The 72,089-nt window shown below is 41.0% G+C and overlaps 2 protein-coding genes across 2 annotated transcripts; both read right to left on the reverse strand.

Moving 5' to 3' along the window:
• LOC109241427 (RNA-directed DNA polymerase homolog) lies at window positions 9,234-9,653 on the reverse strand (the record flags this gene model as incomplete). Its single annotated transcript, XM_019408170.1, has 1 exon — window positions 9,234-9,653. A coding segment is annotated over exon 1 (420 nt), but the record flags the coding sequence as incomplete, so codon positions are not given.
• On the reverse strand, window positions 19,509-22,860 carry LOC109228997 (DNA ligase 1-like). Its single transcript, XM_019394292.1, has 2 exons — window positions 22,480-22,860; window positions 19,509-21,236 (listed from the first exon to the last, which is right to left on the reverse strand). Exon 2 carries the CDS (start codon window positions 21,185-21,187, stop codon window positions 19,673-19,675), a length of 1,515 nt encoding a protein of 504 aa, XP_019249837.1. The 5' UTR covers window positions 21,188-21,236; window positions 22,480-22,860; the 3' UTR covers window positions 19,509-19,672.

Consider the following 72,089-nt stretch of genomic DNA (forward strand, 5'->3'; position numbering starts at 1 on the left):
AAATAAGAGGAGATCAACTGGCAGTGAGGGAAATGAACGTAGTGTCAATTTCCAACATTAAAGGGAAGGAACCCAGCAAGTAGTAATTACAGGAACCGACGCCTGCTCTCAATTCAAGTGAAGATGATAAAAGTGAGGAGTTGTCGGAATCCCACCAGGTACCGAGATACTTTCAGGTGCCGGAAAAGACAGACGCAACCAAGTCCACTGTAGAAGAACTCAAACAAGTGGCCTTGTTTGAGGAATTCCTGGAGAGAAACTTCCACTTGGGAACATGTCCCGAACTCAGGTTAGGATTTATTATTTTCCTTACAGCTAACATTGATTGTTTTTCATGGTCGCACTCGGATATGACGGGTATCCTGCTAGAGGTGTCGTGTATAAGCTAAGCCTGGACCCAAACGTCCCTCCGATGAGGCAAAAGAAGCGGCCAATAGTCGAGGTCAAAAATTTGTTAAATGATCGAAGGATTGCGTGACACGTGGAACCAGAGACAGGCGAAAGATGAATCGAGTAAGAACCAAGATCGAAGACAACAGTTGCAGCTGACATCGGATAAGTCCTGAAGGGAGCGTAACTGACGTGAGCGGGTCGAATCTTTGTTACCAGATGGCATTTAATGAAGAATATTCCCTAATATTAAATAGGCAGCCGTTGCAGAGAATTATGGCATTCATGGCATGTTGTTACATGTTCATCAATGGCCCCCATTTATTTTAAGGGCTTGATCCTAGGATCTTGTTTTCTCGATATAAATATAAATAGTGGCTTCAACAACCATTGTAGGACACAAAATCTCTAGCAAAATTATACTACATTCTATTCTCAAGCAAAATAACACAACTTTACTTTCTGTTATATATTGCTCTTATTTCTATCCTCGCAAGCATCGCTCCCGGAGCCAGGCCCGCCATTCCCTTTGATTTTAACGCTAAGTCTTATTTTTAATCTAAATTATCATTTTGGATCAAATCTGTTCGCTTTTCTATAAACCACGTAACAAATTCAACCGTACCATTTTACGGGTAAACAATCTACCAATTATTTTTAAAGAAATTATTGGTGAATTGCTTGAACACCAAAAGTTATGTAATTATTCCTTCAGGCTTTGGTGACTAGAGCGTGAGACTTTTACCCTTAACAAAAACTTTGAGCTCTTTAATTATCATGAATTATAGGAGAGATAAGACTGTTATCTAGAAAATAACAATGATTGTCGGCCATGATAAGAGCAAACCTGTTGTTGTATGTGAAAGAAAGAAAAGTGATAGGCACAAGAGTTCATCTTTGAATTCTTTTCTTATGACGTAAGTGCTTACGTCGCATGTTGAAATCTTTTCTTATGACGTAAGTGCTTATGTTGGCAGGGCATTCAAATGCCTATAAAAGGGGTCTGCATTTTCATTTGCAAATCATCCCTCAACTTCTCCTTTCTCTTCAATTAATAAAGAGCTATTCTTTGTGTGACTGTGGAGTAGGTAAAAATTGCCGAACCACGTAAATCTTATCTTGTCTTGTCTAGTGCAATTTATTGTTTTCTCTTTTAAATATTTTTCCCTTCTATTAGCCTGACACGCTTTCCAACAACTGGTATCAGGGCATAGACGGTGTAATTCTGGTAGAAAAGCACGGTATTGGTGCATGTACTATTCACAAGAATAGTTTGACATTATTGATTATCATTACTAACACTATTCATTAATATTGATAGTACTATTGCCCAATAGTGATTGTTTTCTACCTTATACAGTTGGATATTTTTTCTTACATGGAATAGTATTCGTCGTTACTATTCACAAGCACTATTCACATAAAAAAATTGTGAAAAATGGCATCGGAAGAAGGGAAGGTTAAGATTGACAAGTTCAATGGCAAAGATTTTGAATTCTGGAAAATGCAAATAGAGGATTATTTGTACCAGAAAAAATTACGCTTACCTCCGACTGAGGTAAAACTAGAGAATGTGGCCAAAGCGGATTGGGATCTATTAGATCGCCAGCTCTTGGTGTTATTAGTTTGATGCTAACACGAAATGTGGCGTTTAACATCATTAATGAGAAGACCACTACAGGCCTGATGAAGGCATTATCAAATATGTACGAGAAGTCATCTTCTTCAAATAAAGTCTATTTGATGCGTCGATTGTTCAACTTAAAGATGACAGAAGGTGGATCTATCACGGAACATATCAATGAGTTTAATATAATATTAAATCAGTTGAGTTTTGTTAATATAACATTTGATGACGAAGTCAGGGCATTGATTCTACTATCATCTCTACCGGAGAGTTGGTCTGCAATGGTAACTGCAGTTAGTGGTTCATTGGGAAGTACCAAACTCAAATTGAATGATATTAGAGACTTGGTTCTAAGAGAAGATATTTGCCGGAGAATCAAGTGACTCCCCAGGATCTGCTTTTTATACCGAAAACAGGGGGAGAAGCAACCAAAGAGGACAAAGTCATGGTCGTGGCAAATCAAAGTCAAGGTGAAGAGAGCAAGCTAAAAATCACAAGGACATTACTTGTAGGAATTGCGATAAAAAAGGTCACTACAGTAGTTAATGTAGAGAACCAAAGAAGAAGAAGGAAGAAAATTCAACAAATGTAATCGCTGAACAAGTCAGTGATGCACTAATTTGTCGTGCAGACAGTCCACTCGAATCTTAGATTCTGGACTCAGGTGCATCCTTTCACTTTACATCATGCAAAAATTATTGCATAATTATATTGCTGGAAAATTCGGAAAAGTTTATCTTGCAGATGGTGAACCTCTGGACATTTTCGGGAAAGGTAAAGTTCATATAAAGACTTCACAAGGCACGCTATGGAAATTGCAAAAATGTGCGACATCTTCCTGGCCTAAAAAAAAACTGATATCTATGCGTTAGATTGATAGTGAAGGATATACAACAAAATTTGGTAACGGATCGTGGAAGATAACCAAAGGAAATTTGGTTGTGGCACGAGGCTTCAAGAAGGGAACACTGTATGCAACTACAATATAGAGAGATACTATAGCAACAGTTGATCATGGTCATGATAAAACATTGTGGTACCGGAGGCTCGGGCATATGAGTAAGAAGGTAATGAAGTTGTTGGCATCCAAAGAAAAGTTGTCAAACCTAAAACATGTTGAATTAGGTTTGTGTGAAGATTGCATTTACGGGAAACAAAATAGAGTTAGTTTCTCAAAGGCGGGAAGGACGCCAAAGAAAGAGAAGCTAGAATTAGTGCATATAGATGTGTGGGGACCAGCTCTTGTAACTTCTCTGGGAGACTCACGCTATTATGTCACCTTCATTGATGATTCCACAAGAAAGGTATGGGTTTATTTTCTGAAAAATAAATCTGATGTTGTTACCTTTAAAAGATGGAAAGCTGAAGTTGAAAATCAAACAAGTCTAAAGTTAAAATGTCTGAAGTCTGACAATGGAGGAGAGTATGATAGTCAATAGTTTAAAGCATTCTGCTCTGAGAATGGGAACAGCATGATCAACACACTTCCTGGAACACCGGAACAAAGTGGTGTTGCTGAGAGGATGAATAGAACCCTAAATGAACGACCCAAAAGTATGAGAATACATTCTGGATTGCCGAAGTATTTTTGGATCGAGGCTGTTAACACAACAGCTTACATCATAATTGGGGACCCTCTGTACCGCTGAATTTTGAAATTCCTAAGGAGGTATGGACAGGAAAGGAGGTAAATCTCCCACATCTGAAATTTTTTGGTCGTGCTGCTTATGTGCATGTAACTCTAATGATAGAGATAAGCTTGATCCTACAGCCAATATATGTTTCTTTATTGGCTATGGTGATGATAATTTGGTTATCGACTTTGGGATGATCAGAATAGAAAGATCCTAAGACACATGAATGTCACATTTAACGAAAATGTGATGTACAAGGACAAGCTTGAAGTAGAACCAACCAGCGTCAGCAAACAGACATCTGAAACAGTTGAGTTGGAAGAAATCTCAGAAAATGAAGTGGCTAGAGGGATTACAACTGATTCTGAAATTGAAGATGAAAAACCAGAAGCCGAATCTGGATCAGAACCAGAACCAGAACCAGATATAGAATCAAATGCAAAACCAAATCTGGAGTCAGGACTTGAATCAAATTCGGGATCAATTACTCTTGAACCTACATTAAGGAGATCTAAAAGAGTCACGAATGCTCCAGATAGGTGTCACGACCCGGATTTCCCACCATCGGGAGTCGTGATGGTGCCTATTGTCGGAGCTAAGCAAACCAAGCATTTAAAACATTTTTCTGATAACATCTCAACGGTATAAATAAGACGAGTCATTTAAATAAAAGTGGAAGTCTTAAAAAAAACAAAGATAACTGAAAACCAAATGCGGAAGTTTAAATACAACTCTACCCAGATCCGGTGTCACTAACTCACGAACTACTAAAGAGTGCTAAAAACATGTCCGAATAGAAGTACATCAATGTTTGTCTCGGTACAAGGAAAACAAACTAATAACATAGAAGGGACTCCGGCCCGCGGACGTCAGCTAGGCTACCTCGAAAGTCCCTGGACTGAAGTCAGCTCCCGATCAAATCCTACTGCTGAGGCCCAAAAGCTACTCCTGGATCTGTGCAAAAAGATGCACAGAGTGTAGCATCAGCACAACCGACCCCATGTGCTGGTAAGTGCCTGGCCTAACCCCGGGGAAGTAGTGACGAGGCTAGACAGGACCTACCGAAAACAACCTGTGCAGATATATATGTATATACAAGTGCAACGAAATAACAGCAGAAAAATACCAATTAAGGCGGGGAGGGGACATGCTTAGGGGAAATACAGATGAGAACAACTTATCAGAAGTAAACACGAAACTACATCAGATCTCATAACCTATATAAGTGGTCGGCGTGCCACACGATCCCATTTCATAATATATAAGTAGGTGGTCGGCGTGCCACACGATCCCATTTCATAATATATAAGTGGTCGGCGTGCCACACGATCCCATTTCATAATATATAAGTGGTCGGCGTGCCACACGATCCCATTTCATAATATATAAGTGGTCGGCGTGCCACACGATCCCATTTCATAATATATAAGTGGTTTCCCGGCAAGGGAGAATACGACTAAGCAGTTAAATCCCGGCAAGGGAGCGACAACAATAACTTACACGTCCCGGCAAGGGAATAATCACATCTCTTTCTTTTACGTTCATTTCTTACTTTTTAATCAGGTCGAAAATCGAGCCAATGCTCCAAAGAGTATACACATCATATTTCCTTCTCATTCTCTTCATATCATGTAGAAACCATCAATTAACAAGGAAGAGTCACTACTGAATCCCGACTACGTACAATTAAAGACCCACGATCATGCTAGACACCGGTGTATAGATACTCATCACCATGCCTATACACCGTACTCAACATTTAGCAATTAGCAAATAATACTCTAATCCTATTCCCTCGAGCCAAAGTTAGATCAAACACTTACCTCAAATGCTCCAAACTCAACTCAAGCCTCTAGTATAGCTTTACCCTTCGAATTCACCACCAAACCGCTCGAATCTAGTCACGAATTACTTGAATGTATCAACAAATGCTAATTGAATAAATTTGAATGCATGAAAAGTGAATTTCCCAAAGTATTACTCAAAATTTCCCAAAATGCCCCCGGGCCCACGTGGTCAAAACCCAAGATTCGAACCAAAACCCGATTACCCATTCCCCCATGAACTCAAATATGTAAGTTATTTTTGGAATCGGACCTCGAATTGAGGTCCAAAACCCCCAATTTTAGAAAACCTAGGTTCTACCCTAAATTCTCAATTTCCCCATTAAAATCTTTGTTTTGAAGTTTGAAATTATGTTTAAAGATGTTAAGGAGTAAAGAAAATGAGTTAGAAATCACTCACCAATCGTTTTGGAGAAGAAGAATCGTTTGGAAAATCGCCTCTTGTGTTTTGGGTTTTGAAAAAGTGAAAAATGACTGAAAATCCCGACCTTATATACCCCTCTAAAAGGCTCAGCGCGGACCGCGGCCGCGCTGAGAAGCTGGTAATCTACCCTCTCTGAACCCACACAGCGCGGACCGCATTGTTTTGGTACGTGGCCGCGCTGGTTGACTTGAACCACTGGCCCTCTGAACCTAGCCACGCGGACCGAGCAAGAACGCACCGCGGCCGCGCGGCTTCCAGCGCGGACCGCGCGGAATCGACCGCGGGCGTGCTGGGGGCCTGCAACTCCCTGAACCTGCAACCATTGATATTTCTAAGTCTAAGACCTCCCGGGGCCTACTCAAAACTCACCCGAGCCCTCGGGGCTCCAAACTGAACATACACATGACTCCAAAAACACCCTACGGACTCGTCTGTGCGATCAAATCGCCAAGACAACATCATTAACATCAAATTAGGCCTCAAGACCCATGATTTCCTTCCAAATTTTCATAAAACATCAAGTTTAGAGCTTTAAGTTCAAAACACGTCAAACGACGTCCAAATTCAACCAAACTTTACAGCAATTGCTTAAACCATATACGAGACTCGTACCGGGCGTCGGAACCAAAATACGAGCCCGATACCACAGTCTTTTAATCAGTTTTCATCTCCAATTTCCTTAATAATTTCAGAAAAACAATTTCACAGAAAAGTTCATTTCTCGGGCTCTAGACCTCGGAATTCGACTCCGGGCATATGCCCGAGTCCCATATTTTTCTACGGACCCTCCGGGACCGTCAAATCACGGGTCCGGGTCCGTTTGCCCAAAACGTTGACTGAAGTCAAACTTAATCAATTTAAATAACAAGATTTAACAATTTTTCTCACAAATTTCATATTTAAACTTTCCGGCTACGCGCCCAGATTGCGCACACAACTCGAGGCAACCCCAAATGAGGTTTCTAGGGCCTCAGAAGTACAGAGGGAGTAGGAATATAGGTGATGACCCCTTTGGGTCGTCATATTCTCCACCTCTAAAACAACCGTTCGTCCTCGAACGGACAAAAGAAAGGAGTACCTGAGTCGGGGAAAAGATGGGGATAACGGCTCCGCATATCAGACTCGGACTCCCAGGTCGATGCCTCAGGAGGCTGACCTCTCCACTGAACACGAACAGAAGGAAAACTCTTAGATCTCAACTGACGAACCTGCCGGTCCAGAGTAGCTACCGGCTCCTCCTCATAGGATAAGTCCTTGTCCAACTGGACAGTACTGAAATCTAACACGTGGGTAGGATCGTCGTGATACCTCCGAAGCATAGATACATGGAAAACTGGATGCACGGCTGATAAGCTGCGCGACAACGCAAGTCTATAAGCCACCTCTCCCACTCGATCAAGAATCTCAAACGGCCCAATGTACCTAGGGCTAAGCTTGCCCTTCTTCCCAAATCTCATCACGCCCTTCATAGGCGACACTCGGAGCAAGACCCGCTCACCAACCATGAAAGCCACATCCCAAACCTTACGATCCGCATAACTCTTTTGCTGCGACTGAGCCGAACGAAGCCTGTCCTGAATGATCCTGACCTTATCCAAGGCCTCCTGAACTAGATCGGTACCCAATAACCGAGCCTCTCCCGGCTCAAACCATCCCATTGGCGATCGACATCGCCTACCATACAATGCCTCATATGGAGCCATCTGGATGCTAGACTGGTAGCTGTTGTTGTAGGCGAACTCTGCTAAAGGCAAAAACTGGTCCCATGAGCCTCCAAAATCAATGACACAGGCTCGGAGCATATCCTCCAAAATCTGAATAGTCCGCTCGGACTGACCGTCCGTCTGAGGATGAAACGCTGTGCTCAACTCAACCCGTGTGCCCAACGCTCGCTGAACTGCACCCCAGAATCGCGAGGTAAACTGCGTACCCCGATCCGAAATGATAGATACCGGCACACCATGAAGGCGAACAATCTCTCTGGTGTAGATCTCAGCTAACCTCTCGGATGAATAGGTGGCTGCCACAGGAATGAAATGCGCTGACTTGGTCAGCCTATCAACAATAACCCATATCGAGTCGAACTTCTTCCGAGTCAACGGAAGTCCAGTAACGAAATCCATGGTAATCCTCTCCCACTTCCACTCGGGAAGCTCAATCCTCTGAAACGAACCACTAGGCCTCCGATGCTCATACTTAACCTGCTGACAGTTCAAACGTCGAGCCACATATGCAACAATATCTTTCTTCATCCTACGCCACCAATAATGCTGTCGCAAGTCCTGATACATCTTCGCGGCGCCCGGGTGAATAGAATACCGAGAACTATGGGCCTCCGCTAAGATCAACTCTCGAATCCCAACGACATTGGGCACACAAACTCGCCCCTGCAATCTCAAAACACCATCATCATCTAAGGTCACCTTCGTGGCACCTCCACGCTGCACCGTGTCTCTCAGGACACACAAATGGGGATCATCAAACTGCCGATCACGGATACGCTCCAATAATGAAGAACGAGCGACCGTGCAAGCTAACACTCTGCTAGGCTCAGAAATGTCCAACCTTACAAACCGATTGGCCAAGGCCTGAATATCCAAAGCAAGCGGCCTCTGGCTGGCCGGAATATAAGCAAGACTACCCATGCTGGCGGACTTCCTACTCAATGCATCGGCCAACACATTGGCTCTCCCCGGGTGATACAAAATAGTAACATCATAATCCTTCAATAGCTCCAACCACCTCCTCTGCCTCAAGTTCAACTCCTTCTGCTTGAACAAGTACTGCAGACTCTTGTGATCAGTGTACACCTCACACGTCACACCATATAGGTAATGCCTCCAAATCTTCAAAGCATGAACGATGGCTGCCAACTCTAGATCATGAACCGGATAATTATTCTCGTGGATCTTTAACTGGCTCGAAGCATAGGCTATGACTCTGCCATCCTGCATCAATACTGCACCAAGCCCAATACGGGAAGCATCACAATAGACTGTATAAGGCCCTGAACCTGTGGGCAAAACCAATACCAGTGCCGTAGTCAGAGCTGCCTTGAGCTTCTGAAAGCTCGCCTCACACTCATTTGACCATCTGCACTGGGTACCCTTCTGGGTCAATCTGGTCATCGGGGCTACAATAGATGAAAACCTCTCCACGAAGCGACGATAGTAGCCTGCTAACCCCAAGAAACTCCGAATCTCTATAGCTGATGCTGGTCGAGGCTAGTTCTTGACTGCCTCTATCTTCTTCGGGTCCACCTGAATACCCTCTGTTGATACAACGTGACCCAGAAATGCAACCGAACGCAACCAGAACTCACACTTGGAGAACTTGGCATATAACTGACTATCCCTCAGAGTCTGAAGAACCACTCTGAGGTGCCGCTCGTGCTCCTCCTTGCTGCGGGAGTACACCAAAATATCATCAATAAAGACTATCACGAACAAGTCCAAATATGGCCTGAACACTCGGTTCATCAACTCCATGAATGCTGCTGGGGCATTGGTCAACCCAAACGACATGACCAGGAACTCATAATGCCCGTACCGAGTGCGGAATGCTATCTTAGGGACATCGGATGCCCTAATCCTCAACTGATGGTAGCCAGATCTCAAGTCTATCTTTGAAAATACCCTTGCACCCTGAAGCTGGTCGAACAAATCGTCAATCCTCGGTAGTGGATACTTGTTCTTTATCATCACTTTGTTCAATTTCCGGTAATCAACGCACATCCTCATCGAACCATCCTTTTTCTTCACAAATAACACCGGCGCACCCCAAGGCGAAACGCTGGGTCTGACGAAACCCTTCCCAAGCAAATCCTACAACTGATCCTTTAACTCTTTCAACTCCGGCGGGACCATGCGATACGGCGGGATAGAAATGGGCTGCATTCCCGGAGCCAGATGAATACAAAAATCAATATCCCGGTCGGGCGGCATACCCGGCAGGTCTGAAGGGAAAACCTCGGGGAACTCCCGAACAATAGGAATAGAATCAATAGAAGGGATCTCTGCGCTGGAATCGCGAACATACGCCAGATAAGCTAAACACCCCTTCTCGACCATGCGTCGAGCCTTCACATATGAAATGACTCTGCGGGTGGTATGCCCTGGGGTCCCTTTCCACTCCAAACGCGGCAAATCTGGCAAAGCCAAGGTCACGGTCTTGGCGTGACAATCCAAGATGGCATGATACGGGGACAACCAATCCATCCCTAATATGACGTCAAATTCCACCATGTCTAAGAGCATTAAATCAACACGGGTCTCAAGACCCTCAAACACTACCACACAGGAACGATGAACTCGGTCGACCACAATAGAATCACCCACCGGTGTAGATACATAAACAGGAATACTCAAGGCATCACTAGGCATAACTAAGTACGGTGCAAAATAGGATGACACATATGAATACGTAGACCTAGGGTCAAATAGCACTGAAGCATCCCTATCACAGACCAGAATAGTACCTGTAATGACTGCATCTGAAGACTCAGCCTCTGGCCTGGATGGAAGAGCATAACACCGGGGCCGGGCCCCACCTCCCTGAACCATATCTCTGGGACGATCGGCTGCTGGCTGGCCTCTACCTATGGCGGTCCGAGCTCTACCTCTATGGTCCCTACCTCCACCTCTATGGCCTATACGCCCACCTCTAGCTGGCTGGGCGGCCTGTGGATCACCTGATGCCTGAATCATAGGACGAGGACCCTGCTGCTGAGAGCTGTCAGAAGCTCGAGGGCAATACCTGGCAATATGACTCGTGTCTCCACACGTGTAACAAGCCCTCGGCTGCTGAGAATAACGGAGTGGTGGTGCGCTGATGGGTGCTGATGGCGAACTGAAAAGCTGTTGATCAGAAAATTGCGGCTAAGAGCCACGACCACCTGAAGTACCATGTGAGACCTGAAGGGCTGACTGAAAAGGCCTCGGAGGATGGCCTCTACCATAAGAATCCCCACCTCCAGACGAGGTACCACTGAATCTACCTGCATGGCGGGGCCTCTTATCTGACCCATGACCACCTCCCCGTGCAAGAGCCATCTCAACTCTACGGGCCGCATTGGCCGCCTCCTGAAAAGAAATCTCACTCCCGACTCCCATAGCCATCTGGAGACGGATCGGCTAGATCAACCCATCAATAAACCTCCGCACCCTCTCTCTCTCGATGGGGAGTATAACAATAGCATGGCGTGCTAGATCGATGAACCGAGTCTCATACTGAGTGACTGTCATAGAGCCCTGCTGGAGGCGCTCGAACTGCCTGCGAAGAGCCTCTCGCTGAGTAACTGGGAGAAACTTCTCCAAAACCAACTCTGCAAACTGGTCCCAAGTCAAAGATGGCGACCCTGCTGGTCTGGATAAACAATAGTCCCTCCACCAAGTCCTGGCGAATCCTGCTAGCCGAAAGGTGGCGAAGTCGACCCCATTGGTCTCCACAATACCCATAGTCCGAAGAACCTCATGGCAGCTATATAAGAAATCCTGGGGGTCCTCTGAAGAAGCACCACTGAATGTGGTGGTGAAGAGCTTGGAGAACCTATCAAGCCTCCACAAAGCATCTGAGGACATAGCCGCTCCATCGCCGGTCTGAGTCACAATACCAGGCTGAACTGCCACAGTTGGCTGAGCCACTGGAACCTGAGCCTGGGTAGCTACCTGCTCCGGAGTACGTGTAGCAGGAGTCTGAACCCCTCCTCCAGCCTGAGAAGTGGCTGGTGCTACTGGAAGCAGACCCGCTCTAGCGACGCTCTCCACAAAGCCTACCAATCTGACCAGAGCGTCCTGAAGAACTGGGGTGGCTATGAACCCCTCTGGGACCTGAGCTGGGCCCACCGAAGCTGCTGGGGCTGGAACCTCCTCATCATAATCAACATGAGGCTCCACCTCTGGGACTGCTACTCAGGGCTGAGCTCTGCCCCGGCCTCGGCCTCTGGCATGGCCTCGGCCTCGCCCTCTGCCCCTCGTAAGAGCTGCTGCAGGGGGCTCGGGCTGCTGCGCGGTAGAAGAAGAAGCACGTGTTCTCGCCATCTGCGAAAGAACAAAGTAGAACGACAATCAGTATTTGAGAAACAGAATTGCACGACAAGAAAGAACAAAAGTGAAATTTTTCCTAACTCCGTAGCCTCTGGAATAAATACAGACGTCTCCGTACCAATCCCTCAGACTCTACTAAGTTTGTCCGTGAGTAGTGAGACCTATGTAACCTAGAGCTCTGATACCAACTTGTCACGACCCGGATTTCCCACCATCGGGAGTCGTGATGGCGCCTACTGTCGGAGCTAGGCAAACCAAGCATTTAAAACTTTTTTCTAATAACATCTCAACGATATAAATAAGACGAGTCATTTAATAAAAGCGGAAGTCTTAAAAAAACATAGATAACTGAAAACCAAATGCAGAAGTTTAAATACAACTCTACCCAGATCCGGTGTCACTAACTCACAAACTACTAAAGAGTGCTAAAAACATGTCCGAATAGAAGTACATCAATGTTTGTCTCGGTACAAGGAAAACAAACTAATAACATAGAAGGGACTCCGGCTCGCGGACGTCAGCTAGGCTACCTCGAAAGTCCCTGGACTGAATTCAACTCCCGATCAAATCCTACTGCTGAGGCCCAAAAGCTGCTCCTGGATCTGTGCAAAAAGATGCACAGAGTGTAGCATCAGCACAACCGACCCCATGTGCTGGTAAATGCCTGGCCTAACCCCGGCGAAGTAGTGACGAGGCTAGACAGGACCTACCAAAAATAACCTGTGCAGATATATATGTATATACAAGTGCAACGAAATAACAGCAGAAAAATACCAATTAAGGTGGGGAGGGGACATGCTTAGGGGAAATACAGATGAAAACAACTTATCAGAAGTCAACACGAAACTACATCAGATCTCATAATCTATATAAGTGGTCAGCGTGCCACACGATCCCATTTCATAATATATAAGTAGGTGGTCGGCGTGCCACACGATCCCATTTCAGCAAATATAAGTGGTCAGCGTGCCACATGACCCCATTTCATAATATATAAGTGGTCGGCGTACCACACGATCCCATTTCATAATATATAAGTGGTCGGCGTGCCACACGATCCCATTTCATAATATATATAAGTGGTTTCCCGGCAAGGGAGAATACGACTAAGAAGTTAAATCCCGGCAAGGGAGCGACAACAATAACTTACACGTCCCGGCAAGGGAATAATCACATCTCTTTCTTTTACGTTCATTTCTTACTTTTTAATTAGGTCGAAAATCGAGCCAAGGCTCCAAAGAGTTTACACATCATATTTCCTTCTCATTCTCTTCATATCATGTAGAAACCATCAATTAACAAGGAAGAGTCACTACAGAATCCTGACTAAGCACAAATAGAGACCCACGGTCATGCTAGACACCGGTGTATAGATACTCGTCACCATGCCTATACACCGTACTCAACATTTAGCAATTAGAAAATAATACTCTAATCCTATTCCCTCAAGCCAAAGTTAGATCAAACACTTACCTCAAATGCTCCAAACTCAACTCAAGCCTCTAGTATAGCTTTACCCTTCGAATTCACCACCAAACCGCTCGAATCTAGTCACGAGTTACTTGAATGTATCAACAAATACTAATCGAATAAATTTGAATGCATGAAAAGTGAATTTCCCAAAGTTTTACTCAAAATTTCCCAAAACGCCCCCGGGCCCATGTGGTCAAAACCCGAGGTTCGAACAAAAACCCGATTACCCATTCCCCCATGAACTCAAATATGTAAGTTATTTTGGAATCGGGCCTCGAATTGAGGTCCAAAACCCCCAATTTTGGAAAACCTAGGTTCTAACCTAAATTCCCAATTTCCCCATTAAAATCTTTGTTTTGAAGTTTGAAATTATGTTTAAAGATGTTAAGGAGTAAAGAAAATGAGTTAGAAATCACTCACCAATCGTTTTAGAGAAGAAGAATCGTTTGGAAAATCGCCTCTTGTGTTTTGGGTTTTAAAAAAGTGAAAAATAACTGAAAATCCCGACCTTATATACCCCTCTGAAAGGCTCAGCGCGGACCGCGCAAAAGTGCACTGCAGCCGCGCTGAGAATCTAGTAATCTACCCTCTCTGAACCCACACAGCGCGGACCGCATTGTTTTGGTACGTGGCCGCGCTGGTTGACTTGAACCACTGGCCCTCTGAACCTAGCCACGCGGACCGCGCAAGAATGCACCGCGGCCGCGCGGAATTGACCGCGGGCGCGCTGGGGGCCTGCAACTCCCTGAACCTGCAACCATTGATATTTCTAAGTCTAAGACCTCCCGGGGCCTACTCAAAACTCACCCGAGCCCTTGGGGCTCCAAACCGAACATACACATGACTCCAAAAACACCCTACGGACTCGTCCGTGCGATCAAATCGCCAAAACAACATCATTAACATCAAATTAGGCCTCAAGACCCATGATTTCCTTCCAAATTTTCATAAAACATCAAGTTTAGAGCTTTAAGTTCAAAACACGTCAAACGACGTCCAAATTCACCCAAACTTTACAGCAATTGCTTAAACCATATATGAGACTCGTACCGGGCGTCGGAACCAAAATACGAGCCCGATACCACAGTCTTTTAATCAGTTTTCATCTCCAATTTCCTTAATTATTTCTGAAAAAACAATTTCACAGAAAAGTTCATTTCTCGGGCTCTAGACCTCGGAATTCGACTCCGGGCATATGCCCGAGTCCCATATTTTTCTACGGACCCTCCGGGACCGTCAAATCGCGGGTCCGGGTCCGTTTTCCCAAAACGTTGACCGAAGTTAAACTTAATCAATATAAATAACAAGATTTAACAATTTTTCTCACAAATTTCATATTTGAACTTTTCGGCTACGCGCCCGGACTGCGCACACAACTCGAGGCAACCCCAAATGAGGTTTCCAGGGCCTCAGAAGTATAGAGGGAGTAGGAATACAGGTGATGACCCCTTTGGGTCGTCACAATAAGTTAACTCTCTCTCTTCGCTATTTACTTCTGATTGATGCTAGAGAACCAGAGCATTTTGTTGAAGCAATGCAGGTGATAGACTCTGATAAGTAGAATTTACCCATGAATGAAGAGATGAATTATCTTCAAAAGAATAAACACATGGATACTTACAGAGTTACCGAAAGTAAAGAAGACATTGCAGAACAAGTGGGGGAACAGAGTCAAGGAAGAGCATAATGGTAAGAAGAGATACGAAGCACGATTAGCAGTAAAAGACTTTCAACAGAAGGAAGGAATTGACTACACCAAGATCTTCTCTCCTGTAGCCAAATTAACTACTATCATGTTGGTGCTAAGTATCGTAGCCATAGAAAATTTGCATTTGGAGCAGCTAGATGTTAAAACTGCTTTCTTGCATGGTGACCTTGAAGAAGACATTTACATGAAGCAACCGGCAGGTTTTCAAGTTTCTGGTAAAGAAAACCTTGTGTGTAAGTTGAGTAAGAGTTTGTATGGTTTGAAACAAGCTCCCCGACAATGGTACAAGAAATTTGATGGATTCATGCATAACAATGGTTTCACACAATGTGAGATGGACCATTGTTGTTATATCAAAAATCTTGATGAACCCTATATCATTTTACTGTTGTACGTTGATGATATGCTAATTGCAGGATCTAGCATAAATGAGATCAACATGGTTAAGCAACAACCGGAGGAGGAGTTTGAAATAAAAGACTTAGGACCAGCTAAGCAAATGCTTGGGATGAGGATTAGCATAAACAGGTCCGAAGGAACCTTAAAATTGCCTCAAGAAAAGTACATACAGAAAGTACTAAGTAGGTTCAGTCTTCATTATGAAAAAGCCAGAAGCACTCCACTCGGAAGCCATCTTAATATGTCGAAGAAATAATCACCTAAGACAGATGAAGAAAGGAAGTACATGTCCAAAGTTTCATATGATTGTTTGCACTAGACCTGACATAGCCTATGCAGTTGGAGTTTTCAGTAGATACATATCAGATCCAGGAAAGAAGCATTGGGAAGGTGTAAAATGAATATTGCGATATCTCAAGGCACCTCAGGTATGACACTTTGTTTTAAAAAGAACAATATTATCTTACAAGGTTTTGCTGATGCAAATTTAGGCGGCGATCTAGATAGTCGAAAAAGCACCATAGGCTTCGTGTTCACCTTGGGTGGTACTGTTGTTATCTGGATTTCCAGACTTCAGAAAAGTGTTGCTCCATGTACCACTGAAGCAGAGCACATGGCAATCTCAGAAGCTGGAAAAGAGATGATTCGACTCAAGAATTTTCTTAAAGAGCTAGGTAAAGAGCAGGACAATTGTGAGCTTTTTAGCGATAGCCAGAGCGCAATTCATCTTGCCAAGAATCCAGTATTTCATGCAAGATCAAAGCACATCCAATTGAGGTATCATCATATCCGAGAGTTGATAAGGTGAAGGAACTCTTTCCCTGCAGAAGATACGAGGATCAAAGAACCCGTCAAACATGTTGACCAAAGTTGTCGGTGTTGACAAACTAAGGCTGTGCACTGCCTCAGTTAGCCTTCAAGACTAATAGCGTGAAGGCGCCACTAGAAAATAGTAAATATTTTTTTAATTTCTTTCTTGATGTAACATAGGTTGGAGGAGGAGATTGATAGGAGCAAACCTGTTTTTGTATGTGAAAGAAAGAAAAGTCAAAGATAGAAGAAAAAAAAAGGCAGAAGAATTCATCTTTGAATTCTTTTCTTATGACATAAGCGCTTATGTCTGCAGGTTGAATTCTTTTCTTGTGACTCTAGTGCTTACGTCGGCAGGGCATTCAAATGCCTATAAAAGGGGTCTGCATTTTCATTTGCAGATCATCCCGCAACTTCTTCTTTCTCTTCAATTAATAAAGAGCTATTCTTTGTGTGGCCGTGGAATAGGAAAAGTTGCCGAACCACGAAATCTTGTCTTCTGCAATTTATTGCTTTTCTCTTTTAAATATTTTTTCCCTTCTATTAGCCTGACACGCTTCCCAACAAGCCATAATCACGAGCAAATACTAAATGGACAGTAAAAGATGCATAATTTAATATTCCATCCATTTTGATTGAGATGACACATTTCGCTTATCGAGAGTCAAAGTACAAAAAATTAACATATAAAATATATGTTGTTATCATATTGACATGAGAAATTTATAACCTATAGTACTTTTCGTGTAGTTTTTGTGTATCCAATTTTTAATATTAAAATACTAAGTTGAACTAATTTAATTTAGCTTCAAAGTTTAGTCAAATTAACTCTCGATAAACGAAATGTGTCATCTAAATTGAAACAGATGGAGCAATTAATAATATAGGTATGTAGCTAGACCTTAAAGTACATTAAAGATTACAGTGTTAGGTAAAGAGGAAATAGATGGACGCAGATTCGACCTAAGTCATTGATATGAGGTTTTTTTTTTTAAACCAACTGCACATTTTATTCATCTTCAAAAAGGATTACATTTGGGCTGAGGGATTTGAAATTAGGAAAATTACCAGCTATGTCCATTTATAGGTAGCTCATTACAAAAATTGGCCAATTGATAAAATATTACTAATATTAGCCAAATTAGCCAATTAGCTATTTGTAGCAAAAAATATCAAATTTTTACTTTGTTTTGAGTGGGTGTTATTAGAATAGATTAGGCACAACTTAAGGAGCTTGAATCTCAGTTTTGGGATGATTTGGTGAAGTTTTGAGGTGGTTTGAATTGAAAATCGAAGTAAAAGCTGAACATGAAAAAAAAAATATGTGTATCACACTGTGTATCATTTGTGTATCACATATGTACCATTTTTGTATCAATTGTGTATCACATGTATATCCATGTATACCTGTGTGTGAGATACATGCGTGATACATGTGTCGCAGAAGACTTTTTTGAACTCGATTTAATTATGAATTTTGATACAAGAACCACTCCAAATCACCTCCAATCTTTCTCAAATTTTGTATATTGACTTATCTATATATTTTCAATGGTTTTCAACTATACCCATTAAAAAAGTTCCTTTTTTGTTTAGATTTTTGGAATATTTGTATAGATTTTTGTATTTCATCACCTTATTTGCTACCCCGTCCATGAAATTTCTTTTCCGTCTTGTATCTAATGTTGCTAATCACACTTAAAAATATGGAAGGTGATTTTTGCATGTGATTCTTTGAGAGAAAGAACCCTATTATTTGGTTTTTCAACTTTTGTTGGCTAGTTTTGGTAAGTCTATGACTAATGACTAGAGGTTGGTAAGTTGAGATTTATTTGGGACATTTGTGTAAGTTTCCCTTGAAATTACCCAACAACATTCCTATTCTACACTGATAAAGCAAAACTATCTTTATTACACTTGAGATGAAGTACATGCATTTGGTGAGTGGATGCTAGACCAATGAACCATGTAAAGGCGAGGTATCCAGCCTGTACAAAAAGACCATCCAAAAAATTCTAATTCTACAAATGTACATAGACATGCTCAAGGTGGTTGGAAGGATTATATTGGACTTGTTCTGTTAAATATGCGAAAAGCAGGAAAGTTCCACCTATCCATATTCATTAGGCGTTTGACTTGAGGTAGAAGTTCAGTAAAATTATGATATAATTGAGATTATGTGGAAGCATGACTTAGGGAATCTAATTGTTTGCTGACTTAATTTGTCTCTCTGAACATGAATTGCTATCAAGCTTCAATATGCTCATCTAGTAACCTTATTTTCTTGTTAGGATGTTCCCCATCTCGGAAATACTTAGAAGCACACACATTCGCACACACTGACCATACCCATGAATTACCATCGTGGCAAACATACGTACACTTTTCACCGCCTATATATATATTTAGGAGGAAAGAAATTTTTTTTTTACAATGCAGCCACTGCATTACATAAGCTTAGGCTTTGAGGTTTAAATTCTTGGGAAGTGCTGTTCAAAGTCATCAAATATCGACCATTACTCTTGCACCGAACATAGGTAAAAAGTAGAGGCCGGAACCAAAATATTGGCAATGAACCATAATATCGTGTAAAACAAAAGAACTAAACTACCTATAACACATGCAACTAATGCGCTCTATTGACCGAAAATTGACAATGCAACTTAACGGCCGTGAAGCGAGGAATAGGAGATGCTTTGAAGGAATCAGATCTTCAGTGTATCAGCTGAAATATACTTTTTGTATAGTATTTATATTGTTGGTCTTAAATTGACACTGTAGATGTTGTAAATCAGATGTTAGACTTCATTAGCTCCCTGCATAGCCAGATAGGGATGCTTTTACCCAGCTGTAAATAACTTCTGTTAGCCAGCACTCATTTGGTGCTGTCCAGTAGTCAAAATTAAATTACCTTACTTCTCCTGATTGGCCCAGCAATTTCTTTTACTCCCTTACTTCAAGGAACCTTACAAAATAGATTCTTCTTTGCAGTTTAACAACAAACTCACATGACCTTATTTCATTATTAAAGATTTACGCTTAATTGCTAGATGTATTAGTACTTTAGTTTGCTCACATTGTATATGTTGTAGGCATTGGCTGTTCTAACAATTAGAGACTATATTGACCAAACCAGAGTAGAAGAAGGCTGAGTATAGAACTTCAAGAAAGCTAAACAACATGTAGAAATATATAACACTAAGTAAGAAATAGATAACACTTGATCTAACGATAAATGAAAAACCATACCTCTACATCACAGACACAAAAGATTCATATATCATAGACATAGTATGAGAATGTATATTGTAACTCACTGTTAAACCACTGCTGCTTCTTGGGCCTTCTCTGCATCCTTGGGGCTTTCAGCAACAACTAGCTCTTTAGCATCTGCTTCTTTTATCATTTTCAGGATGTCTGCCTTTTCCTGTTGAAGTGCTTCAATTTTTCCATTGATCTTCTCCAACTTCGTTTTTAACTTGTTCAGATCTTTGCTTTTATATATATCCTCAGTTTTCCTTTTCTTCTCACTTTTATCCTTTTTCTTGTCGCTCTCTTTCTCATCTTTACCTTCCTTTCCTTTCTGCTTTTGTTGGCTTTCATGTTCTGCTTCCGTATCTGACATTTTATTTCCTCCGCCTATTTTTATCTCCCTAGTAGTGACTTCAGTTTCATGTCCCTTTTCATCAACCTTATCCTTGTCCTCCTTGCATTTCTTTTCCTTATCTTTCTTAGTTTCTTTCTCTTTTCTTCCATGCGCTTCATCATCTGCCTCTAACTCCTCTCTGTTCTTGGTTTTGTTTCCTTTCTCCTTCTCTTCCTTGTGTTTCTTCTCTTTATGCTTCTTTTTCTCTTTACCGCCGTCCTTCTCTTCCTCCATTTCCTCCTTCAACTCCACGTCACTCTTGTCTTTCTTTTCTTTATCTTTGTCCTTCTTTTCCTTGTTGTGTTTCTTCTCTTTATCCTTCTTCCTCCCTGTTTCTTCCAAAGACTCCTCTTTGCTTTTTTCTTTCTTTTCTTCATCTTTGTCCTCCTTTTTTCCCTTCTTAGCTTTCTTCTCATCGTCCTTCTTGTCGTTCTTATCATCCTTCTCTTCCTCACCTTCTACCTCCAGCTTCTGTTTGCTCCTGTCTTTCTTTTCTTGATCTTTATCCTTGCCCTTGTTCTTTTCCTTCTTGTGTTTCTTATCTTTATCCTCATCCCCCTTCTCATCAACCTTTTCTTTCGACTCCTTTTTTTTATTGTCTTTCTTTTCTTTATCTATGTCCTTCTTTTTTTCCTTCATGTGTTTCTTCTCTTTCTCATCATCCTTCTTTTCCTCTAACTCCTCTTTGCTCTTGTCTTCCTTTCCTTTGCTTTCTTTATCTTTATCCTTCTTCTTTTCCTTTTTTGGTTTCTTCTCTTCATCCTGGTTCCTCTCTTTCTCGGCATCTTTCTCCTCCTTTTGTTTCTCCAACTCATTCTTGAACTTATCTTTCTTCTCTTTATCCTTTTTCTCTTTCTTTTCCTTGTGTTTCTTCTCTTCCTCTACATCTTGTGAGTCATCTTCTTTCTCTTCCCCTTTTTCATCTTCGTGTTTTTCCTTCGACTCGCTCTTGGTCAACTTGTCTTTATCTTTCTTTTCTTGCATGTCCTTGTGTTTCTTCTCTTTATCCTTGTCCATCTTCTGCTTTGGTTTTTCTTTCTCAACTGATTTGGTCTTCAAATCGAGTTCCACCTCAGTTTTCTCTTTTACTTCATCAGACTTCTTTATCTTCTTTTCGACTTTGAGATGAATTTCTTCCTTTTCCATCTTTCCTTCTTCCCTGGAAACACCAGCATTTTTGTCTTCCATCTCCAAAATTGTCCTCCGCGTCAATAAGCCTTTAATGTCTCTAAGTTATCTGACAAGAACAAATTGGATAAATGATAAGGTTCGAATTCTGATGGGCAAATAAAAGCATTAGGTAGAAAGCAAAAGTAGAATCACAGAAAAAGATAAAAAAATATTCAGGACAACAATGTTTTTATAGATTGGTTCTGACAAATCCGATCCAGTTGATAGCAGATTGAACTCAATAAGCCACTCTACTTGTTCTTAAAGCATTTCAATCGTTGACGTAAATTCTGTCAGAATTAACTGCATTTTAAACCATAAAACAAAGCCAAATACACAGGAATCCTTCAGCTGCAACTTGATGATGCTGGGGAAAAAGAAAGAAGCCGTAGTGGAACCACCCAGCAATATATTCAATACCTAGCAGCCTCCGAAGTATCATCAAATGAACCAATCCCATGCCACAATACATACCTTCGGCTTCTAACTAATTGGTGTGCCCATAAACCACAATGACCAGTAAACATAGTTTTATGTAAAGAAACCGTTACCTACATAGAAATGATTTTTGCCTATTCCCCCTCATAGATGCAGCACTCAAAAGAATTTAGATAACATCATAGGTCGTAGAATATGTCAGGAACCTCTTCCAAACCTAACAGTGTTTATAAACAATGGTAGTAAGACATGAAATTTACCTATACTCAAATCCTAATCCATCAACTAAACCATTGACATGAATTCCCCATACTGTAATACACATTCTCCACATTGAAATTTGAAGGACTGATCAGTTTTTAACAGGTCAATACAGAAGACGTCCCAATATGCAATGATAAAAAAAAGTACACACGACATAGGAGGTAATAAAATACTTCAGAGATACTCAGTCCTACTAAAAGAGATTATAGATACTAAGTATACATTCCCCTAAGCTCCAACAGAAAGTTTTTTCAATTGGAAAAAGAAACATCTTGTTTGATCACTTTTCTAACAGATCAATATACAAGATGTACTCTAATTCGGGTAGCAGGATGGCTAATATCACACTTGGAGCTTAATTTTCTCTTTATCATATGATTGAGTGTTTGGTACACCAAAAGGTGGAAACCTTTTCCCTCTTGATTCACAAAAAGTTGCGTGGAGGTTCTCTTCCCTGGGAGGGGGATGTTTTTGGTCATCCCACTACGGTATAAATTTCAAATTGGCATCCAAAAAATATTCAAAAGTAGATTAGAAATTCATACAAAAATCTTGCACTAGATCACCATTATAATCTTATTCAAAATGGATTAAACTTTAAGACTTACCCTTTTCACTAAGAAGCAGAAGAACTCCAAGAAAGTCAGAAAAAAGTTTGTTCTTTGGTGCTACTTTTATAGATGGTAGAGAAGTAAAAGGAGAGAGAATGGGATTAGATGTAACGCGTTTGATACGAGTCTATGGTCTTAAATGGCAGCAAATGTAAGATTGGTTCGATTCTTCCTTTATGTCCAGTGTAACTTAGCTTCTTGGTTAAGGAAACAACTGGAGAAACTTCACAGGAATAGAGATCGGGAGAAGCTGCGTGTAACTAACTGGTCGTGTTTCTGAGGTAGGAGTCAATACGTGGGACTTCTAAGTTGATCTTGAACTTCACACGATAGCATTATTTTTATCGTTTCCTTGAGAAATAGGAAAAGAAAAAGAAAGGAACAGTTGCAAAGCTTTTTTCTTTGGATTGTTTTTCCTTTAATGCAGAGGAAAATATGGTTCAATCTCTAAAGGGAAAAGGGTCTAATATATGCTTCTATTTTGGCATATTATATAAATTTACCCTTGGTTATACCGTTGGGATATATCTAGCCTTATTAATAGCCAAATATTTTAAAAATACTCTCTACCTAATAGAATCTCACCAAATTAAAAAATACGTTTTTTTTTTAAAACCCATTAATAACCCATTAAAGTCTTTTTATTTACTGTGTTCTTCTACACATATTAGTCATCTCCTTCGTAGTCACTTGTTGAACTCAAGAAGTGAAAGACATAAAAATACTGACAACCATATATTCATTTATATATTGAGTCCCAATTCTTTTAATATCCTTATCGTATGTTTATTATATTCTACCTTTTCCAATTTCTTTTTTTTTTAGTCTAGCTTCTCTCTTTATTTTTTTCCACCATGTCAAACTTTACCGAATATTTATTAGGATTTTCTTTCCACCATGACTTGAATGTTTATAACATCTTATTAGGTTAATAGTTTTGAAGTCTTAAGGCAGCTACAAAAGTATTTTTTCCTCCAATAGTGAGCCTTTATTGATGAGTATTCACGCACCATGATTTTCTTATTCTGCTTCAAGCATTTGGGTAACAAGTAATCATCACCAAAGTACGCCTTAGAACCAAAGTTAGATTCTAAGCTATGGGATGGGATACTCAGAATTTTTAGTAACAAGTGAACTTATAATAAACAAAAATTAGAAAATAATTAGAAGAGATTCAATTTAGTATCAAGCTACAGCCTAAAGAATCATGAAGAATGAAAGAAAGTACACCAACAAGTTGGAAAGCAAATCAACAACCTAAGTACACTGACTTCATGTATTAACTAAATACATGTATTATTAAAATATATATCAGTTGTTACCAACATTCAAACCAACTGTCAAGTGTGAATTATATTAGACAAAGGGATGCCATATTATAACCACACACGCAAAAAAAACGAAAGTGATAACATGATATCCTAATGCCACCATGAACAACTAATAACCAAAAAAATATGTTCTTATGAATTCCACCATCATTCACGGTCTCTCTCTAAATAAATAAAATGTGTTATGACGTCTCAAAACTTTAGGTTACGCATTTTTAATGATGGGCTTAACCTGTTATGGATTAATGAATTTTTTTTAAAATAATTATTTTATTAATCTGCTAGCTTTCCGTTGGGTGGAGAGTATTTTTAAAAAGTTTGGCTAACGGTAAAGATAAATATGGACCAATAGTATAACGGAGGATAGATGTGAATAATATATTAAAGTAAAGGGTTATATTTGGCCCTTTTTCCATCTCTAAATAAGAGATTTCCGAAGACAAGTAACGTAGAAGTTATATTATATCTATCGTTGTTCAGTGATTAATAATTTAAGTATTATTATTATTATCATCATTGTATTAATACTAGTAAATATAATCGCACTTTGCGTGATTGTAAAAGAATTATTTAGTAAATGAATTCAATACATGAGAAAGAAAACAATCGTAACAACATATATTTGAATTAATCCATAAACTAATTCATCCATTTAGTAGGGGTTAATTCAACATTTGGGTTATTAAGAAATATTCAAAAAGAGCATTATAAAAGGGACTTACGAAGTTAACTTAATTTAGAGTATAAATATTCATTTTCTCAAGCTTTTATCAACAATAACATATTTATGTGGTCCTACAAGTGATCTGATTGCGTAGGATGTATGCAAATTTTATCTGTATCTTGTGTAAGGTAGGGAGCCAAAATAATACTATGACGACTCGATAGGTCGTTTTGAGTATTAGTCATTATTTTTTTGTTTCGAGACCTCTCATAGCTTCCATAGATGTTATATAACTTGTGCACGTAGTCCGTGTTATTTTTCGGAAAGTTTTTACGTAAAATTTTTAAAAACTATAATTTTTGGTTCTAAAAACAACTTGAGTTGACCATGGTCAATATTCTTGGTAAAAGTCTCGGGTCGGTGTTTTGACAATTTCGGTTGGTTATTATAATGTTTTTGGACTTGTACACATATTTGGTTGGCGTCTAGGGTGAACCGCGCGAGTTTCGGTGCATTTTGTGAGAAATTGTGAAAAATGAGTTTTCAAGTTGAAATCTTGAGTTTTGATGATCGATTCTTGTTATTTGATATTATTTTCATGATTTGAGATAGAGAACAATTTTATATGATATTATTACACTTGTGTTCATGTTGGATTTGGAGCCCGAGGGGCTCGGGTGAGTTTCAGATAGGTATCAGATCATTTTGAACTTGTAGCACTGTTGTTTCTGGTGTCTTGTGCTTCGCGATCGCGAAGCTTCTCTCACGATCTCGAAGGGGAAACTTGGGCTGGGGGAAGGTTTCTCTTCGTGAACGCTAAGAAAATGGGGGGGGGGGGGGGGGGGTCTTCGCTTCGCGAACGCGACAAGCATCTCGTGAACACGTGGTTTTGGGGTGACTGGGGGAAGACAGGTGGTTTCTCTTCGCGGACCAGGGTTCGCGAACGCGATGGAAATCTGAGGATTTAGCCTTCGCGAACGCGATGGCCTTTTGGCCAGTGCTCTTCGCCAACGCGTCAGGTGCTTCGCGAACGCGAAGAATACCTCGCGCGCAGCTACTTAAAATCTGAAAGTCAGGATTCTTTTGCAAAACTCCATTTTTTAAAGTTAAAACTCGGTCTAGAGGCGATTTTGAAGAGATTTTCTTCCCCACTTCATTGGTTGGTGATTTTTAACTAGTTTTGATTTATTTTCATAATCACTCATTGATTTTAACCTTTAACATATGAATTTTCATGGTAGAAATTAGGGATTTTGGGTAGAAATTAGGAATTTTGTGAAATTTGGATTTAGACCTCATATTGAGGTCAGATTTTGAAACAAATCACATAACCAGGCTCGGGGGTGAATGGATAATCGGGTTTTGATCCGAATCTCGGGTTTAGACCAAGCGGGCACGTGATTGACTTTTGTTGGTTTTTTTCCAATTTTTTGATTAATGATCAAATATTTTTCAATCCTGAGTAGTTTCTAAAGATTATTTTGAATTATTTGGACTATATTCGGCTAGATTTGATTGGTTTAGAGACTAATTCTAATGAAAAATCCGTGGTTGAGCATTGATTGGTTGTGGAAAGAAGTAAGTATTGTGGTTAACCTTGACTTGAGGGAATTAAGACTTGATTGGACTATTTTCTGTTTGATTTATGTATGGCGACAACGTATATATAAGGTAACGAGTGTATATGCATAATTACGGGAGGTATTTATTTTTTGTTTTTAATTAATTCATGCCTTCATTTAGTCTATGTAATTAATTTTTAAATGCTTTAATTGTTAATTGTAGTTACTTGTTAAATTCATACCTTATCCATCACATGCCTTAATTGCTAATTGCTTCCATGTATTCGTGTCTTGATTTATTAATTATCATTACTTGCTATTTGACCTTGTGTGCTATTAGATTACTATTTTTATCCGCTTTATGACTTTAGTTATGTAATTCTCTTATTGCTTTTCATCTGGATTGCGTCGTAATTGATTGTATATGTTTATTTATATTATTATCATGTGGGATCGAATTGTGCGCCGCAATAATTATTGGTATTATTATGTGGGATCGAGTTGCGCGTTGCAACAAATGTTGTATATTTATATTTTGGATTGGGTTGTGCGCTGCAACGGAGAAAAATATGCTATTTATATATTTGTGGATCGGGTTGTATGTCGCAACAGAGAAGACATTATTTATTGGTATATTTGTGAATCGGGTTGTGTGCCACAATAGAGAAGACGTAATTTAACTATTTTGAGCTATTATTTTCCGTATCCGTGTTGTAATGTGGAGGTTGAGCTTTGATGTTATTCTGGAGCCTTCTGTTATGTAGTTTTTTTCCACCTTCCACGGTATATTTGTTTTCTCTCAGTTGTTGTTATTTCAGTATATTCGTACAGGTTTATACTGAGTGCCTTGTTATAGCCTCGTCACTACCTCATCGAGGATAGGCTCGGTACTTACAGAGTACATGGGGTCGGTTGTACTCATGCTACACTTTTGTACTTCTTGTGTAGATTTTGTTATTGATCCTAGCGGCAGTTAGAGGAGGCTTGCTCGGATTAGCTGATCACGAAGACTTGAGGTATAGCTGCATGGTGTCCGCAGCCCTGAAGTACCCTCCCTTTTCCAGCTCTACTGTTTATTTTTATTTCAAACAGTTATACTTTCATTCAGACTTTGATTGTAGCACTGTTAGAATGCTCATGTACTTGTGACACCAGATCCCGGGTTTGATTAGTCAGCGTTTGAAGTTATTATATCTGCTTTTAAAACTCTACAATTTTATTCTTATCAAAATTTCTTTTAAAATTATTATTTGTATACTAATATTGGCTTGCCTAGCAAGTGGACATTAGGCGCCATCACGGCCCCGAGGTTGGGATTCCGGGTTGTGACAAGTTGGTATCAAAGCGCTAGGTTGTCTAGGTCTCACGAGTCATGAGCAAGCTTAGTAGAGTCTGGAGGATCTGTGCAGAGAAGTTTGTACTTTTCTTCTAGAGGCTATAGGGCTTTTTGAAAATCTCACTTCTTTCTTTCTCTATGGTGCGACTTTATTCTATCACTGAAGTTTGAGCATTCTATCCTTATTCTCTTGCAGATGGCAATAACACGCACAACATCCACAGCCGAGCAGGAGTGGAAGCTCTAGGTTGCAGCCACTACCAGGGATAGGGGCCGGGGCCGAGGTCCAGCTAGAGGTACAGGCAGGGGCGGAGCTCAACCTAGAGCCCGTACAGCTGCACCTATTGCAGAGCCTCAGATTGAGCAGGAGGAGGAGATCCCTGCTCCAACAATGCAGTTGGACCATCTCAGGTCCAGGAGGGGTTCATAGCTACTCCCGTACTTCAGGACGCTCTAGTGCATTTCCTATAGTACCGGTCGTCTCTCAGGTTGGGGAAGAGCCTTGACTTCTGATACCCACACTCCCGAGCAGATGGATCCCATATATCAAACTTTGGCGGTCCCAGCAATTGGAGTAGTTTAGCCTTTCATTGCTACACCAATCGTCTCTCAGGCTGGGGAAAGAGCCTAGACTCCTGCTACCCACACTTCGGAGCAGATGGCTCCCATATATCAGACTGGCGTCCCCAATATCTGGAGTAGTTCATCCTTTCATTCCTACTCAGCCCATAGAGAGGACCATGATGTCTTCTGAGGGGTTGCAGAGATTGTACAAGTTCACAAAGTTATTTCCTATTCGCTTTGGTGGCACACCTTCTTAGGACCCACAGTATTTCATTGACAGTTGCCACGAGGTGTTGCACAACATGGGTATAGTGGAGTCCAATAGAGTGGACTTTGCGATATTCCATATGCACGGCTCTATAAAAAGGTGGTGGCAGGACTATGATCGAGCCAGACCAGCAGGATCTCCCCCACTCACTTAGAATTAGTTTTCACAGCTATTCTTTAAGAAGTTCATTTCTTTTACTCTAAGAGAGGAGTACCACCGACAGTTTGAGCGCCTCCGGTAGGGTAGAATGCCTTTTACTCAGTACGAGACCCGATTCGTAGATTTATCTCGCCATTCAATTGTCTTGCCCCCTACTGAGTGGGAGAGGCTAAGGAGATTCATTGATGCCCTTACTTTTGGTATCAGGCTACAAATGGCCATGGAGAACGGGATGATATTTCATTCTAGGGGGTGGTAGAGATTACTAGATTGATCGAGATGATTCGTGATCAGGATAGGGAGGCGGTATCCGATAAGGGGCATCGTCATGTCGGTGGTTTCAGTAGTGCCTCTTCTGGAGGCAGGGGTTCATTTAGTAGAGGCCACCCTCACAGGTTGATTCAATCAGCACTCCAGTCATCCCATGGTGCTTCAGGTAGTCGTGGTTCTTATAGGCCTTGTCCTGAGCAGCTAGCCTATACTGCACCTTCAGCTTCTATCAATGCACCACCGATTAAGAGCCGTATAGTGGTTATCTGGGCCGTTGGGGTCAATCCCAGATTTAGCAGCTGCAACAGCCAAGACAGTGCTTTGAGTGTGGAGGTAGGGGTCATATCAGGAGGTACTATCCCAGATTTTAGAGTAGTGTGCCTCAGTAGGGTTATCGTGCCATGGTTCCAGCACTGGTTGCTCCACCACCCGCTTAGCCAACTAGAGGCGGGGTCAGGCAGCTAGAGGTGGTGGTCAGGCCGTTAGAGGTGGAGGCCAGCCAGTTAGAGGCCGTCCGAGAGGTGGATGTTAGAGTGGTACGGCTCAGCCTCATTTTTATGAATTCCCAGCCAGACTTGAGGCAGATTCATCTGATGCGGTCATCACAAGTATTATTGCGGTTTTCCATAGAGAAACCTCAGTTTTATTTGTTCCGGGCTCTACTTATTCGTACTTGTCATCCTATTTTGCTTCATATCTGGTTATGCCTCATGATTCTTTGAATGCTCCTGTTTATGTCTCCACGCCTGTGGGAGATGCTATTATGGTAGATCGTATTTCTCGCTCGTGTGTGTCACGACCCGGATTTCCCACCCTCGGGAGTCGTGATGGCGCCTACTGATGGGAGCTAGGCAAGCCAAATTTAATTATTTGTCCATTAATAATCTAGTCCATTCTAACAATTTACGATAATAATACAAAAGCAGCGAAATTCAATAATAAGCGGAAGTCTTATCATTTTATAAAAACTGAATAGAAATACGGACAGTTCAACAAAATCCTCTACCCAAGACTGGTGTCACTGTACTCACGAACTGCTAAGGATACTACATACAACGTCTGAAAGAGAACATAAGCTGTTTGTCTCGAATAGAATGAGATAACAGATAAAAATAAAGAATAGAGGAGACGCCGGGCCTGCGGACGCCATGCAAGGCTACCTCGGGTCTCACTGAAATGAAGCCTGCTCCCACACTACTGATGCTGCCGCTCGAAACCTAGATCTGTGAAAAATAGCACAGAGTGTAGTATCAACATAACCGACCCCATGTGCTGGTAAGTGTCTAGCCTAACCCCGGCGAAGTAGTGACGAGGCTAGACTGGACTACCACATAAACCTGTGCAAATATATATATATATATATACAGCGGAATCGAAATACAAGACAAGTGAAACAATATGGGAGGGGAAGCATGCTGTGGGGAGATAAGAGTTTCAAGTATAAATTGAATAATACAAAGGAAAGGCACAACACATACAACAATAAGGAACGGAGATCAACAAGTGCACGACATCATCCTTCGTGCTTTTACTCTCATCCTCACCAAGCAATAATATAAACAAACGTGCACGGCATCACCCTTCGTGCTTTTACTCTCATTCCTCACATATAATCAATAGAATCGGCACGGAATGGCACATCGTGCGGCACAGCATCACCCTTCGTGCTTTACTCTCTTGTCCTCACAATAAGCAAATAATGCACGGCATCACCCTTCGTGCTTTACACTCTTTCCTCACAAGAAACGAACAATGCACGGCATAACCCTTCGTGCTTTAACACTCTTCCTCACCCAATCAACAATCACAAACAAGGGCAAGGGAATAATAAAACAAGAATGGAAGTCCCGGCAAGGGTACACAAACAAACAAATAAAAACCCGGCAAGGGTACAACATCAATAACCAACAACGTCCCGGCAAGGGAATAAATCATTAACTCTTCTCTTTCTTTCACTTTTATCTCAAAGTTCACATTATCACTTGAGCAATGCTCCAAGGAGTTACTTATCTCATATACCTTCACAATTTGTATTTCAACCCGAGCCAATGCTCCACGAAGTTCAAACATCACAATCTCTTTACAACATATAGAAGTCATCATTTAAGCATGGAAGGCATAACAACAACCAAACTTCTCGCAAAATAAGGACTCACGGTCATGCTAGACACCAATGTATAGATACTCGTCACCATGCCTATACATCGTACTCGACAATTAGCAAGTTACAAATAAGACTCAACTCCTATTCCCTCAAGCTAGGGTTAAACCAAACACTTACCTCGATGCCTTGAACTCAACTCAAGCCTCAACTATGGCTTTACCCCGTGATTCCACCTCCAATCCGCTCGAATCTAGTCACAAATTACTTAATTGCTTTAATAAACATTAAATGAATCAATTTGAATGCATAAAAATGAATTTCCCAAAGTTTTTCCCAAAAATTCCAAAATCGCCTCCGGGCCCACGTGGTCAAAACCCGAGGTTCGAACCAAAACCCGGTTACCCATTCCCCCACGAACTCAAATATGTAATTTGTTTTGAAATCGGACCTCGAATTGAGGTCCAAATCCCCAATTTTTGAAAAACCTAGGTTCTACCCAAAACCCTCAATTTCACCCATGAAAATCTTTGATTTTAAGGAGAAAACATGTTAAATGATGTTAATGAATGAAAGAACTGAGTAAAAATTGACTTACAAATGATTTGGAATGAAACTTGTTCTTGAAAAATCGCCTAAGGAGTTGTATTTTGAAAGTGGGGTGAAAAATGGCCTAAAATTCGACTAAGTATGAAAATTGCTGGGCTGCAGATATGGGAATTGCGAACTGGGTTCGCATTTGCGAACCCTGCAGGCTTGGGAAATGCGAAAGGAAATTCGCATTTGCGAACTCTAGGAAATTTGGGCTTGTTCGCATTTGCGAACAATTAGTCGCATTTGCGACCTCCAGCCATCTAGGCACACTTCGCAATTGCGAAGGAGGACCTCGCATTTGCGAGCCAAGGCAGGCCTGGGCTGGGTTCGCATTTGCGAACCAGCCTTCACATTTGCGAGTTCGCATTTGCGAACCAGGCTTCGCAATTGCGAAGCCTGCAGGCCTGTTCATACCAGCAGCAATTTCTGAGATTTATAAGGTCAAAATGCAACTCGACACCTATCCAAAACTCACCCGAGCCCTCGGGGCTCCAAACCAAACATACACACAACCTCAAAAACATCTTACGGACTTATTCGCGGGATCAAATTGCCAAAATAACATCATATACATTGAATTAAGCCTCAAAATCCATGATTCCTTCCAAATTTTCATAAAACATCAAATCTCCCATTTTAAGTCCAAAACACGTCAAACGACGTCCATTTTCTACCAAACTTTACAGAAAGCACTTAAACCATATATAAGACTTGTACCGGGCGCCGAAACCAAAATACGGGCCTTATACCACAGTTTTTTAATCAAATTTCATTTCCAATTTCCTTAATTATTTCTAGAAAACAATTTCACACAAAAATTCATTTCTCGGGCTTGGGACCTCGAAATTCGATTCCGGGCATACGCCCAAGTCCCATATTTTCCTACGGACCCTCCGGGACCGTCCAATCACGGGTCCGGATCCGTTTACCCAAAAAGTTGACCGAAGTCAAATTTATTCAATTTAATATCAAAGTTTAACATTTTTCTCACGGAATTCATATTTAAGCTTTCCGGCTACGTGCCGGATCTGCGCACGCAAATCGAGGCAACCCCAAAAGAGGTTTTCAAGGCCTCAGAAGCATAGAATGAGTAAGGAAACAAGTGTTGACCCTTTGGGTCGTCACAGTGTGTGGTTTCTATTAGGAGCTAAGAGACTAGGGTAGAACTTCTACTTCTTAATATGGTGGATTTTGACTCTTATGCATGAATTGGTTGTCACCTTATCATGCTATTTTGGACTATCACGCTAAGACTATGACATTAGCCATGTCGGGGTTGCCTCGATTGGAGTGGACAGGGACTTATGGCCATTCCACTAGCAGAGTCATTTCATATATGAAGGTTCGACATATGGTCGAGAAAAGGTGTTTGGCATATTTGACATATATCCCTGATCCTAGCGCGGAGGTTCCTTCCATGGATTCAGTTTCAGTTGTCCGCGAGTTCCCTGAGGTGTTTCCTTCATATTTGTCGCGGATGCCACCCAACAGAGATATTGATTTATGCATTAACTTGGTTCAAGACACTCAGCTCATTTCTACCACACCATACTGTATGGCCCCAGTTGAGTTGAGAGAATTGAAGGAGCAATTGTAAGGTTTGCTTGATAAAGGATTCATTAGGAGTAGTGTCTCTCCTTGGGGTGAACTAGTGTTGTTTGTGAAGTAGAAGGATGGGACGATGAGGATGTGCATACATTATTGACAGTCGAACAAAGTCACTATAAAGAACAAGTACACGTTGCCGAGGATTGATGACTTATTTGATCAACCTTAGGGCGCCAAGGTGTTTTCCAAGACTGACTTGAGATCTAACTACCATTTTGAAGATTAGGGCATCGGATCTCCCTAAGAAAGCTTTTTGGACTCGGTATGCTCACTATGAGTTCTTTGTGATGTTATTTGGCTTGACTAATGCTCCAGCATCCTTTATAGATTTGATGAATCGGCTGTTCAAGCCCTATTTGGATTCTTTTGTGATCATCTTCATTGATGATATTTTGGTCTACTCACACAGTCGAGAAGCATGAGCAGCATCTTTTGATTGTACTTCAGACTTTGAGGGATGGTCAGTTATATGCCAAGTCTTCAAAGTGTGAGTTCTGGTTGGACTTGGTTGCCTTGTTGGGCTCTGTTGTATCTTTTGAGGGAATTAAAGTGGATCCTAAGAAGATTGAGGTAGTTTAAAACTAGCCTAGAGCTACTTCAACTACAGAGATTCGCAGCTTCTTGCGTTTGGGAGGTTATTATCGCCGGTTCTTGGAGGGGTTTTCATCTATCTCAGCCTTGGTGAGCAAGTTGACCCAAAAAGGTTCTCTTTTCATATGGTTCGACGAGTGTGATTTGTGCTTTCAGAAGCTCAAGATTGCATTGACTACAACTTAGTATTGGTGTTGCCTACAGGTTTAGGATCATATACCGGTATTGTGATGCATCGCGTATTGGGCTTGGTACGGTGTTGATGCAGGATGGTAGGGTGATTGCCTACGCATATCGGCAGTTGAAGGTTCATGATAAGAATTACCATGTTCATGACATAGAGTTGGCTGCCATTGTTCACATGCTGAAGATTTGGAGGCACTATCTGTATTGTGTTCATTGTAACGTCTATACCGACCATCGGAGTCTCAAGCAAAAGGATCTTAATTTGTGGCAGTAGAGATGGTTAGAGTTGCTGAAAGACTATGATATCACCATATTATATCATCCAGGGAAGGCCAATATAGTAGACGATGAATTGAGTAGAAAAGCTGAGAGCACGGGCAGTTTGGTATATTTACCCGTTGTAGAGAGGCCACTAGCCATGGATGTTAAGGCTTTGACCAATCAGTTTGTGAGATTGGATGTTTTGGAGCCCAACCGTGTTCTTGCTTGTGTTGTAGAACAATCATTGTTGTTGGAGCATACCAAGGCTCGCCATTTTGATGATCCTTACTTGTTGGTGTTAAAGGATGCAGTGCAACGGGGTGGTGCTAAGGAGGTTGTGATTGATGATGATGGTGTTATGCGGCTTCAAGGCCGGATATCTGTTCCAAATGTTGATAGGTTGAGTGAGTTGATCCTTGAGGATGCTCACAGTTGTAAGGCCCCGGAAAATTTCGCTAAGTAATTTAGGATTTCATGGTGCCATATAGGCTAATTATAATATTTATGTGCTATTAACATGATGGACATCAATTGGATTTGGTAAATAGGTGTATAAGACTTATAATACGTAATGTGGGGTCTAATGGGAGGCCTAAGTCTAAGTCAAGTTAGAAAATTTCATAATGGGCTAAAATTCCAAATGAGTTTGCACAAGTCCACACTTTGAACGAGCATATCTATCTATCTATCTATCTATCTATCTATATATATATATATATATATATATATATATATATATATATATAAGGTTTTATGTGATGAATAACCTATCATATGAAAGGTCTTCGAGTCTAGTTTCCAACGCTTCAAACCGTTCGTCATTTGGACATTCCTACACAAAGTTATGATCAAATTACCAAAGGCTGGAAAAATGCGATCCTGTGTCAGTTCTGCGATCGCAAAACCATTATGCGGTCCGTATAATTGATCTGCGACCGCAAATCTGGTCGCAAACTGGACCACTGTAGCCCAATTTTGGGCACCAGTTCTGCGATGTATTTTGCGACCCACATTCCTATTTTGCGGTCCATTATGCGACTGCAGACCCGATTTCAGAGGCTTATTTTTTCTATTTTTATAACCCGACCCCATTTTAATATATAGGCTTTGGGGATTCATTTGGGGTCATTTTTCTACTGATTTTAGAGAGAGTTAAGAGCATATAGAGAGAGAAAGAAAGAGCCTAGCTTATAATCACCCAAATCTTGCTCAAGTTTTCAAGAATCAAGGAAGATAACCACTTGATTGTCCTCCATCCGGGTAAGTCCTTCCAAGATTTTATGTAAGAGGTTAAGGGTTCAAATATGTAGTGGGGATTAGAAATAGGCCATGCATGTGGGACTAAGTTGTAGTATGTGATATTAAAGAACTAATTTGGGTAGTTCCTGTTAAAATTGGTTGAGGGAAGAAGGAATTTCCATTTTCAGACCTTGTAGACTACTTCACATGTTAGGTGTTTGATAAAATTCCTAAGAGAGTTATACCATGGGTAATCTTCCTAATTATTAATCGATTCCCGCTATCTCCTTATAGATTGTTATTGCTAGAGGTGTTGGTGGATTGTAGAAACATAAGGAAAAGCTCTTTGAGGTATGTATGGCTAAAACCCCCTCTTCTTAGAAATTGAGCTCCCATGGTGTCCCCGCATATGTTGTAAGTCCGAAATTTGATTTTTGTAGTATTTGTTATTTCAAAGGATTTGGTGTTGCAAGAATATAAGTGAAAGGTGTGTCTCAATGTGTTTAATGTGCTATTCTTGGTAAATTAGGGATATGTGAAGAATGTGAACTATATGCTAAATTGCCTAGATTCAAATCAAGTTTAAATTGTGATTATTATGCCGAATCATGAGAATTCCTCTCTATGCTTATAACTTGAATTGCTCTTGTATGTGCCCATTATCTTAGATTGCAAGTTTGATGTTGAAAGTGAAAGTGATGTGGAATGTGAGTTATGAAATGTGGCCTAGTGCCAAGTATGATGTGATAATTGTGGCCCTAAATGCCTATGAATTGATATATGTGAAGTAAAGATTGAAATGAGACGATTAATGAGAAAGGAACAACGCCTTGGTAAGGCGGGCTAGCCGATCGGGCCGTGATCGGACGCCATGCCGCACACATGGTGGTATTGTGCTAATATTGAATTCCGAAAAGTGAGAATGAGATTGTGATTGAGGTACATGTCTCAAATGAGGCAACCTAGCCGATCGGGTCGTGATCGGACTTCGCTCAAGAAAGCGGTGGTATTGTGAATGATGATGAACTGTATTAAATGCCCCAAACTAAAGCTATGGAAATTATGTGAAAGTTATGTGATTCCTTTTATTGATGATTTAGTGATTGTTTAAAGCTTTTGTTGAATCCTTATGATTTCTTTGTTCTTGTATGGTTGTTCTTTCTAATAAGATGGTGTTTAGTTATACATACTAGTGCTATTCGATGGCACTGACGTCCCTTTTGCCGGGGGCGCTACGTCTTTAAATGGATGTAGGTGGTTGTCGCTCCCCCTTTTTCCTTCGCGGAATCGGGTTTGTGACATTCGATTGGGACAACTATTTCCTTTTGGGAAAGAGGTTTGCAATTTTGAAGAGTCGCCACCTAACGATTTTAAGGTACGTTAGGGCACCTATGGGGTTCAACTACAACTATGTTTGATAACCAGAGATAGGGTAAGGGCTTGAAATTATCCCAAGGGGAAGGTGTTAGGCACCCCTCAGGATCCACTAGTGTGGTTCCCGGCCACATAGTTCTTTGTGAATTTGTGCAATTAACAAGTAAACAAACAAGGCTCAAATAAGAGGAGATTTCAAATACACAAGTGTTTGGAAATGATAAAATAAAGCAAAGTTTTGAAAGAGTTATAACTAAGCATGCTGACGAATACAAAGGGGGTCCTAGGTTTATTTGTAATATGGATCACATCAATGCAATACCCGGTAATCACTCCTCAGAAGAGGGGCTACACGTGGTATTAGCGCACCGGTCATCATATCCATATCTACCCTTCCCACCCTGTTAAGGTATTAAAGCGCGGATTGGTCTCGACCTCTATTGCATGCTATTACCCGTCCCATTTCTATCAGTCCCGGAGGAGCTTAGGACTACTATTTCTATAAGAGGGAGGATTTTAGGACGACTCTTGGGTTTTTAAAGGTGAAAAAGACTAAGGCGACATTCAAAACACATAGGACTGCATATTAGGGGAAACGTGTAAACAACTAAGAGGCTCATATATACCTCCTCAAGTAAAGCACATAAATAGCATGACTTAAACACATTTAGGGTCAGAATTTAAAGTACTAAGACAGGGGAGTTTTAGTTGAAGCAGACTAATTTACGTAACTCAGACAAGAAGTCTGAATCAGGCCTGCCTGCTGGCTGTAGTAGTTGCTAATTAACAAAGGCGGATTCAGTTTTATCATTATTACCTAAGGCTTGCCTAAGTGTGTATTGATGATACCCTATAAGCGTGATATCTATTACTGATTCTAAATGGCAAAGCAGTAATAGTTTTAAACAAGCAATTTGGATCCTATAGGCATGCTTTCTAAAACCGCATTAAAGAAAGGGGTAAATTGTTTAAACTGATTCAAAACAGTACGAGTCAAACTGCTTTTTTAACTAAACTGGCTTCAGATCCTATAGACATAATCTCTATTGTTGCTGATTTTAAATCCTACAAACATGGTATCTAGTATTAAAGGATGAGATGATATCTAATTGAACATGAAATGAAGCAGGCAGGATTTACAGCGAAATTCCTATATGCATGATTTCTATAAAATACTGACTTTAATCCTATAGACATGACATCTAATTTTGAAGCTGATTTTTAACCTTGTAGACATGATGTCTGATCATAGCCATTAGATCCTATAGACATGATTTCTAAGTGTGGAGGTAAACATGCGGAACTTTATTAATCAGATCCTATAGGTAGGATATCTAAGCGTAGAGGTAAAACATGCAGAAATTTATTAAACAGATCATATAGGCAGGATATCTAAGTGTGGAAGTAAAACATGCAGAATTTGGAAACAGACCCTATAGGCATGTTATCTACCCTCCTAATAGCTAAAACATACATAATTACCCCGTCCCTTTTCACTAGCCAACCCCAATATTTATTACAAATTATTACAGACCAAATACTGAATTACATCAGAAAAGTGTAAAATAAGAAGTTACAACCATAGGAAGCCTGATTCTGACTTCCTCTCTGAGTTATGGAATAAACCACCTCAAATGCCACTTGTTTCAAAGCCTTTCTCAGACTTGGGTGGGTCAAAGTTCCCTAAGGGTCTCAAGGGACCCCGGGCAGTGCTTACACCCAGGTTTGCATAACCATATAGAGATGAGTGCAGTGTGGAAGGGCCAACCCTTATGTGTCCAAGTTCAGAGGGAGCTCAAGGGTCCCAAGGCAAGGCTCACACAAGAAGGGCAGAACCTAGGTTCTAAGAGTATAGTGGAAGTGCAAAAATAGAGATTTATTTAAAACCAGGGTGAGAATAGTAAAGGGTAAGGGTGATTTGAAAACAGTAGCAGTAAAACTTAAACTACACAGAATCAGTAGTTGCACAAAGGGATCAGGGGTTTTGGGAATATATTGCATGAAGCATATGACCCTAGGAGGGGTCAGGTTTGAACATGCACAGCAATAGATGATGCTGGCATGCCCACAAACCAGCCAGCGAACACAAACACAAAGAGGGGATGTGGGGTTTGGGATTCATACACATAGGAGAGCATTGATCTAAAAAGGGAAGGGGACACATTTCAACATGTTAGTAATGTAACTTGATTGCAGAAACATAAGCAGAAGTGGACAAACACGAGAGAAGTTGGAACAATTACAGAAACATGTTGTTGTTGATGCTTGAAAATTAATTAGGACATACCAGTAAAGAAGCAAAGTGCAGTAAGGAAAAGTAAGCAAGATTCCACAGTCTAGCTTTGGCTTTCAGCCGGCTAGCCAAAGTAATAGCACAAATAGCAGTAAAGAAAGAGAGAGTTTTAAGTGTGAGTGTGTGTTTTTGAACTCAAGTTCTTCCGTCTTAAAGAAAAGAGGGGGTGGGTATTTATAGTTTTGAAAACAAGTCATAAGTAAGGTAATAAGTAAAGTCTTAACACAAACATGGAAACAATCTCAAGTCAGAATCAATTAACACAAGTGATTCATTTTAATTAAGGAATCACTGTTTAACGGGTACTAACAGGTCTCATTTAAGGAAAGAAAAATCATGTTCGGACAGATTGATTATTGCCATATAAGGGGCAGTAAAAGCATGCAGTAAACAATCAAGTCCAAGTACAAAATAGGCTTATTGTGAAAAAGGATTCAGCAAGGTAAAATATCGCAGTAAAGGGAAAGGAATCAATTAATTTAAACAAGCGAGTAGAATTAGGGTTAATAAAAGAAAAGCTTTTGCAATCATTCACAAGATCAATAAAGGAAGAAATATGATTCTGCACTTCAGTATATAAATAGAGCGAACAGAAGCATCAGACATGCGAGGCCAAACACATTGGCAAAAGAGATGACACAAACATACAGTAGTGGAAGAAATAAGCTAGGATTCAGTAGTAAGAAAAATATTCGAAGCACAGTAGTCAAGTAGGTCAAGTAGTCATATAGAATCAACAGTGAAGAAGAACATAGTATCAGGTAAGAGAAATCAGAAACAAGTAAAGGTCTCACAGTAGTAATAAGTGAGAAAACTTCTAAGAAATTTAGGGCTTCAACAGTAGTCGAGTTTAAGAGATGGTAAGAACTCAAAAATAAAACAGGTCAAACGAGGAAAATAGAGTCTGAAACAAAAAATAAGTGCACATTCAAACAAACAGTCTCAGAACTCGGATAAGACTAAAAGGAACTAGGGTTTTTAAACATGCGGAAATAGATAGAAGAACAACATGAGCAAATCGTTTTAAACATAGCAAAATCACAACAACATTAAGATCAGAGAAGAGATCTTTTGAAAGACCTAAAGGAAAACCCTAATCGTTGAAAAGTGAAGAGTCACTTTGAAAGAAAAGTCAAACAACCTTCGAGAAACACTTAAAAAGTTCATAGTAGGCACAGATATAAAATAGATCTGAAAGAAATCGAAAGGTCTTAGAGATTAGGGTTTCAGAAAACCCAAAAGAAATGAGAAAGATCTCGAAAGTTACCGATCTAACCAGGAAAGTCAAGGATCTGCCTTGAAAGGCCATGAACGGCCAAAGAAAGGTCATGGATGGTCGGAGAAAGGCCATGGACGATAGTCGAGCAAGGACTGGACCAGATTCCTTTGAGGACCGGCCATGAAACCACAGAAACAAACACCTAGGAGCCATAGGAGGCTGATACACGTCCCAAATGATCACGAGGGGCCATGGATTAGGAAGGTATTAGGGTAGATTAGGGTGGGATTAGATGGCAGCGACTAGGGTTCGTAAGGGTTTCAGAGAGAATTTGAGAGAAGAGGGATTCAAGGGCGGCGTTTGGTGAAGAATGAGGTAGGTTTAGGGGTCTTTCAGGGTTAAAAATGGTAAGGGCGAATATTGGCTGTTGATCTGAATGATCAACGACCTGGATTATAGAGGGTAGGTGGAAATCCAGGTTGGGTCGTTTAATTGGGTTAGGGGTCGGGTTTGAATGGGAATTGGGCCAGGGAAATTGGGTTTAATTTGGGGTTACAATTAGGCTAAAATTGAAATGCAATTGGGCAAGATTTTAAATAGCCATTTTTCCCTATTTATTTTATAAAAAAAGTAATAAATTAATTTCTGAAAACAAACTAAAAGCACCAAAATGATTTATAATATGTAATTAACACTTTGAAAATATAGGACCTGATTTTATGAATATAAACGCAATTAAATCATAAAAGAGGCTAATATTGCAATTATATGCAATTTAGCTTAGAAATACTAAATAAATTTGTAAAGATATGCAAAAATTACCTTAGCTATATTTTAGCATAAATATGAAGATCCAATAAGTGAATCATCAAAAATAATAATTTTGGACATAATTATTGGGATTTTATGGATAAAAAATGGAAATAAATTGATTTAAAAGCCTTCAAAAATTATGAAAAAATAATAAAATACTTGGACATACTTATATATGCATATATATGCTATTTTGGAAGTATTTTGCATATTGAAAATATATAGGGAAAAATTGGGTGTCAACAGCTGCCCCTGTTTACCCGGGAAGGATGAAAGAGTTTTCGGGTAAAGATATGATGGCCAATTTTGACCAAGCGAAATGATTTGGGAAGATTCAGGCCGCACCCTGGCTTCTAAGTTGCCTACATATCCCTGGTTTTATTGGAATTAGGCCGCATGTAGTTCAGGATCCGTCGGCGGAGTATGCCGACGGGTACTTTCGAAGAACGGACGCAATATCTAGGGCTGGATGAGTGGACGGCTTACGAGAATGGTTAGGTTCGATATGGCTGCGGGCACTGGAGCGGAACAGCTCCCGCCGGGATGGCTGTTGCTTGCCGGTTTACCTGCCAATATGTAATACAAGCGTATATTGTGCGTAAATTTAAACATGATGCAAATTCCCATTGGACCATGAATGCTGTCTTTGAATGGTTAGGATGACGTCTTTAGACCATGATGTCCTGGGCCATGGAGCATATAATAAAGGATTCGCAGGCCATGAAATGATGTTCTCAGGCCATAAGGATGGTGCCTCCGAACTGTGAGCACGTGATTTTCGCCTTAAGCAACAATTCCCAAATTTCAAACAAAACAATTTTTTCTAGTATTTTACAAATTTTTGTGAATTTTGTGGCATTCTTTGGTAATTGTTGCATTTTTATTTGTGCATCTTAATCCATATGAAAATACCAAAATATGCGTTGGCATTTAGGGATTTAATTTCACAATTTTAGTACTAATTAGTTGTAGAATAAAATGTAAAGAAAATTGCAAGAAAATAGTTCTTCGCATTACTAATTATTGTGTTTGTCTTTAAATAGAGTTGTAGGTAATTTTAGGAGTTAAATAGTGTAATTAGGTCTTTGCTTTGTTTTAACATCTTTATAAAATCAGAAAAAAAATAAATAAATAAAAAAAAAAAAGTACAACAATAGATAAAGGAAGGAAAAGGAAAAAGAAAAAATTCAATTTGGTCTTGAGTAAAGACCAAATTTGGGCTAAAAACAGGTAGCCAAACAATTTCCACATCCAGGCCCAGTTCACCTCTACCCGTCCAGGGCGCCCATGCCTGTGAGACCAACAAACGACGTAGTAATAGGAAGCATACTACGTCGTTTTGAGTTAAATCCAAATCAAATCCAGGCCATCTGCCACTCTAATCCACGCCCAGTTTTAATCTCGTATTTTAGATATAAGTGTCTGAAATCTTCAGAAAAGTTGAGACCAAACATCATCCTCCTCGTACCTCCCCTGTAACGCCGGTGCCGACACCGTCCTCCGCGCCTTCCCACCATTCCTCCGTCGTCCGCGCCGCCGGAAATCGTCGCCGCCGGCGGCGATGCTTCCGATCAACCCCAAAAATTACACCCCAGATTCCCCTTCTCCTCCTCTACCAAATCCACACTGTCCTTTGCTTCAAATATTACTGGAACTCGTCGAATATTCGTTCAAAATTTCCGGCCAAGTCGCCGGGTTATGCCAAACGTCCAAATTAACACCATGGACCGCCTTGACCTCCTCTATTTCCAACCCCCCATAAGCCACGGTTCTCAAATATGGGCCAAGAATTGTCCCAAAATTATCCGATCAAAATCCGGCAGAACCCAAGATTAGAAAATCTTGGGATTTTTCGACCATAACTTCCCTAATCATGTGTGTCTTTTTGGAAAACACACGATTAAGGGATGTTACGCGTCAAGAATCCCGCAGGATTCAAACAATGAAACCGGTCAGAGCTCACCCCATAATCATGTCAAGTGCTCAAGCATAAGTAAGTTTTCTTCGTTCTCTTCTGTTAGTCTTTTCCTCTTGACTGATACTTTCTTTGAGCAATCAATTTAGGGCTGAGTTTATTTCTCCTCATTTTTCAGTTGAACCAGTGTTCAAATAGATTAGCCTGTTTCATTTGTTATTCTTCATGGTCTTTTAATTAATAATGAGAATTGGGTCGTTGTCAATTTAGTTGTGACTAAGTTCTTTAGAATTAGGATTAATCATGCTTAGGATTTAGTTTAGGTTTTGAGTTGCTTAAATCTTCTCCAGGCTTCATGAATAAGTTTGTTCTATTAGTTGTGTGGTGTCGAATCTGTTTGCTTACAGTTTTGATCAATACTATTTGAGCACTGTTTTACTTTGACTTGTTTATTAGTAGTTGTTTAATCCAAAAATCAGTAGTTATTTGAATTTAGGATTTGCGATTGGATTGGTGGCTGGTTAATTTGCAGGAATAGTTATATGAACCAGGGTCAGTTAGAAAGTTTATTGTAGTTAATGTAGGCTAGTAATTTCAGGATATTTCAAGGGTAGTTTAGGCACGGGAAAAGGGTACTTTCATCAGATTTGGTAATTTTTAAAGGGGGGTAAGGGAAGTATAGGAATTGTAATGGGTATAGGACCTTCTAGAATAGACTTTAGTATAGTTTTCAAAAAAAAGAGGAACTTACTTGAGTAACAAGTTAGAAATAGGAGGGCTAAAATGAAATTAAGCCTAGGATCTGATTTACCCTCTTTTGTCACCTATAAAAGGGCATCAAGTGCCTTGAGGAGGGGGGGATTATTTTTTTTTTGAGCCCAAAAATCCTTGGTTTTTTTCTTTTCTCTCAAAAGTTCCAGATTAGTGTTTAAAGTCTAATATACAAAAAAAAAACAAAAAAAAACAAAACATCAAAAAATAGAAAAATCAATCAAAAACTCACTGTTTCATTAGCTTTGCTTCAGTCTAGTTTCAAATTCTGTTGTGGATGCTTTCATTTTGGGTTTTATACGAGTACTAGCAGCATCAGGGGCTTTGAATTTGTGTTGGTGATTATTGGCCATTTAGTTGTAGCTGAATTCAAGTGTGTTTGAGTAATTGGTATTGGGTTTGGCTTGGGTGGAGTTGATTTCAAAAGTTCTCAGTGGATTGAACTAGTTGCTGGCTGGTCCATTCCTGTTTGTTGCTCGTGTAGACTGCTGCTAACTGATTTGCTTCTTAATTCCTAAAACCAGGTACACATTCAAGTTTCTTCGATGTAATCTCCTGATTGAAAGGGAAACGCATTATCAATGGAATGTGCAGAGCATTTTAGTTCGAGTTTGTCTAATATGTGATGATGTAGTCTGTTAGGTTGAAATTACTTTCAATTTGTCTAGTTAAACTTTGTTACTGATTTTAATTATGAAGGTTGTTCTAATGAACGATAGTAGATTGTTAATGTAGATCCTGGACTGTATTGATTTTGAGCTTGCAAGCTGTGAAGACTAGAAATCAGATTTAGCTTAGTTAGTTTAGTTTGTTACTTCTGTGTAGTTATCTCTTTAAATTCAAAAAAAAAAACAATGGAACATAGGAACAGAATCTGCTGAGCACTAGCACGTGAGCACACACATTGAAAATTAGTGCAAAGGTCTTATACATGTGAAATCTCGACAATGGCAGTAGCTTATTTAAAATTGGTAATTGTTTGGATGTTGATAATGTGTCATTAGGTAAGTATTCTATTTGGTCTATTAATACTCGTAGACGAGGTAGTTTGGTAAAATTGTATCAAGTGTTTGGTTTTGGTTAATTATTAAATACGATTGGAGCCGTTAAATCAAGCATCATAACCTTTGTTGGGGTTCGATTGCCCACGCAATATTCCAACTGGGCGGCTGCGTTAGGCCTTACAAGGGAGGCCCATTTGCTGAAGCTCACATGCACGTTCTGACTTGCATTAGCAGGGATTTGATCCCTCAGCTTCTTAATCGCTTCTGTCCCTGTCAATCAGGTTTATTGGGCCAGTCGTGTGGGCCCAATTCTCAATTCCGTTCAAATTGGTTAGTTAGCATAATTTGGGCCTTCCAAGCTAGGTAGCACATTTAAGCTAAGGGGATTTTCCTCTTGTTTGGAGGTGGACTTGAGTTTGAAGGCCCGGATTCTTTAATTATTAACTAGGCCCTTTAGAGATAACACTACAATAGAAAATCATAGTTTTCTTTTAGGATGGCCTTTAAATAAAACATGAGACGAGCCTCGCCGCATAAAACATAAAATTGCGGGGCCCTCATTAAATACTTTATTAAAATATTTAGAAATTCGGGACATGCCATTTAGCGAATCTTCATGGCTTCCCGCAAAGTTAATAAGACGCTAGCCACTTTATGCGCGCTTTCAATAATATTACTTTCCTAAACTCGGGTGTGCATTTCATGCAACCCAAATCCAAATCCCAAAACGTTGAATAAGAGGTATCGAGGATCCGGGTGCATTTCATGTGACGTGATCCGAAAACACGCTCTTAAACGGCGTTCGCTTTCATAAAAACTAATTAAAAGCGGTTAAACAAAATTGTACTATAGGTTTGAACATGTGCAAAATTAGATTTTTAGCCATTTATAATAATTTAAGCGACCGTGCTAGAACCACGGGATCCGGGGGTGCCTAACACCTTCCCTCGGGTCAACAGAATTCCTTATTCAGAATTTCTGGTTCGCATACTTCAATTGGGAAGTCGAAATTTTCCTCGATTTGGGATTTAAATTAAAACGGTGACTTGGGACACCAAAAGCCCGTCCTATCCCAAGTGGCGACTCTATAAAAATAAATAAATAATCCCATTTCGAATAATGTCACTTTAAATGGAAAAACTCCCTTATACATTACCCTTCGGGGTAGGTGTGTAAAAAAGGAGGTGTGACACGAACCATGATGCCTTTGAATAATGATATGCAAAAAGATTGAAAGGGGTCCTCAGGCCATGACATGGTGTTCTCGGGCTATGAGGATGTTGCATCCGAACGATGACGCCTTTGGATAAGTTGGCGATATTTCAGCCCATGAAGGATGCAGTAGCATGTGGCGATCTTTCAGCCGTGCAATGTGGCGATCTTTCAGCCGTGCAATGTGGCGATCTTTCAGTAGAATGGTAGCCTTATGCAATGCAGATGCAGATAGAGGTAGAGCTTAACCTTGGAAGGCAGAATAGTAGCCTTATACAAGCTGGAGGGCAGAATGGTAGCCTTATGCATGTTGGAAGGCAGAATGGTAGCCTTATGCAATGTAGATACAGATAGAGGTAGAGCTTAACCTCGGAAGGCAGAATGGTAGCCGTATGCAAGAAATAAAATAGCAGATGACAGTAGAGTTTCTTAGCTAATAGCAGATTGCGGCGTGGTGATCACTGGGAGCGTTGTGACATACAGAACATTACGGGTGCGTGCTGATAGTGAATGTTGGTAAATGCAATGGTTCGGGGAATTGTATTCTTGAACAATGTTGTTCTGTGGGTGTACAGTATGTTCAATGATTTTGCAATTCTTGTGCCTGCATTAAAAGAAAAATCGTGAGTTTTGTAAAGGGGAAAAGGTTAGTTCACATGCCCGCTGGCTTTGCTTGACTCATTCTGCTTTGATCTGGTGATACCATTTGTATCATTGGGGTAGTGTTGCTGAACGAAGCAGTTTCAATAATAAACATGTGTGATTTTTGTAAAAGTATGACATAAATGTATAATTAAAATAGTTTTTAGATGAACCGACGACTGTGAAGTGGTTCGAGACGTTGCAACCTCTCTCGCTACGGAATTTTGGGGGTCCTCCTCAAAATTCTGCCCCGGTTTGATGGGTTGATGCTTCTGACTGTTGCTCGTACGGCGATCAACTGAAATTACTTCGGAATTTTGAGGGTCCTCCTCAAAAGTCTGCCCTAGTTTCCAACTTCGGGGGAAACAAAAGTTTTATTGAGTTGTGACCGAACCCATAGGGTTGCCTACGTATCCCCTCTTAAACGGGAATTAGGTCAGGCGTAGTTCAATTTACATCATATAGGGAAAACATAAAGATTACACATAGTAACGTTTGACTGCATCTGAATTGATTGGCTTTGGCCAGACTTCTCCGTCCATTTCTGCAAGTATGAGGGCTCCTCCTGTCAAAATCCGGTGAACCATGTATGGGCCCTGCCAGTTGGGGGAGAATTTCCCTTTGGCTTCATCTTGATGCGAGAAAATTTTCTTTAACACCAGCTGTCCCGGTGTGAACTGTCTTGGCTTGACTCTTTTGTTGAGGGCTCTGGACATTCTGTTCTGACAGAGTTGACCATGGCAAACTGCATTCATTCTCTTTCCGTCTATAAGGGCTAGTTACACATTATGATTTTTTACCCACTCTGCGTCGTTGAGCTCAGCTTCCTGTATGATCCTTAGGGAAGGAATTTATACTTCGGCGGGAATGACGGCTTCTGTACCATAAACCAGCATATAGGGGGTTGCCCTGGTTGATGTGCGGACTGTGGTGCGATACCCCAATAGAGCAAATGATAACTTCTCGTGCCACTGTTTATGCTTTTCTATCATTTTCCTCAATATCTTCTTGATATTCTGTTGGCGGCGTCTACGACTCCATTCATTTGAGGCCTGTAGACTGTGGAATTCTTATGTCTGATCTTGAATGTTTCACACATAGCTTTCATCAAATTGCTGTTGAGGTTGGAGCCATTATCAGTAATGATTGACTTTGGAATCCCGAATCGGCAAACAATGCGGTCGCGGACGAAGTCTGCCACGACTTTCCTAGTCACTACTTTGTAAGACGCTGCTTCAACCCACTTGGTGAAATAGTCAATTGCCACTAGGATAAACCTGTGTCCGTTGGAAGGGGTAGGCTCGATTGGTCCAATGACGTCCATTCCCCAGGCGGCGAACGGCCATGGTGAGCTTGTTGTGTTGAGCTCGCTTGGGGGTACCTTTATCATGTCTGCATGTATCTAACAGCGATGGCATTTTCGGACAAACTGGATGCAGTCTGTTTCCATAGTCATCCAAAAGTAACCAGCCCGAAGTATCTTCTTTGCTAAGACAAAACTATTCATATGCGGACCACAGGTCACCGCATGAGTTTCCTCTAGTAGCTTGGACGCTTCCTTTGCATCGACACATCTTAATAGTCCCAAATCAGGAGTCCTCCTTTACAGGATTCCTCCGCTGTGAAAGAAGTTGGGCAATCTTCGAAGTGTGCATTTCTGAGTACGACTGGCAAGCTCCGGGTACTCTCCTTTTGCCAAATATTCCTTGATATCATGAAACCAAGGCTTTCCGTCTGCTTCCTCTTCAACATGGGCATAGTAAGCTGGCTGATTATGAATTTTAACCGGAATGGGATCAATGAAATTCTTATCTGGATGCTGTATCATGGATGATAGGGTAGCCAATGTATCGGCAAACTCATTCTGGATTCTGGGAACATGTTGGAATTCCTTCTTCGTGAACCTCTTTCTCAATTCCTGTACATGATGCAGATACGGGAGTATCTTTGAATTCTTGGTTGCCCATTCTTCTCGTACCTGATGTATAAGTAAATCTGAATCTCCGATCACCAGCTGCTCTTGCACGTTCATGTCAATGGCCATTTTGAGCCCTAAGATGCAGGCTTCATATTCGGTCATATTGTTGGTGCAGGGGAACCTGAGTTTGGCAGACACTGGATAATGCAGACCGGTTTCTGATACTAAGACTGCTCCTATGCCATCTCCTTTGAAGTTTGCTGCTCCATCAAAAAACATTCTCCAATCGTCATAGGATTCTGCAATGTCTTCTCCTATGAATGATACCTTTTCATCAGGAAAATACGTTTTCAAGGGTTCATACTCTGCATCCACGGGGTTTTCGACAAGGTGGTCTGCCAGTGCCTGTTCCTTGACCGCCTTCTGAGTTACATAGACAATGTCGAACTCACTCAACAGGATTTGCCACTTGGCTAGCTTGCTAGTGAGCATGGGCTTCTGAAAGAAGTACTTCAAAGGATCCACCCTTGATATGAGATACGTGGTATAGGCATAGAAATAATGTCTCAGCTTCTGAGCTACGCAAGTTAAAGCACAGCAGGTGCGTTCCAAAAGAGAATATCGGGCTTCGTATGGAGTGAACTTCTTGCTGAGATAATAAATGGCTTGTTCCTTTCTCCCCGTTTCATCATGCTGCCCCAGAACGCAGCCGAAAGCTCCATCTAACATTGCAAGGTAGAGTAGTAAGGGTCTACCTGGCTCGGGAGGAACTAGGACTGGTGGTGTTGACAGGTACTCCTTGATTCTATCAAAGGCCTTTTGGCAGTCATCGGTCCATTTTGTAGCGGCGTCCTTCTTTAGCATTGTAAAGATTGGCTCACAGATAACTGTAGACTGCGCTATGAATCGGTTGATGTAGTTCAGCCTTCCCAGGAAACTCATCACATCTTTCTTGTTCTTTGGCGGTGGTAGTTCTTGATTGGCTTTGATCTTTTATGGGTCTATTTCTATTCCTCGGCGGCTCACAATAAACCCAAGCAACTTTCCAGCAGGAACCCCAAAGGCACACTTTGCGAGGTTCAGTTTCAGGTTGTACCTTCGCAATCTATTGAAGAACTTCCTCAAATCTTCCATTTGATCAATGGCCTTCTTGGACTTGATGATGACATCATCTACATATACCTCAATCTCCTTGTGTATCATATCATGAAAAATGGTAGTCATGGCCCTCATGTAGGTGGCCCCTGCGTTCTTCAGGCCGAACGACATCATCTTGTAACAGTACACTCCCCATGGCGTAATGAAAGCCGTTTTCTCAGCATCTTCTTCATCCATCCAGATTTGATGATAACCAGCGAAATAGTCTACAAATGATTGCAACTCATGTTTGCGGAATTGTCAATCCGGATGTGTATATTTGGCAAAGGGAAGTCGTCTTTCGAACTGGCCCGGTTGAGATCCCAGTAGTCGACACAGACTCTGACCTTCTCGTCCTTCTTTGGCACTGGCACGATGTTGGCTAACCATGTCGGGTATTCTACTACCCTGAGAACCTTAGCTTTGACTTGCTTAGTGACTTCTTCCTTGATTTTCAAACTCATATCAGGCTTGAACTTTCTGAGCTTTTGCTTTACCGGGGGACATGTCGGATCGGTTGGTAGTTTATGGGCCAAAATAGATGTACTCAGACCAGTCATGTCATCATACGACCAGGCGAATATGTCCTCATATTCCTTTAGGAATTCTGTGTATTCCTTCTTTTCTGACGGCGATAAGTGAATGCTGATTTGTGTTTCCTTGACGTTTTCTGCATCTCCCAAGTTAACAATCTCTGTCTCGTCCAGGTTGGACTTAGGTCTCTTCTCAAAGTTCTCGACTTCTTTGACAATCTCCTCTGGTATGTCATCTTCTTCTGAATAAATGTCCATTTGTTGCGTTGTCTCATTGCATGTCACAGTCATTGGTTCATCAAGATAAGTAATAGTAATGCTGTATAGGTAAAGTAAGGAGAAAAAATGATAGAAATAAATATTAATTCGTTGAAAAAAATCAAACATGCTTTGATAAATTGAATAATTATTTTGAACATTGAAGATCTTATTATGAAAATTGAAAAATGCGAAAAAGAAAAATCATTCAGTAAATAAAACAGTGAACAATGCTTGTTTTAGCCTTGCTACCCTGAGGCTCGCCGGACTCTGGTGGTCCTGATGGTCCAATTGTTGAGGTATGTCCCTCTACTCACAGCTTGTTTGGAAGGACCTTCCTCCCCCTCCTCCTCGAGAATAACACAGCAATCCATATCATTGTCCTCTAAAAACAAGTTTTTCACTGCTGCGAGTGCCTCTTCTTCGTCTGTCCCATAAATGACGTCAGCCTGTTTGAAAGTCTGCTCCAGGTGCGGTATCAGTTGCTCTAACGGGTAGTAAGGACCGCGCCATGGTGGCGACCAACTATTGAACTCCTCCCAGGTGTATTCATATCCCAGACCGAAGGTAGTGCCATGTTTCTTGAGTTTTATAGGTTTAGAGATCCCTTGGAGGTTCTTGCCGAGTCCTTTGCCAGGTTCGTACCCACTCCAATTCAATATTCTCTCTATCTTTTTATCCTATCATTTGTCCTTATCGACAGCGTTGACCCGCTCGATATGGTGGTAGGTCTCTCCGCCTAGCTTTCTTCTTCCCCCGATTGCCGGAATGGTCTGGCGACTGTATATAGGATTGCTGCCGCCACCATGAATGACCACCTCCTGGTGATTCCATTCGAACTTTACGGCCTGATGCAGCGTTGATGCTACAGCCCCAACAGCATGGATCCAGGGTCGTCCTAGCAACAAGTTGTAGGATGCTGGCACATCTATCACTTGAAAATCGACCTCGAACCAGGTTGGTCCCATCTGCAGACACAGGCTAATCTCACCGATGGTGGACCTCTGAGACCCATCAAAAGCCTTCACTTTGATTGCTCCTTTTATCTCATGCAGCCCTTTGCCCAACTTCTTGAGTGTTACCAAAGGACAGATGTTAAGGCTGGAACCCCCATCGATCAGGATCCTGGTGATGAAATAGTTTTCGCATTATACAGTGATGTGCAGGGCTTTGTTGTGACCCAACCCTTCAGGTAGCAGCTCGTCCTCATAAAAGGTGATTTTATGGCTTTCTAATACTTGTCCCACCATATTAGCCATTTCCCCGTGTCGACGCCCCCTTTTTCTCGCGAAATCGGGTTTACGACATTCGGGAAGACAACTCTATTCCTGTTTGGGAATTGGGTTTTTGGAATTGAAGAGTAGCCACCTAATGATTGAGTGCATTAGGACACTAAGAAGGGTTTTGAGTTGGAAAACTAGAGTTCGGGTAAGGGCTAGAAATTATCTCGAGGGGAAGGTGTTAGGCACCCCTCAAGATCCACTAGTGTGGTTCCCGGCCATGCTATGTTGTGACTTTAATGTAAACAAGTATGCGAATAAATTTACACATAAGGGTTGCTAACAAGCATGTTGGAATTTATAAACAAAGAAGGAAAAGGGATAATGCAGTAAAAAAAAATAAAGGGCAGTTTTGGGTAATTAAAAAGACAGAATTTATTGATATTAAACAAAGTAACATAGGGCAAGGGGTCCTAGGTTTATAAATCACATGGATCATCCACACAACACCGGTAACCAATCGTACGCGTAGTGTTATCATGTGATCATCATCTCCATGTCTACCCTTCCCACCCCGATAAGGTATTAAGCGCGAAATGGTGTCGTTACCTACAACGTGCTATTACCCGTCCCACCTATCAGTCCTGGAGGCTTTAGGACCACTAATCCTAAAGGGAGGGAGCTTGGCTTTTCAGAGGTTCAAAAGGTTAAAATGCTAAGGCGTCAGGCAAAACACATAAAACAATTATGGGAGCACAAAAGCAATTAAGGCTCAGACAAACCTCCTTTAATCACAGAAATCATGTAGTTTAGCACGTCTTACATATACTGATTAGGTCCAAATTATGCTTAACGTTAGGCAGGCTGGTTCATTATATATTTTTAGACAAGAAGTTCGCATTAGGCTCGCCTCGCTGTAACTTATCGAAGACTGGTGCAATTAATTAACTAGTTACTTGTTTGCCTAGGCGATGGCATCTACTGGTTTCAGGAATAAGGAAGTGAACTGATTACTGAAAGTTTCCAGTTTTAACAGAGTGATACGAGTTCTGCATTTGGTTATTACTGACGGACTAATCTTAAAACGAGTGATTCAGATTGGGTTAATATTTCCTATAGGCATGCTTTCTAGCGTTGTTAAATTTTACACACTTTTTACAGGCATGGCAAGAGTGCGGAAAATCCTACGAGCATGGTATCTAGGATGCAATTGACTATTATTTTGACCTATAACTGTTTGCCTAATGATAGATGCAAAAAATGCAGAATCTTAAAGACATGGTTCCTACATGCGGAATTCTTATGAACAGGATATCTATATGATATGCAGAGTTCTTATGAGCATGATTTCTATATATATGAAAGTGCAGAATTCCATTAAGCCTGGTTTCTATATGTGAAAGTGCAGAAATTCAAAGAAAAACTCCTATAGGCAGGATATCTACATATGAAAGTGCAGAATTTCTATGAGCATGATTTCTATAGATGAAAGTGCAGAAATAAGCATGATTTCTATATGTGAAAGTGCAGAAATTCAAAGAAAAACTCCTATAGGCAGGATATCTACCCATATGCATACACAGATAACCCTCCCCTTTTTACTAAAATCCCATAAGTTATTACAAAATTTATTACAGACCAAATGAATCAAACAGAAAATAAAATTACATCAGAGCTTTTAAGCTGCATCCAAGGAACCTAATTCAGACCCAAGGCCTAACAACATGATATGAGCCAATTGCCGGGATCAAGTTCCAAGGCCTTTCTCTTAACTGGAATGTGTCAAAGTTCCAAGGAGTTTCAAGAACTCTAGGCAATGCTTACACCCAGATATCATTACAGAACTGAATTAAAGTGCAGTGTGGAAGGGCCAGCCCTCCAATGTCCAAGTTCAGGGGGAACTCAAGGTCCCAAGGCAAGGCTCATTGGAGGGGGGCAGAACTTAGAATCTAGGAACAAGTGTAAGTGCAATAGAGGGAATTAAGGGATGCCAAGGCAGGCTGGTGGTCATGCCCAGCAACATAGAATGCTGGCACACCCCTGACCAGCCCACTAGCCAAACATTGGAGAGTCAGGACCTATTGAAGGTCAAACCATGGCCTGGGCAGTAATTGGGATACTGTCAGGCAAAGGTTTCAACTCAACACATAAAGGGGATTACGGGTAGGGATTCATATGAGAACAGAAGCAAAGAAAGGAAAAATACTTAGCATAAGTTACAAAGCATGAACAGCAAACCACACAAAAGAATGAGACTATAGACTAAACACATAGGGATGAGGCAAAAGTTTAAATAAAGGCATACCAATTTCAGAAAGAGACAAGCAAAAGAGAGCAGAAGTCTTGCAAAGAAGCCACAGCACAAACAGCAAGAGAGAATACTTTGTCTGTGAGTGTGAGTTCAGAAAAGACTCCAATGTTTAATAAAAGAGTAGGTATTTATAGTGTGAGAAACATGCAGAAATAAGGTAAGGACTGTAATTCAGACATAATTGGAGGAATATGTGTCTTATTAAAATCAAATCAGTATCAAAGACTTCCTTTAATAAAGCAATTAAACCAAACGGTACCATGAAAGTGTTAAATAAGGAAAGAAATCACGCGGGGCTGGACATGACAAATAAGGAAATATTTTCAGCAGAGTACGAGTATACCACATGTATTAGGGGTTAAGTTCATTAGACCTTAATTAAGGAAAGGTCTGTAAGAATCCCATACTAATGTAATTAAGGTAATGGGATCAAATCAACTTAAGTAGAAAGCCAGGGACGAAAGTAAAATATTTCAACAAGTCTAAGAAACAAAGGAAATCGAAACAATAAAGGAAAGAATCAATTCAAGAGTGCAATCAGAATTACACAAAGAGATTTGAAATCAGTCCACAATCAAGGTTATTTTGAGAGGGAAATTTGACCTATAAAGAGTGCATAAACATTAAGCATGCGAGACTGGATTTAAGACAAAGAAGAGTGTCATGCAATCAAAGAAAATCAGTGAGTAGAGGACCATAGAAACCTGCTAGTCATCTCAGAGATGAGGGAATACCAGATAGCTTGCGAAAGGTCAAGTAAAGAGGTCAGAATCGTATGAAGAAACAAAGTTGACACAAAGATCTCGAAACTCAGTCGAACAATAGAGGAAGCAACTTCAGGAACTCAAATAGGTCCAAATAGACTAGGGTTTTGAAGTCAACACGTTCAGAGATAACAAAACAAACAAATCACATAACAAATAACCTCAAAACTCGAATGAACCCCCAAATTCTAGGGTTTTTTACCATTAATCGAGTCTAGAGATGAATACAAGTAAGTCAGGTAAAAATATTAACGTAATAAGAGCAGAAACCATAAAGGACCACATATTTCCCAGTAGAAGAAACTCATGAATAAGATAATAAAGAACAATCATGCAAAAAAAATACAGTAGAAGAACTCGTAAGAACAAGGTAGAAGAAACCCAGTAGAAGAAGCACATAAGGATCATAGAAGAAACATAGTAGAAGAAACATAGTAGAAAAAAAAACATATAAGAATCACAGTAGAGCATGTTAAAAGATCAAAGAAATCATAAATTGGGGAAGATGAAAAGGTTAAAAAGCAAGTTTTGAAAGAAACTTTTGAGAAAACGTTTGAGACCCCAAGATAAACACAGATCTAGGACAGATCTAGAGAAATCAGAAGAACCACGAAAGGTTAGCTCTACTGATATGTGACCCCATCCATTAGCCCCTCACTTGGGCTGGCGTTAGCCCTGGGTTTAAGTGGCCTCTCAGGACCTGGGCTGATTTTAGGCCCAACATTTGGTTTATTGGGGAAATTCTGTCCAGTCTGCCAGTCCCGTGTGGATTNTCCGGTGGATCTCTGGTTTGAGACGGCAAGAGGCGGCTAGGGTTTGAGAACCCTTGAGAGAGTTTGAGAGAGTGGAGGGTTTCAGAGGCGGCGGCTGAGGAGAAAATGAGGTAGGGTAAAGGGGTCGTTTGAATTAAAAAGGAAAGGGATGAGGGAAGCCGTTGATCTAAAAGATCAACGGCTGGGATTTAATGGGTTAAATGGGGATCGGGTTTGGGTATGATAAGAAAGGGTATGGGTCGGGTTATAATAAAATTGGGTCGTTTGATTAGGGTGTGATTGGGGTCCAATTTGGGCTAAAATTGAAACACAAAAGGGCTGTCATTTAAATAGCCAGTTTTCCCCTTTTAATTTATAAAAATAGTAAAATATGACTTGAAAATAAATTAAAGGTACTGGACCAATTAATAACATATAAATATTAATGTAAAAATACTAAAAGTGATTCTATAATTATAGAATGTTGTTAATCGTAAAATAGGCTTTAATTACAATTATATGCAATTAGCTTAAAAAATACCAAATAAATGTATAATAAATATACAAAAATTACCCCAATTATATCTTAGGGTAAGTATGAGAACGAAATAAATTATTCACTAAAAAAAATGCTAGTTTGGGAATAATTATTGAATTTTGTAGTATTAAAATAGACAATAAATTGGTTTTAAAATCTTAAAAAATAAAGAAAAAATACCAAAACTTTGGGACATGCTTATATATGCCTGTACATGCTATTTTGAAAGTATTTTGCATATATAAAAATATAGGAAAAAATTGGGTATCAACACAGGGTAATAGACTATATGATGATATTGTTAATGAATGCAGGTGGTTAATGCACCAGCAGAAGGAGATAATCCTCCAACACACATTCAGGCAAGGGAATAATGCAGCTCATCACATGGCACAAAAGGCTAAGGATCAATTGGAAGGCAAGAAGACTTTTGTTGAAGCTCCACCTTATGTAAAATATTTTGTGGAAAAGGAACTACTAGAACATTGTATTTTTGTTAAACCTCTATCTTATGATGCTTGTAATACTCTAGCAAGCCTAGGTAACCAAAGTGTCCTTAGAGACACCAAGTATGTGAACATTGTACTAAACCCTCCTTAATTACTAATATATACATTTTCTGTTTGCTCAAAAAAAATTATATATATATATATATATATATATATATATATATATATATATATATATATATATAATATTAAAAAATTATTAATATTGATTGAACTTCTAGGATTGTAATCATGTGTCCAACTCTTTTATTATGACTAATTTTTTATCGACGACTAAAAATTTGAATTGTGTGAAAAGATATGTGATGTTCCTCCGTAACTAAGAAGGTAAAACCTGTTCACATTGGTTATAAATCATATATTTAGCTTATAGAGATTAAGATCGAGCACAAAATTACCAGCACTATTAGTGCACAAAATTCACACAGTCCGTGCATAACTTACATTGTTAGAGGACTTAGACACTTTGCAAAAAGCAACATTGAGGAGTATTCTTGATATCATTTAGGAAAGAATTGGAAGAGTGTTTACCTCGAAAAATGTGAGTAACAATTAAAGATAATTTGTGGTTTTAAAGATACGTGATATATTCTAATACTAGCGATTAAACAAGTAATATTAAGCTTAAGTAAGAAGAATTGATGAACCAAATCAATATTGCTGGAGCAATAGGAGCCTCGACCTTGATTATCCCAGGGACCTCGAAGTCAGCTAAGAATAAAAAAGAATGAACAATAAAGTAAAGACAATAAAACTGAGGAATAATTGTTGAGCACGTTAAACAAGAAAAGCAGAGTGGAATGTTCTATTGCAGTGAATAATGTGTCCCTTACAAATGATTGGGGTCCCCTTTATATAGGAGGGGAAAATCCTAAGTTGGTACATTTCCAATTATGATAAAAAATTCTATTGGTACAGCTGTATAACGACCTAGTACGGACTTGTACTATTCAGTACAAATCTTATCCTATAATTTATGTCCTGACCCACGTGTCCTTGAGAAAGTCCCGCTCTTTCTTAAGTGCCTTCGAGATTTGTGCTGCCCTCGACGTAGGTCGTGCCAGGCCTTCGATCTGCTTCCTCGAGATGTGTGTTCTTTAGCCGGGTCCGACCTCTACTTCGAGTCTCCCGAACTCGGACTCATAGCTCAATTTAAGACTTCGAAATCGGGCTCCTTGATTTTGACCGTATATAGATAGTCCCCGCGTTTCTTAGAATAAGATGATAAGAAACGATTTGAACCTCGTTTTTCCCGAACCACTTGTGATGATGCGATGGCCGTGACGTAGGCGCTTGAAGTGACCAGAAATGTCATGTCAGTGTGCTTCCTCAGAACGTCAAATACGTTTCAGCCTTTGTCGGCCACTTGCGCTGCCGGTTCCGTTGTCGGTTTTCTATAAATAAGAGTTTACTTTGCTGGACAACAACTACACTTATTCCTTCTTCATCTACCTTTAGTCCTTTCCCTTCTTTACCTCTTCCTCTAATCACCTATTTCCACGGTTCAAATCTGTGGCCACAAGGTCACATAGAAGCGACTTTACTAGTTACGCCAAGGCTTCCTTTTTCAAAGCTTCCGCTCGAGACAACGAGAGAAAGGTACCGGATCCCTTCCGTATTAGAAGATATGTGAACTTTACACTGCTGCTCATCTCTTTTAACTTCAACCTGGTGTGGCGCTTCATTCCTTTTCCTTTCCATGGAATGAGGTGGCACTATTATCTACTAACTTTTGCATCCCACATCGGAACAGAGTTTCGAGGATGAACATTCTTGGACTGTTGCTCGTGCATCTTGCAACCCCTTTTGGTTTTTCCCTTTTGCTTGCTCTTTCTTAATGCATGGTGGCCCAAAACATCAACGGAATGCTCAATCTCGGCTTCTGAAGATATAATTACATCTATCGAGGGCCTCCTGCCCTATATAAACGTTTCCAAAGATCTGAAATGGTGCCCCCGAGGAAAGAAATTCCGAAGACGATGCTCTCGAGGACGTGGTCTTAAAAGTGGATTAGGTTCTTTTTTTTTACTTTGTTTTTTGCTTCTTTGTTCCTATGTAAACATCCTTTGTGGGTGCCGTAGCTGTAATTTGTAAATATTTCTTGGAAGCATAAAAGGATCCTTTTGTATCCCTTCTGGTTCGTGCTGAATTTTACTCTATCTTTATCCGTAAAAGACTTTGATGAGATGGTTTCAATAGCTAGCCCAAATATCGGGCTCAGAACATAATAAAACCTTAGGTTTTTAATATAGTACCCCTTGAGGTTCTCGTTAATCTTCGAGTTGAGCTTAAATGCGACCCCCAAACATCATGATCCCCGAGCTCGAGTTGAGTGAGAGCAAGATCTTGAAATAAAGTTAATCCTTAGATCTTTTCGTAGTCCCCGAGTGAGAATTTGCTCGAACTCATATAACCCTTGGGCTTAGTAGTCGAGCGAGTGTTTGCTCGAACTCGAAATAAAGTTAGCCCTTAGGCTTTATAGATAGTCCCCGAGTTAGAATTCGCCCGAACTCGGGTAGCCCTTGGGCTTAATAGTCGAGTGAGTGTTTGCTCGAACTCGACTTGTAGGCTGTCCTTTATGATTTTGACAAATTAATTCCCGATGCCTTGGTCCTGATGCCAATATCATGACATAAGCGGTTGAAGTGACTGAAAAGTTGCTTTTTGTATGATTCCCAAAATCATTAATTGGGGGCGGCTGACGGTCGGCCTTTTGGCTTCCCCAACACACTTAAGTGATCTCTATAAATAGGCTAATTCCACAACCTTACAAACTTTCATTCTCATATTGTTCTCAAAGTCTCATTAGCCTTTTTCCATTTCCTTGAATTCTCCCTTCTATTTACTGTCAACACTTCTTCGTTTTCTTGGGTCTTCCGCACTTGCGATGGCTAACACCTCTAAACCGGCTTCTCAAAAAGAAAAAGCTTCTTTATCTTCCCGATCAACCAAGAGTAAACCGGTAGTACCCCCTCGTATTGAAGAGTGCATCCCTCCGCCATGTGAAATAACATCCGATTTCAAAATCAATAAACTCGCATCAACACCAGGCCGATGCGAGCCCATGTCTCGATATGTTTGCTTGGTGACCGAGTCGAGCTCGGGCAAGTAAAGGAGGACTGCAAGTGGGATAATAAAGAAATAGTGATCCCTTCCTCCGAGGAGGACATCACTACATACAAAGCGGGGGTACTTGAGCGTATATACCTACCCATTTACGTTGTCCTGCAATACTTTAGGTTCCCATAGATCCGATGATTCTTGACTTTTGCCAGCGATACCGAGTAACGCTTGGCCATATCTACCCCTCCTTTTGGAAAATCATTTACTTGATCAGGTTCTTTTCGAACCAAGTCAAGGGGATGACTTTTACCCTCGATCATCTGATCAGACTGTATAGTCCCCGACTTTATCGTGGCGGTTTGATAAAGTTGCTACGCCAATCCTTAAAATCTCTCTTCTCTAGCATTGATGAGGATAAAGACCGTGGATGGATGAGCCGGTTCGTCCGAGTCAGGACCTCTGATTTGATTCCTGTTGATTGGATGCCGTTCCCCGAGGAGTGGAACACGAAGCGTAAGTACATAACGAGTTTACGTCCTGCTCTCTTTTTCTTTTTCTCGGCTTCATCCCTTTTCTCAGACTAACCCCTTTCCAGTGGCGCAACCACTGCTTTGGTTCCTGGTGGGTTCCCGGACCTAGAAGGCTGGGTTCGAAAGTTGGCTTCCGCTTCTTCCTACTCGGAGCGTTGTTGGCGAGATTTGGCCAAAGGTCGATGGGAGGCCAAAAATCATGGTGAGCTCCCTTGTTTGTTTCCTTGCATTTTTTTTATAGTTTATTTATTTTGGTTTTCAATAGGTCTTGGAGACGCCGTTGCCATGCGGCCAGCTTCGGATGATGACGAAGAAGTTTTGAAATCTTCTAAGGAAAGAAAAAGAAAAAGAGACCCGTCCGCAAATCCCCCGCACCTGCACTTTCGTTGTCTCTAAATCCACTTTTCCTCCTTTTTTATGAAGGCCGTGGTGCTCCATAAAAAGGCGTTTTCCAAGTCTCGGACCGATCTTGCTCAATGTGAGGCTGAGCTAAAAGAGGTCTCGAAGGAGAGGAACGACCTTAAAGCCCTCTATGCTAAGAAAGAGGTGGAGATCAGCGATCTTCGAGTTGAATTAGCACAGGCTCACCAAGGGCGGATCGAGTATGTTGAGAAGGTAATATAACCTTTGCGGACCTGTTATGAACTTGCTTGCCCTAGCGTCTAATACCTTTAATTTTGCAGATTTATTAGAAGGCGCGACTTCAAGAGGAGCTAAAAGAGAAAGAGGCCGAGACCTTGGGGTGGAGACAAATCATGGACGACCTCGCCTCTGAAAAAGAAACTCTTTGAGAAAAGCTGGATTCCCTCGAACGTCAGTTCCAAAGTGTGAAAGAGGAGAGCCTAGCTCGAGGCCGCGACATCGAGGAGCTTAAAGCTGAATTCGCTGCTGAGTTGGCTAAGGCCATATCTGATGCTGAGGCAGTTATGTCTTCGTACCGCGCCTATGAGAAAGCAGCTAATGCTCGGGCAAAAGAGATCTCTACTGCAGCAGAGGTCATGTTATCGAGTGCACTTGACCATTCAAGGCGTCAATCTCGGAGGGTGACCCTCGAGGAGGTGCATGCTCGCGGCTTCGATATCTCAGTCGACATTGAAAAGGCAATGATTTTGGAAGAAGAGGCTTCCGCTTTGCTTTATGATGAGGATGGTTCAGCCAGTGGCTCCGAGAGCGGAGGAGACGAGGGTGAAGTCTCCGAGGATGAGGCTTTCGAAGATGCGACCCCCGAAGATGCAATTGCCGAAGATGTGACTCCAAAGTAGTTTTAGGTTTCTTTATTTTATTTTTGCGTAGGTATCCCTTGTGAAAACATCCCCTGTAATTATTTTATGGAAATAGGAACTCTTTATCTCATTTTTGACTTGTATTGGATTTCATACTGTTTTGATTTATGGAATGCTTCTTTTACATAACTCGATCGATTGGCCCTGAAATGGGTTTGGTCTTAGGATAATAAACCCTTAGACCCTTGTTGATAAAAAGCGGTAGTCACTGAGCTAAGTTTAAATCGATCTGACTCGAGCTCGAGATACCGTGACTCTTGAGTCCGGGTCGAGTAAGAACGGAGTCTCGTATAATATGTTTCTGGCCCTTAATCCTTTCGAGGTTGGCCCTTAGGCTCTTACATATCGGCCCTTAGGCTCTTCGACATCGACCCTTAGGCTCTTAGAATTGCTATATAATTTTTCCCTCATTTCGGCTTAAAAGACTTAGTGAAATTTTAATTATGCCTTGGCATGTGTTTTTTGCACCCATAGGTTTTCTCGAAGGTTTGGCATATCGAACCCTTGTTAGTAATTTGTTTGTGTAAACATAATCGAATACCTCTTGAGGTATTTCCGAAGGCCGATGTCATCGAAGCCCTCGAATTTTTCGTGGGCTGAATTTATCGAAGCCCTTTATATTTTGCTTTTGCCGAGGGTAGCTTGATTTAACCGGTTTTTACAAAGTGTTTGAAGGCCTTTAATTTTATAGCGGAAATCGGACGTCTCCGAATCACATTATTTTGGTGGTAGCCTTTGTGTGACCGTAGTCTTTAGTATGGCCGTAGCCTTCGGGTTTGTCACTTGGACCTATTTCCCGATAACTTTCCGAACTTGTTCGAAAAGTTCGACAAGTTAGTCCCCGAGTTTATTGGCGTTGGCCTTTGTTTTGCTGGGGTGCCTCTTTAAGGTCTTATGAGTCCGAATTTTCGATGACTCGGATGTATTAGTGACAGTCCCCGGGTATTTTGGAGTGCTTTGGCCCTTGAGCCGCTTCTCGTAGGATTGTAAGTGTAGAGCTCGTACGAGATATAAAGTGTTTTTGATATAACCAGAATGCTTATTTAAATAGATGATACATGCGTACATGTTTTTGCCGTTGGGGCTCGACTATTCTATATGGACACGGTTCATTTGACCGTTTGGCCCAATACAAAGTTCTCCTATCGAGGCTCTCTTAGGCGTGAAATATCTTTCTCAAAATATAACTTCTGAGGGTGATGCCCCCAGTATTCGAGGTTGATCGAAAAGAAGCCTTGAATACTTGTTGAATGTTCCTTAGGTAGCATATAGGTGTTGCCTCGCTAAAAACCTTGCTGGTAAAACCCATTTGGGATAAAACCCGATCTAAGGGAAAAAGAGTGCAACGCATGCTTTCAAACCCAAGGTCTTCGAGCTGAAAGATACCTCGATGTCTCCAATCGAACATCTTAGCAGTAATATCGCTCGAGCATTGATATATTCCAATTGTTTGGTAGTTGCTCGCCTTCCATTGTGCTAAGTTTGTAGGATCCTTTACCAACGACTCTGAGGGCTTAAACTATGAAGATCCGTGATTGTGATATATTCGAGAGCCTCGACCAAACAATCATATACCATCGAACTATGAAAGCTTAATCATAGGCTTGTTGATTCGTCGATGTCATTACTATCCGAGCCTCGACCTGGTTGGGGATGGTTCTGATGCCCCGATTTGACACCATGAGGGCGAGGAACTTGTCCGTGCTGGCTCCGAAGGTATGTTTCTCTGGGTTGAGCTTCATGTCGCATCGCTCTAAACCGTTGACTGTTTCTTGCAAATGAATTGAAATGGTCCTCTGCGCATAGGGACCTAACCAGTCATATCATCAATAGAGGCTTTCGTTATTTTACCTGTTTGCTTTTTGAACATCCTGTTGACTGGATACGGATACGTGGCTCTTCAAACTAAGGGCCTCCCTTTTTGTTTAATTGGTTTAAACCCAGGACTGTTGCTCAGCCTATGCATGGTGATTTTCGGTGGAATCCCTGTCATATCTAAATGGGACCAAGAAATGCAATCCATATTATCAAATAAGAAACTAAATGAGTTTTTTCCTGAGTTCAGGGGTTAATCCCGTTCCCAGGTGTACCTTTCTCTTGAATGGTTGACTTGGTAGCACCGGGCGGGAACAATGAAGGTTCGAGGAGCTAGGGAATTACCCTTCTTTGCCTTCGGTTACCTGTTATCCTGCTTCTGTGTAGGCTTGGAGCTGTGATTGTTACTTAGCCACCTGTTGACCTTTGGGGCTCGATTTCTCCGAGGTCAAGGGTTCCGGTATCGGCGCCACTTCCTCGATTGCAAAAATCTCTTTTGCAGCATGCTGTTCCCCGTGGACTGTTTTCACTTCTTCCTCTGTCGAGAAATCTGATGGAGAGTCGAAGGCACTGCCCTCATATTGTGTATCCATGGCCTCCCGAGGAGTGCGTTATACCTCATGTCAACTTCGATGACATGGAACCTAGTGTCTTGTACGGTCCCGACTACATTTATTGGCAAGATAATTTCTTCCTTCGTTGTTTCACTTGCCATATTGAATCCATTCAACACCCGGGATGCAGGTACAATCCGATCTTGCAGGCCGAGTTTTCACGACCCTCGATCTGATTATGTTCGCCGAGCTACCTGGATCCACTAAAACACGTTTAACCTGAATTTTATTTAGAAGGATGGAGATTACCAGGGCATCGTTGTGAGGCTGGGATACGTCCTCTGCTTCCTTGTCGCAGAATGATAGAGCGTCCTCAGGCACATAGCTCCGAGTCCGTTTCTCCTTTGTGATGGATACTTGGGCACGTTTGAATATAGGTCCCTGTGGGACATCGACTCCACCGATGATCATGTGAATGACATGCTGAGGTTCTTCACGTTCATTCTTCCTGTTTACATCTCTTTCTCGGAAAAGGTTTTTGGCCCGGTCACTGAGAAAATTCACGTAGGTGCCCCTCATTGAATAGTCAGGCTACCTCCTCTCTAAGCTGCCTGCAATCCTCGGTCTTATTCCCGTGAGTACCATGATACTTACACATTAAGTTGGGGTTCCTCTGAGAAGGATCTGTCTGTATAGGTTTGGGCCATCTAGTATATTTAATTTTGCCAATGGCTGAGACGATACTTGAGGCGTCGACACTAAAGTTGTATTCTGATAATCTGGGTGCCTCCACTGGTCCCGAGCGCCTGTCGGACCCGGTTTTGCCCATGAGTCCCCGGGAGCTTTGGCCTTGATCTACTCTTCAATCATTCCGAGGTGCATTATGCCTTGAAATGTTCCTTCTATCTTCGACGTACGGTTGATATCTTTCCTTGTTGAATCTTGATCCCCGGTCTGTGTCCCTCGGGGGCTTGGCTGCGAATCCTATCTGGTCGTCCTCGACCCTAATTTTTGACTGATACCGGTTGTGCACATCCGACCATGTCACAACTGGATATTCGATCAAGTTCTGCTTTAGCTGTCGAGATGCTATCGAGCTTCTTTCATTCAAACCTTGCATAAAGGCCTGAACTGCCTAGTCATCAGAGACCGGTGGTAGTTCCATCCTTTCCATCTGAAACCGGGACACGAACTCCCTTAGCATCTCGTCATCCCTTTGTTTTATTTTGAAGATGTCCGATTTTCTTGTGGCTACCTTTATGGCCCCGGCATGTGCTTTCACTAAGGCGTCCGCCAACATAGCAAATGAATCAATAGAGTTAGGAGCTAAGTTGTGATACCAAATCATAGCTCCTTTTGATAGTGTTTTCCCAAACTTTTTCAATAACACTGACTTGATTTCATCATCATTAAAGTCATTTCCTTTGATTCCAAAAGTGTATGAAGTAATATGTTCATTAGGGTCAGTCGTTCTATTATATTTCGGTATATCCGGCATGCGAAACTTCTTGGAAATGGGCATTGGAGTCGCACTTGGGGGGAAAGGTTTTTGTATGAACTTTTTTGAGTCCAGTCCTTTCAAAATCGGAGGTGCTCCTAGTATCTGGTGGACCCTTGAATTGAATGTCTCTACCTTTTTGTCATTTTCTTCAATTTTCTTTTCTCCGGACTTGATTCTTTTGGTCAGCTCTTCGAGCATTTTCATAATAGTGGGATCAGTCCCCGAACCATTTTCATCGGGCCTTTCAGGGCAGGTTCAGTATGCCGGGCGTCCACTGGTTCGGCGGTGTTTGGAGTTCTGTTTTGACTCTGAAGTTGAGCAATGGCGACTTGCTGAGCTTGTAGCATCTCGAATATCACTTGGAGGCTGACTTCTCCTTCTTCCATTCCTCGCGTTTCCTGGCCTCCAGCTCGGGCTTCCCTGTGTGCATTCCTCACGGGGTCTGTGCCTGCGTCCGTGTTTAGAGCGTTATGTGAACTGATATCAACGGGCTCCAAATTTAGCACTCCCTCAGGGTTTATGGGTGGTACACCGACCCCTATACCGCTGTTTTCTCCGAGTCCCTCACTGTCATGAGCTGGTGAGTTTTGTGTGCTAGACATATTTTGGCGTGAAATCAAAAAATCTTTGACAAGAAAAAGTGTGAAGAACAACGTGTGTTATCAAAAAGCTAGCACTAAAACAATCACTATTATATTTAGCCCCACGATGGGCGCCAAACTATTTAGCTCAAAAAATGTGAGTAACAATTAAATATAATTTGTGGTTTAAAGATATGTGATATTTTCTAATACTAGCGATTAAACAAGTAATATTAAGCTTAAGTAAGAAGAATTGATAAAGCAAATCAGTATTGCTGGAGAAATAGGAGCCTCGAGCTTGATTATCCCAGGTACCTCGAATTCAGCTAAGAACAACAAAGAATGAACAATAAAGTAAAGACAATAAAGCTGAGGAATAATTGTTGAGCACGTTAAACCAAGAAAAGCAGAGTGGAATATTCTATTGCAGTGAATAATGTGTCCCTTACAAATGATTGGGGTCCCCTTTATATAGGAGGGGAAAATCCTAATTTGGTACATTTCCAATTATGATAAAAAATTCTATTAGTACAGCTGTATAACGACCTAGTATGGACTTGTACTATTCAGTGCAAATCTTATCCTATAATTTATGCCCTGACCCATGTGTCCTTGAGAAACTCCCGCTCCTTCTTAACTGCCTTCGAGATTTGTGCTGCCCTCGACGTAGGTCGTGCCAAACCTTCGATATGCTTCCTCGAAGTGTGTGTTCTTTAGCCGGGTCCCACCTCTACTTCGAGTCGCCCGCACTCGGACTCATAACTCAATTTAATACTTCGAAATCGAGCTCCTTGATTTTGACCGTATACAAAGAGCTAGCCATAGCAAGAAAGTAACAAGAAAAATCACTTAATAAAATTCAAAGAAGAAACATGAATAGTGAGAAAATACGTATATATATATATATATAGTGTTAGATTATTTTATTTTGATTAATTTCTTATCGATGATTAAAAATTTGACTTGTTGTCACGACCCAAAACCAAACCGCCATGATGGCGCCTATCTTGGAACTAGGAAAGCCAACTACTCAACCATTTCAGCACAACAAAAGCTTTAAAAATAAGAAAGCAATTAAATTTAAGGAAAACTTTTTAAAACAGAATAAAATTCGCAACTCAATACAAATCTCTCCCAAAACCGGAGTGTCACCGAGTAAATGAGCATATATACAGGGATATAGTCTAATACAACGGCTAGAGAATAAGAACTGAAACATAAATGAAGATAAGGAGGGAGAGCCAAGGTCTGCGAACACCATGCAACTACCTTGATAATCTCCGAAGATCCTGACTCCACAACTCAACAGCCGCTGTGATCAGAATCGCCTGGATCTGCACACGAGGTTCAGGGTGTAGCGTGAGTACAAGCAACTCAATAAGTAACAAAACTAACCTTTGGACTGAAAGTAGTGATGGACTCAACCATTACAACTCAATATAGAAATAACAGTGTAGAAACGCGAGCTTGATTTCAAGTTCAACAGTTAAACTCAATACAGTAGGATAGATCAATTGTAAGTGATATGAATAGTATAACTTCTCTACTTCTACATGCCAATGCACATGCTATATGTGATGCACCATGTTTAAAGCCTCATGTGCTCACACTCTCGAAATACTCAATCACTCAGTACTTGTATATGGCCAAACCGGCCTAGGGAAGATCCATCCCGGAATATATACATCAACTGACCATCAGTCACTTAGTACTGGGTAGGGCCAATCCATCCCATGGGGAAGATCCATCCCCAGGTATAAATGTTTCGGACAAGATCCATGTCCAGGGAAGATCCATCCCTCAATATAAATCAACCGCGCTCACTAGGGGTGTGTGTAGACTCCGGGGGGGCTCCTTCAGCCCAAGCGCTATCATAAATCAGTAAAACCTGCTGCGGCGTGTAGCCCAATCCCATAAATGTCACTCATAATCAGGCTCTCGGCCTCACTCAGTCATCAATCTCTCCAGTCTCTCTCTCACGAGCTCACAATGTCATGAAACTAGCTCGAAAATGATGATATGATGTATCAATCAATAACAACAGAGACTGAGATACGATATGTAATTAATGAATATGACTGAGTACAAATTACAATGAAATCAATAAGTCAACAGCAAGAAACGACCACTATGGGTCCCTACAATACCAGCATATAGCCTAAACATGATCTCTAGCATGATTGACAGCTCAATTACTTTATCACATGATGAAAACACAGATATTAATAAGATAAATCCACTATACAGTGCCATGGAATCTACCAGGTCACAATTCTCACGGTGCACGCCTGCACGTCCGTCACTTGGCATGTGCGTCACCTCAACACCAACCATATAACACATAATTCGGGGTTTCGAACCTGCAGAGCCAAGTTTAGAAGTGTTACTTACCTCAATCCGAGCAAAACTCTACTCCAACACACCTTTGCCTCGCAATAAACCTCCAAATGTCTCGAATCTAGTCACAAACAGTACGATACAATCAATACGTGCTAAAGGAATCACTTCCACAAGAAAATACGAGGTTATTAATCAAAAGCCAAAAATCGGCCCAAAGCCGGCCCCTGGGCCCACGTTTCGAAATCCGACAAAAGTCACAAAACTCGAAAGGTCACTCAACCACGATTCAACCATACGAAATTTATCAAAATCCGACACCAATTCGCCACCTAAATCCCCAAATCAAACTCTCCAAATCCCTAGCCTCAAACCCCCAAATTTCACCTCAACCCACACAATCTAGGCGGGAAAATCAACGGAGAAACAAGATTATTGATAAAAAACGAGCACAAGGGACTTACCTCAAGAATCTCCTCGAAAATCCTCTCAAAAATCTCCAAAACCCGAGCTCAAAATGTTAAAATGAAGCCAAAATTGCGAACCCTTATATTTAACTTTCTATCCAGCCTTTCCGCTTCTGCGGGCACTTAACCGCATCTGCGGTGTTGTAGAAGTGACCAAAATTCCGCTTCTGCGGTGAACCACTGGAGTTGGGCCTCCCCTTCTGTGGTATTGGCTCCGCATCTGCGCAATCGCAGGTGCAGAATTCCCCATCGCACCTGCGAGCCTTCCGCTTCTTCGCCCATAACGCCGTATCTGTGACCATGCAGGTGCAAAAATAACCTCGCACCTGCGACCTCTGCTCACTTCCTCCTTGGCTGCTTCTGCGGCTCCCTTCTCGCTTCTGTGAGAACGCACCTGTGATCCCCACTTCGCAGGTGCGATTGCACCAGAAGCTGGTGAGCTTCAGCACTCCCTCAAACTTTAAATCGATCCGATACCCATCTTAAATCAACCCGAGGCCCCCGGTACCTCAAAAAACATACCATCAAGTTCCAAAATATCATACGAACTTAGTCGAGCCCTCAAATCACCTTAAACAATATAAAAAACACGAATCACACATAGACTCTAGCCTAATAAACTTTAAACTTTCAATATCTACAAACGACGCCGAAACCTATCAAATCACGTCCGATTGACCCCAAAGACCTACTCCAACTTCCGGAACTCCAATCTGACCCCAATATCAAAAAGTCCACTTTCGGTTAAACTTTTCAAAAATCCAACTTCCGCCCTTTCAAGCCTAATTCAACTACGGACCTCCAAATCACAATTCGGACATGCTCCTAAGTCCAAAAGCACCCAGCGGAGCTAACATAACCATCAAAACTCCATTCCGGAGTTGTTTACACATAAGTCAACATCCGATCAACCTTTAAGCTTTCAACTAGGGGTGTTCATGGTTCGGTTTGGATCGGTTTTTCCCTAAAAAGAAACCAAACCAAGTAAGTCGGTTTTTCAAATATTAGAACCAAACCAAACCAATTAAGTCGGTTTTTTCTCGATTCTGTTTATGTCGGTTTTTGTCGGTTTTTCGGTTTTTTCGGTTATTTGTCGGTTTTTTTCTTAAATATAAGACATACACTACCAAACACATATTTCGGCGACCACATTTTCAACGTAACACTATCAAATCAATTGCCCTTTGAGAAATCTATTATTTACCAAGATATATTGATGATAATTTAATCAAATAGTGATGAATAATTTAAGGACTCAACTAAAAATATATTATTTTTAACACGCAACGGATTCTTACACTTAACAAAAAAAAACTATCAATCAATGTAAAGGTAAAAAACTATATTAAAAGTGCAAATTATTAACATTCACCATAAAAATTTTGAAACTTTGTATAAAAATATACACACACACACACACACACATAGTCGGTTTGGTTTGATTTTTTTCGGTTTTTCTGATTAAAACCAAAACCAAACCAAATTTGAACGGTTTTTAAAATTCAAAACCAAAACCAAACCAAACCAAAAAGTATCGGTTTTTTGGTTGGTTTGGTTTGGTTTTCGGTTTGGTTCGATTTTTCGGGTTTTTATGAACACCCCTACTTTCAACCTTGAGACTAAGATTCATTCCTAAATCCCTCCAGACCCGAACCGACTAACCTGGTAAGTCATAAAACAACTTTAAATCACAAATTGAGAAATAAATGGGGTACATGGCTACAACTCTCAAAAAGAGCGGCTGGGTTGTTACATCCTAACCCTCTCAAACAAACGTTCGCCCTCGATTGGGTCTAGAAACATACCTGGAGTCTCAAATAGGTGTGAATATCTGCTCCGCATCTCCCGCTCGGTCTCCCAAGTAGCCTCCTCAACTGGCTGACCTCTCCACTACACCTTAATTGAAGCTATATACTTTGACCTCAACTTTCTAACCTGCCGACCTAGAATAGCCACCGGCTCCACATCATAAGTCATATTATCATCCAACTGAATCCTGTTGAAATCCAAAACGTGAGACGGGTCGCTGACATACTTCCGGAGCATAGAAGCATGAAATACTGGATGCACACTCGACAAACTAGATGGCAAGGTAAGCTTGTAAGCCACATCTCCAATCCTTTGAAGTACCTCAAACGGCCCAATATACCGATGGATCAACTTACCCTTATTTCCGAACCTTATAACACCCTTCAGGGGTGAGACCTTGAGCAGAACCTTCTCCCCAACCATGTAAACAACATCACGAACCTTCCGATCGGCGTAACTCTTCTTCCTAGACTGCACCATGCGAAGCAGATCCCAAATCAATTAAACCTTGTCCAATGCATCCTGAACCAAGTCAGTAACCAATAGCCTAGCCTCACCCGGGTCAAACCAACCCACCGGAGATCTGCACCGTCTCCTATACAAAGCCTCATATGGAGCCATCTGAATGCTCGACTGGTAGCTGTTGCTTTAGGCAAACTCCGCGAGCGGCAGAAACTAATCCCATGAACCCCCAAAATCAATGACATAAGCACGCATGTCCTCCAATATCTGAATAGTGTGCTAGGACTATCCGCCCGTCTGAGGGTGAAATGCTGTACTCAACTCAACCTGGGTGCCCAACTCTTGCTACACGACTCTCCAAAACTGCAATGTAAACTACATACCCCAATCTGAAATGATGGACACTGGCACATTGTGAAGGCGAATAATTTCGCGAATGTAAATATCAGCTAAACCGCTCTTAAGAATATGTAGTCCCAACTGGAATGAAGTGCGCGGACTTGGTCAGCCGATCCACAATCACCCAAATAACATCAAATTCCCTCGAAGTCCGTGGAAGCCCAACTATAAAATCCATGGTGATCCGCTTCCATTTCCACTCTGAAATCTCTAGCCTCTGAAGCAATCCACCCGATCTCTGATGCTCATACTTTACCTGCTGACAGTTAAGGCACCGAGCTACAAACCCATCTATATCCTTCTTCATTCATCTCCACCAATAGTGTTGCCTCAAGTCCTGGTACATCTTCGTGGCACCCGGATGAATGGAATACCGCGAACTGTGGTCCTCCTCAAGAATCAACTCACGTAGCCCATCTATATTGGGCACACATATTCGGCCCTGCATCCTCAACACCCCCATCATCCCCGATAGTAACATATCTGGCATCACCGTGCTGAACTTTGTCCTTGAGGTCAAGCAAAAGAGGATCATCATACTGGCGCTCTCTGATACGATCAAATAAGAAAGACCGAGAAACCACACAAGCCAAAGCCTGAATGGGCTCCGAAACATTTAATCTCACGAACTGGTTGGCCAAGGCCTGAACATCAACTGCAAGCGGTCTCTTACCAATAGGAATGAATGCAAGGCTACCCTTACTCACTTCCTTCCTACTCAAAGCATCGGCCACCATATTGGCCTTCCCCGGATGATATATAATAGTAATATCATAGTCCTTTAGCAGCTCCAGCCATCTCCGCTGCCTCAAATTTAGATCTTTCTATTTGAACAAGTGTTGGAGACTCCGATGATCTGTAAATACCTCACAAGACACACCATAGAGAT

Source organism: Nicotiana attenuata, chromosome 1, assembly GCF_001879085.1.
Source record: "Nicotiana attenuata strain UT chromosome 1, NIATTr2, whole genome shotgun sequence".
NCBI lineage: Eukaryota > Viridiplantae > Streptophyta > Magnoliopsida > Solanales > Solanaceae > Nicotiana > Nicotiana attenuata.

Bases quoted from the DNA above. Each gene is read 5' to 3' on its own strand.
- LOC109228997 (XM_019394292.1), bottom strand. From the start codon at position 21,187: ATGGAAGACAAAAATGCTGGTGTTTCCAGGGAAGAAGGAAAGATGGAA.